Source organism: Engraulis encrasicolus, chromosome 8 (genome assembly GCF_034702125.1).
Source record: "Engraulis encrasicolus isolate BLACKSEA-1 chromosome 8, IST_EnEncr_1.0, whole genome shotgun sequence".
Classification (NCBI taxonomy): Eukaryota; Metazoa; Chordata; class Actinopteri; order Clupeiformes; family Engraulidae; genus Engraulis; species Engraulis encrasicolus.
Window position 1 is genome coordinate 45,204,239 of NC_085864.1, and position 63,502 is coordinate 45,267,740.

Here is a 63,502-nt window from a genome sequence, read left to right on the forward strand (position 1 = left end):
CATTCCTGTGTGTGTGTGTGTGTGTGTGTGTGTGTGTGTGTGTGTGTGTGTGTGTGTGTGTGTGTGTGTGTGTGTGTGTGTGTGTGTGTGTGTGTGTGTGTGTGTGTGTGTGTGTGTGTGTGTGTGTGTGTGTGTGTGTGTGTGTGTGTGTGTGTAAAGCTATGCATTTTATCCTTTTCATTCAGCGTTTCAGTCTCTGTCTGCTTCAGACTGCTTATGAACTTTATATGAAAACAATTGTATATCTTTCATACATTTGAAACCCAATTATAATTTTAATTTCAAATGAAAAGCAAACACAGCAAGATGGGGCTTGGTAATGAATGTGAAATAAAATAGGCCCCTCACTTGCGTGTACAGACACAAATGTGTGCTTTTTTTTGCTATTAGACCTATATTTTTTAGATCTACACATCCAGCTTTATTTTGGGAGGGCTACGCTCGCATGACTGTACCTTTACCATCACATGAATTGTTGATAACTTATCTGTGGAAATTGGCGTTGCATTTGTATGTCATAATGTACAATAAATGTTTTAAGAAATGCTAGTCTTAGTCTTGCATTTTTACTATGGTGTACTACTATGTTTGGCTGTTGCATGGTAAGGCTGATTTTTGATACGAATGATTTTTAAGTCTTCAAAGCAGTTCCATATGTACCTTATATTGATTTTTCATGTTGCTCAATGTGAACAAAAACTTTGGATTTTTTTGGTCAGTTCAATGAAACGGCAGTTTAATGAAACCAGTTCACTGATATTCCCAAGAAGTCAATATAAACGATATTCATCATATTTTTCAAGTCACCAACCATTGGAGTACAAATTAAATGTTTTTGACTTAACCTTCCAATGACAACAGTTTTTTTTATGAAAAAACTTAAAATGGCCTGTTCCACATTATTACACAAAACAAAGTTGGAAGCATTGGCAGGTCTTAAATAATGAAGCCAAAAGCTATTTCAATCAATAAATCATACAGGGAAAGTTGCATTACGTACTAGAGCTGTAGCTGTTTCAGAGGACACCCTGGGAAAGCGCAGTAAGAATGGGTTCTGCTCAATAAACATATCAGATTAAGAGAACATATGCTAAAATCACATTAAAAACCGGTTAAAAGGTCAAACGGGTCACATTAGAAGAGGACTAGGCTACAGCAGCGGCTCAACACTTCTGCCGTCTAAGTCAGTGGTTCCCAACCTACGGGTCGGGACCCAACCTATGGGTCGCCAAAGATCCACGGGGGGTCGCGAAGCCCTCTTGAGTTTAAGGGGTTTCATTTTAATACCATATGTAGCCCATGTTGAATAAATGACATGCATAGAAGCAACACAATTTAAGTGCTACATTAAACATTTATTCTGTTATTGAACAAAGACGAATTGAGGAATAAAATGATGACTAAAATGAGTTTTCGGAGGAGACAGAGCGTATCAAGTGATTTCCTCTCATGCGGGCGCTGGGTCACCAAAGCTTACAATAGTAAAAACATGGGTCCCTGAAGAAAAAGGTTGGGAACCACTGGTCTAAGTAATGTTATTGTGACCAGCTTATTTATTATTACCGGTATATTGCCATTACTATTCTCAGAATTGTATAATGTAGAAGTACTCATGGGCAGTCATGGGTGAGCGGTTAGGGCGTCAGACTTGCATCCCAGAGGTTGCCGGTTCGACTCCCGACCCGCCAGGTTGGTGGGGGGAGTAATCAACCAGTGCTCTCCCCCATCCTCCTCCATGACTGAGGTACCCTGAGCATGGTACCGTCCCACCGCACTGCTCCCCATGGGGCGCCACTGAGGGCTGCCCCCTTGCACGGGTGAGGCATAAATGCAATTTCGTTGTGTGCAGTGTGCAGTGTTCACTTGAGTGCTGTGTCACAATGACAATGGGAGTTAGAGTTTCCCAATGGGCTTTCACTTCGCTTTCACTTTTTCTCTTACAGGTAACACTTTACAATAACTACCCAAAAAAGCTTTATAAACACTTTATAAATAATTAACTAATTATCAACAAAATGTTTACGAAATGTTTATAAATGGGCAAGAAATAGTATGTTTAGTTAACACAACAGACACAGCACAGTCGGTCCTGGAAGTTTATCCTCCAAAGACCAGAAGGCATGAAACCACAGAAAACTCACACAGAAGTTGATTCTCACTCCACTGAGCTGTCGTAGTTTGGTTCTTACTCATTGACAAACATTTGGTAATGCTTTGTTAAATGTTAATTATAATTAAATGTTAATAAAGTCTTTATTAAGCTTTTTTGGGGTAGTTATTTTAAAGTGTTACCCTCTTACATATGTAATTACAACACTAGATGTATGATATATATTGCATGGTGTCAACGTTGTAGCATCATACCACTGAGTGTTGTAGTTACATCTGTAGGAGTACTTCTGCTTCTACTTTATATAACTATTCTTCTTTATATACAGTAATGCTGACTATTCTTCAGTGTCACAGTTGAAGGGTTTCCCTAACTCAGGGGTTCCCAACCTTTTTCAACTTGGGGCCCACTCGAAATTGTCAAAAATGTTCGGGGCCCACTTCTGACCCAATTAAGAATAAAGCTCAAATAAATCAACTGCAACACACACCAAAATATGATTATTATTTTTGGAAAACGATTTCAAGGCCCACTTGGAATACCTTCAGGGCCCACCAGTGGGCCCCGGCCCATAGTTTGAGAATCACTGCCCTAACTGCCTGGTTGAACTGGACAGGTAAAGGCGGATCATGTGGATACTATGTGGCACTGGATGCTGCCCTTCACTGCCCAACCATTAAAGGTGCACTGTGTAATATTTTTTGTAGTTCATTTCCTGAACCCAGAGCTGTAGAGCTCTGCCTGAACCCATGCTGCCCATTCACAAATGTTACCTTTGTCATGAATAATTCCCACCACCATCAAATTCTAAGTATGACTTTGGCATTTGTCATACATGAAAAGGGGGATCTTCTACATGGCCCACCATTTTCCAGACCAATTTCCAGAAATTGACATTTTTGCTGCCAAACTTACTGCACTTTGGTCATACTAGTAAGTATTAGTTTGCAGCATTGCAATACCTACTCTGGCCACCATCCTACACAATGTACCTTTAAAGGGGTATGCCACTATTTTGGGTCTTATTACAGTTAAAATCGTTGGGCAGGGTTTATAAAGGTGGTAAAGTGTCTTATTTTTCATGTTAAGCGTTGTCTTGCTTTAAGACAAGTTAAAAGAGGGAATATGTCGCTAAGCTAGTGAAAGTCAATGTATCCATGTGGCCTTATAATATTGACCTTGGTGTTGGCACATAAAGGTTATCTTAAAAAATCTTTAAGTCTATGAAACCCTTTCAACTGTAAGCGGCTAGGCCAGTGTTGTGAAATAAAAGTGACATCTGGTTGCATCTGATTCAGGTCCAATCAAAGTGCAGTAGTCAAGCTGTTGCTGCCACCTACAGGAGACAAGGGAGATGACATCTCACATGCTTTGCAGATAGAAGTAATCTCTAAAGGTTTGTATTTATTTATTTAGTCTATTTAACCTTTCTTTAACCAGGAAGTGGTCCCATTGAGTAACAATAACCCTTCTGCCAGGGAGTCCTGCCCAAGAAGGCGGCTTAAAAATTTACATCACTACAAAAACACAAAAGACAAGACGAACCCTTGTTACAGCACATCTAAACAGAAATAAAGACAGTAAAGTTGAGTTTGTACCGACAACTGCCTCTCAAAACCCAACCCTAACGTCCCCGTCGTGAGAGGTGGAAACAGGTAAAGCTGGCCAATAGGGCAATGGTGAAACTCATGGGCCAATCACCCGTGCAGTGGATTAACACGATTACAGAAACATTGATGAAGAACAAGAAACCCCACAACCTAGGAGATGAAGACTCTTCAAGCATACAAGCTGAAGAGTATATGAAGTTGCACACCGAAAACCATCCGGAGAGGGTGCGGCGGAATCTTCTATCCCCTAGGAAACCGACCAACATCGCAACCTGGAACATCAGGACCATGTTCACAGCAGGAAAAACAACAGTCATTGCTAAAGAGATGAGCAGATACAAGGTTTCCATTCTTGGCCTGTGCGAAACCAGATGGATCCAAACAGGCGAAGTCAAACTGGCCAGTGGTGAGTCCATACTCTACTCTGGACATGCAGAGGAAGCAGCACCACACACAGAGGGAGTGGCACTAATGCTCTCCAAAGAAGCGCAGAGGGCCCTCATCAGCTGGGAGCCCATTAGCCCAAGAATTATCACGGCAAGATTCCAAACCAGTCATAAAAGAATTAACCTTCAAATCATACAATGCTATGCACCTACCAACAATACTGAGGAGGAAATAAAGGACAATTTTTACAACCAACTACAACATCTACTCCAGTCCAGGAAGGAAAAAGACCTAACCTTACTCATGGGCGACATGAATGCCAAGGTGGGAAACAACAACAACGGATACGAGCTGGCCATGGGAAGACACGGACTTGGCACCATGAATGAGAACGGTGAAAGATTCGCAGACACATGTGCTGACAACAACCTGGTCATAGGAGGCACCGTATTCCCCCATAAACCCATTCATAAAGCCACCTGGATATCTCCCGACCACACCACTGAAAACCAGATTGACCACATATGTATCAACAGGAAGTTCAGACGGTCTCTCCTGGATGTAAGAGTGAAGAGGGGGGCAGACGCGGGGTCAGACCACCACCTACTTGCTGCAAAACTCCAACTCAAGCTTAAGCGCTGCAATACCCCTTCTGGTACCAGAACAAAGTTTAACATCCAGCTCTTCCAGGACATTGGAACATCAGAACTGTACAAAGCCACCCTTCAGAACAGGTTTCAAGCCCTGCAAGAACAACAACCAGTGGACGAGTACTGGAACAGCATGAAAAGCATTTGGAAAGAGACCTGCCTGGAAGTTATAGGAAAGAAGACAACAAACCACAAACCTTGGCTGTCAACAGAAACCCTGAAAAGAGTAGAAGAAAGGAGGGCCAAAAAGGGCACACTCAACAAATGCAAAACACGAGCAAGAAAGGCTACAGCCCAAAAAGAATATGAGGAAGCAAATAAGGAAGTGAGGAAAAGCGCTAAACGGGATAAGAAAAACTACATTGAGGCCTTAGCAAAAGAAGCGCAGGAAGCAGCAGCGCAAAACAACCTCAAGGAACTCTACATGACCACCAGGAAATTAGCAGGGAAGTTCAGGCAGGGCAACACTCAGATCCGGGACAAAGAGGGGCGACTCCTTACCACCAAGGAGGAACAACACCAAAGGTGGACAGAACATTTCAGCGAGCTGTTGAATAGACCACTGCCCGACCAAGTCATCGAGATTCCACCAGCAACACACTTACTCAAAATCAACTGTGCCCCTCCAACAAGATCGGAGGTAAGGATGGCAATCAAGGTGCTACGGCGTGGCAAAGCAGCAGGGCCAGATGAGATCCCAGCAGAGGCCCTACAGGCTGATGTTGAAACTGCAACTACCATGCTCCATACGCTCATCAGGAAAATTTGGGAGGAGGAAGAGAACATACCAGCAGACTGGAAAGATGGGCTCATTGCCATCATCCCCAAAAAAGGAGACCTTCGAGACTGCAACAACTACAGAGGGATCATGCTGCTATCAACACCAGGCAAAGTACTGAACCGGATTATCCTAGAGAGACTGCGACAAGGGGTTGACGAAGAGCTGAGAGAAAATCAAGCCGGTTTCAGAAATGGAAGATCTTGCAGTGACCAAATTGCTACCCTCAGGATCGTCATAGAACAATCAATAGAGTGGAACACCCCTGCATACATAAATTTCATCGACTTTGAAAAGGCATTTGACAGTGTAGACCGTAAACTGTTGTGGAGTTTAATGGCACACTATGGAATACCACCTAAATACATTAACATCATCAAGAGCTCCTATCAGGACATGAAGTGCCAAGTGCTCCATCAGACACAAACACAGAACACGTTCACTGTGCTCACTGGAGTGAAACAGGGATGCTTACTTTCCCCTTTCCTGTTCCTCCTATGCATTGACTGGATCATGACTCAAACTACCCACAACAAAAAGACAGGCATCCAATGGAGTCTGACAAAACAACTAGAAGACCTGGACTTTGCCGATGACATTGCTCTACTCTCACATAGCCACCAACAGATGCAGGAGAAAACTCAACTTCTTGAAAAAACAGCAGCAGGACTGGGGCTCAAAATAAATGTAGGAAAAACCAAAATAATGCGAATCAACAACAAAAACACCAGTCCTATAAACATAAGAGGCAGTCCACTAGAAGAGGTAGACCAATTCACATACCTGGGAAGTGTTATCGCAGTGGATGGAGGAACAGAGGAAGATGTGAAAGCAAGAATAGGGAAGGCAAGGACAGCATTCAACATATTAAACAAAATCTGGAAAACCAAAAATATTTCACTCAACACCAAACTCAAAATCTTCAACTCCAACGTCAAAACAGTATTGCTATATGGATCAGAAACCTGGAGGACCACCAAACACATCACAAATAAACTGCAGACCTTCACCAACCACTGCCTAAGACGTATCCTCAAGATCTTCTGGCCCAACCGCATCAGTAACACCAGCCTGTGGGAACGTACCAATCAAGAACCAATTGAGACACAGCTCATGAGGAGGAAGTGGAGCTGGATTGGACATACCCTGAGGAAGAACAACACAGCTATAACTAAACAGGCGCTAACATGGAACCCACAAGGCAAGAGAAGCAGAGGGAGACCCAAGAACAACTGGAGAAGAAGCACAGAGCAGGATGTAAAGAAGAGGGGACTGTCGTGGAAACAGCTGGAAAAAATGGCCCAAGACAGACGAGGGTGGAAGCTCTTCATCAATGGCCTATGTTCTGAAAGGAATGTAAAGGCCTAATTAAGTAAGTAATGTACCGACAACTAAAAGCAGACAGCAAACGACGAATATATGAAGCAGAAAGCAATCCTGTCACACTATGCTGCTATCAAATAATCTCACATGCTCAGCAGATAGAGCTCCTTTCTAAAGATTTTATTTATTTATTTATTTATTCTACCGTATTTAACCTTTCTTTAACCAGGAAGTGGTCCCAGTCTTGTTACACTATGACTAAGCTACCAAATAATCAATACCAGCCATCATGAGGCCAAGGTGTCTTACTTCCCAGATAAGGGTTTATTATTGTAAAACACTGGCAGCGATTCCTCTTGCACAATTTAGTGTACCACCAGCCGCCAATTTGTATAATATACACATTCATGCAGGATATTATAAGTTAAGGGTCAGCTCTTTTAAATGTAACAATGTCATGTCAACCGTATTTGCCTGTGAGTTAAAAAAAAAAACAAATACAGGAAGTTCAAGAACTGTCACTTTTGGCAGGGTTGCCAGATTGTGCAACAATGTTTACGATGAAATATCTACAGATTCAAAAAAAAAAAATTGGGTAGGCTTTTCTAGATGTTCTTTGTATGGCCCTTCACATCAATAGAAATGTGTTAAAATTGGGCAGTGAAAGTCTGAAGGCTGAAAATCATGAGCAACGTCTGGAACATCTGGCAACCCTGGTGTTCAGAGCAAACCAGTGTAGCCTTGCACTGCAACAGTGTGAGGCCGTCTGCTGCAGACATGCATGACTATCATCAGAAAACCCACAGATTCGCATCGCTGCCAGAAGCGAGCGCGCGCGCACACACACACACACACACACACACACACACACACACACACAGTCGCTCTTTCACACACACGCACACATACGCACATACACACACACACACACAGTCTCTCTCACACACACACACACACACACACACACACACACACACACACACACACACACACACGAGCAGGAAATAGTCTACATGTAAATGAGCTGCACAGAAACCATGTGAAAAGCAGGGCAAGCCAAGGGAGGGAACTGACAGCTGAAAAAAAAAAAAAAAGAAGGAAGGTGAACGTGTGAGAGTGAGTGTGAGTGTGAGAGTGAGTGAGGCTCAAGTGAGGCTCGACGACACACATGCTTTACTGCTTTGGGTTATAGAGGAGGGCCCCATTGGTTTGCCTCTAATATACAACATTATCTCGGGCACTGTAGACGAGACGAGGGAGTGAATCGTCATTTTTTTCTCTCGGTTGACCAGTGCCATGAGCCATCCGTGAGCAGCAGTGATGAATCCCCAGAGCCGGGTGGCCCTGGACATCTCGACCAGGAACCCCCTGGACGACTTCGAAATGCAGCTGCGCGTCGGCGGGGGAACCTATGGCGAGGTCTATAAGGTCAGAGGCTTTTAGATCGCTTTGTTTTAAACCTACAATGGGGAGGCTTAAAAGGTCAGAGGTTTTGATTGAACAACAACTTTTTCTTAAAACCTATGGCGAGTCTTAAAGGTCAGAGGTTTTAGCTAACTTTTAAACCTCTGGTGAGGCTTATAAGATCAGACATTTTGAGATCACTTTTGAAAATGGATAGGCCTACTGTAGGTGAAGGCAAATGCTATATGCCATGCATTTTACGACAGAACGGTGAGTTTGTTCGCTATTTAAATCTATGGCAAGGTTTATACGGTCAGAAGTTTTAGATAACCTTTAAAATGATAGGTGAAGGCAAATATTCTCCATATTACAGAACATTGTTTCATTTTGTTTGTAGGCCTATGTAGACCAATCATCTTCTGAATGTGGCTGATAATAAAATGGGGAGTTTTTTGAGGCAAGAGTTTTTTTAATCACTTTCAAAAGTGGATATAGGCAAATATTTGACATGCATTTTTGACAGAGCATGATGTAGTTTCATTTTGCTTCTGGGCCTGTCTATCCAGTCATCCTCTCAATGCCTTTAGACATGATCATTATCAAGATCTTTCTAAATAACATTTTGCATTTTCAGTCAAACTGTAGTTTATACTGCAATGTTTTTGAACGGGTAGATCTGACTGGTCTGTTGAGTATATCTTGTCTCCTGTTCAATGTTTTAAATTCACAATTAGTCGTTGGTAATGAATGAAACACATATGCCACCTGAATTGTTTAGAAGTAATTTTTAAAATAAAAAATGATCTTTCATTATAACATTGACATTTGGACCATTTACATACCTGATAGTGAGTGTACTGAGGAAAGTCGGGTCACAGAGATAAATACTTCCTGTTTTTTCTTCTTCTTTTTTTTCTCAAGTTCATCATTAGTCTCACTGATATTCAGTTGATTTTGGTGTGTCTGTGTTTTCTGAGAGGGAATATATTATTTTTATTTGCATGCCACTCAAGGAAGATTGATGAATCTTTGACGATTATGAATCTGAACATGTACCCAAGCATGTTGAGAGTTGACAGTGAGGACATCAGACTAGGTGTTTTCTACTAGAGCAGAGTTTCCCAAAATGGGGTGCGTGCACCCCTGGGGGTACGCGGCCTGTCATAAGGGGGTGCGCAAGCTGAATAGAGCAATGGCGGATATGTGTTTATATATGTTTTTAATGTGTTTTTATCCAGCATTAATGAACATTAAATAGTTTTCTATTGTATGGTGAATTGTATGCTGGAAGGAAGGTTCCATCTGAAGTGTAGTTTAACTCCTAGACTTCATGTAAGAAGTGCAACAAGTTCCATTGTAATGACAGCAGAAAAAAAAGTCAAGTATTGGCCCTGCATGTCATGTCTTCCCAACAGAGAACTTGAACTGATAACAAACCAGCTTGGCGAGGCTTGAGCCATGTCATGTTGACATGTTCCTGCCCCTATAGGACTGCCAGTGCAGTAACCTTTTTTCTAGTTTTCTAGGGTTGGCAAAATTACCATAATTAGTCCATTGAACAACTGGGGCATTCATACAACTTTCAAGACTGTCCCTTCATCTGCCCTATACATCAATGTTTCCCAACCTTTTTTGTCTTGTGTACCCCTTAAAAGCCCCTTTGTTGTACCATGAATACCCCCTCACTCATGCTCTATATCTCTAAACGTGACTATGCTCCATTGTTTTTATTGATGTTGTTCCACGTACCCCCAATATGCTTGAGGAACCCTAGTGGTATATACGCACCCCTGGTTGGGAATCACTGTTGTCCATGTAGACAAAATGGAAGTCAATGGGACATATTCATTCATGTAGCCTTACCTCGATTTTTTTTATGGAACAACATGACATGATACCCTGACTGACATCATGCCACCTGATAGTACCTTTGGTACGTCCACTCAAAAAAGAGAAGGTGGAGCATGTGAGGAGGAAAGCCTTGAATGAACCACAGTAAATGGGCAGCATGCAAAATGGGCATGCACAGATAGGGACGAGGCGATGCTAAAGCACCTGCCCCTTTTGCCCTTATGGACAAAAAGTGTCCTTTTTGAAAGTTCTTTTTTTTGTTGTTTTTTCCCTAAATGTATTGTGTTTTTTGTTGACATGATCATCTAGAAATGCTTGACGAGAAAAAGCATGTTAATAATGTCTACAGGTAGATAAAATCCCTAGCCTAGTAAGGCAGCCAGAAGTTCCACATGCGATGACTGAGTCTATTGCTGCCCTGCTAAGGCAAAAGGCAGTAACTTCAATTTTTTCAAAAATCAGTTTTTGTCATATTTGCAATAATAAGCATCAGTTTTATCATGTGAACAAACATGGAGTTTGAAATCAGTTGTTTTGAGGGTAAAAAAAAAGGTGTAAAGTAAAACAAGCTGAAAATCCTTTGGGTAAACTAAGGCAGAAGACAGTAACTTCAGTTACTGCTTTTTGCCTTCTGCTCTGGACCTGCAGAATTCTGGAACTCTGATGTTCCAAACTGAGGCAGAACACAGTAACTTCAGTTACTGTTCATCTGTTAACAGTTAAAACTCCTTCTTTAAATTTCAGTCATGTAAATAATCAAAAAAATATAAAATGAAACTATTATATTATGAAACATGATCAGCCTGTTAGGAAATGTGTGTAACTATTATTTGAGGTAGTATGAAATACAAATACACACACAAAACCCATTTATAATTATATTATTATTATTATTATTAACAATTTATATGTTAATAAACATGACATTTTGTCATAATGACTCTAATAGTGTGTATACTGCTTAAATTATATGTGAAAGTTGTATTTGTTGCTTATTATTCAGATTTTAAATGGAAGTTACTGTCTTCTGCCTTAGTATGACTAATTGTCATTCCGGGGGCAATGCTAAGGCAGAACACAGTAACTTCCAAAAAAGGGTCAAAGGTTAACTATTTGTAAAATTATTTTTTATGAATAGATGTAGGCAGGCATACACTACAAACTGTGAAAATTACAGCTTTGTAGCTATAGCCAGATTGTGGTGACATTCATTTATTTTAAGATAACTTTAACATCATTTTTCTCAGTTTCACACTCTGGTGAGTTACTGTCTTTTGCCTTAGTAGGGCAGTATTGCTGAAACAACTGTTGCATTTCACTTATTTTGCACCTACCCATACTACGTTGAAAATGAAAATCCTGCAATCCTGATTGGTTCTTTCGCATTTGGGTTTGGCAGCTGGGTGAATCTGAAGGTCTTCCAGCCCCTTGTGTGAGCTCACGAAGTTGAGTGGAAATACATGAGGGTCTGGAGAGAGCCAGGCAACGTAGAGGAAAGCCCCTGCCATATTCGTGAATGTTTGTCCACAGTGAGTGATCTCCTCCATACTATTTGCCCATTTGGGATGTCTTCCTTACGAACCAGAGCTGGCATGTCCGCTCAGGGGCGTAGCAGCAAATTTTGGGCCCTATGTTCAATCGGCTTCAATGGACCCCCCACCCCAGCCATATATCTTCATCAAACTGTGTGTGGGCCCCCTACATACGTGGGGCCCTGGTGACTCAGTCACACTTTACCCCCCTGTACGACACCCCTGTTTCCTCTACATCATAATCGCTATCCTGCGGTGGGTTGTAGGGTGGAAATCGCTACGGAAAAACGCTATAGAGCTCGAAAGCGGACATGACATAGTTCCTTGGTCACGGGACCTTATTCGAGTATCTTACAGCACGGTAGCGAGTACCCTACATAGTGTATCTTCTGATTCCAGTCATTATATGTGTTGGGATACATGCTGATTTAGGAACTAAATTTAGATGATTCATGCAAAAATATCAATATTTTGCATAGTACAGAGGTCATCTGCATGTGAAAAAACACCTCTTCCTAAATCGCTTCGTGTTCGGTATGAAAAATTATATAAAAATATCAGAAACAACATAGATGAAGTCATTGTAATATCACCATTGAATTACATACTAAATTTTGCCGCTAAAAACGTCCTGAGGTTCTATGAATTCGAGAACTTTGTATTTACTCCCATTAATAATGATTATAATCTCTCAATTGCTGACGGACATATTCTCATTTCGGGGGTGTGGAGCAAATTTGCAGACTGCATCTACATTACATGACATAACATTTGGCAGACACTTTTATTAAAAACGACTTACAACTGAGGACACAATTATTGCACTTTCAGATACAAAGTGCGCATGCACACATAGACACAGACACAGACACACACCCACACACCCACACACACCAATATATCTTTGCGGGGCCCTACTGACTTCCATTCACATTCACACAACCCTAACAATAGCTTAAGAATCCTGCTAAACTGTGCCCACACCAAAACAATCCTTAACCTTCAGGATTGTACAGGTAGCTGTTAATACCTGCTGGCCATTGCTGCCTGTCGCACCTCCTCTGGTGCCCATGGGTCAGCGAGAGAAAATAAAACTTGTGACACAAACATCTTTATTGTATCAATTACTAGACAAACATAGGGAATACACATTCATAATGCATGCAGAGGAGGTGCCTTCCTCAACCACCTACGCAGGTAGCTGTAGCCTTACGCCAGAAGCAGATATCGTCAGGTGGTGTCCAGCCTTCTCTGCGGTGTTTCGGCCCTGAACCACAACACCGCCAACTCCAGCCGGTGGGCCGACATTGAGTGGGCCGGCGGTGGGCCGCCTGTCAGTGATATGAGGAAATGTTTTACTTTTTACTCTTTTACTTTTACCAGCGACCACAAAACTACCAAGAAAAACACTGTTAGTGGGCCCCACTTAGGTGGGGACATCTGGCACCCCACAATGGTTGTTAGGTGTGTGTACACATACACACACACACACACACACACACACACACACACACACACACACACACACACACACACACAGACATGCACGCACACACACGCACTCACACACACGCACGCACACACACACATGCGCGCACACAAGCACACACACGTGCGCTAACACACGTACACGTGTGTACACACACACACACACACACACACACACACACACACACACACACACACACACACACACACACACACACACACACACACACACACACACACACACACACACACACACACACACACTCAAACACACCCACACACTGACAATTGACAAACACATCATCACATTCCAGATACAAGTAACATCATACCACAACAGAACAACACATTGAATAAGGAATTGCTAGCCTCTGGCAAGCCAGGCTTACAGAAACATGAATATATTAGTCTGGAATCGCACGGTTCAAATACACACACACACACACACACACTGTCTCACACACGCCTTACAGTCTTTTCCGGGTATGCCCTAGCTCAGGCATCTCAGCCCAACATGACCTTCAGTAGAGAGAGGGGGCAGGGGCAGAGAGAGACGCATAGAGTTCAGTAGAGAGAGGGGGCAGAGAGAGACGCATAGAGTTCAGTAGAGAGAGGGGGCAGAGAGAGACGCATAAAGTTCAGTAGAGAGAGGGGGCAGGGGCAGAGAGAGACGCATAGAGTTCAGTAGAGAGAGGGGGCAGAGTCTAGACCAGGGGTGGGGAACCTCTTTCATTCGAAGGGCCATTTCAAATTCTTCCGAGGGCCCTAAAAGTCCTCCGAGGGCCGTACTATGAACACAAACCAGGATTTTCCCCTTCACTTTAGGCCTATATTGAAGGCAGCCACCTTTTAAACAAACATCACAGCTTTAGGTTCCCTGAATATAACTTAATTGTATTGCAAATGCATTTCCTAAGATTCCTTTACAAAATATGTCATAGTTCATGTGAAGCTGAACAACATTAAAATTATACCGGGTGCCGGATAAAACGGCCTCAAGGGTCGCAAACGGCCCTCGAGACATAGGTTCCCCACCCCTGGTCTAGACGCATAGAGTTCAGTAGTCTGATGACAGAGGGGGGTAAAAGCTGCCTAAGGCGACTGCCAAAATGTCAACATTTGAAAGAAATTTGCCACTACAGTACTGTAGCTGAGTGTCACCATCCAGGGGCTTGGGGACCCCAAGCGGCTGCCTGCCTAGCCTGGTGACAAGATGCACTTCTGTAGTCAAGTCAAGTCAAGTTGGTTTAACCGCACGAATAGACCAGGCGTGATGCGATTCAAGCGACAGAGCGATACGCGTGATTGAAGAGACCACAGTATGTTCGTTACAAGCAGAAGGCAAAGCATTCAAACATTCCCATTGGCTGTGGTGACCTCTATACAGTCATTGGCTGTCGCGGCTGGTCGCCGAACAGCGTCATAGAAAGTTGAAAGAATTTCAACTTCAAACTATCGCTCTCGTCGCGCAAATCGCCTCTAGTCTCCAGAATCGCTTTTGTCGCGCGACTCAATACAAAGTCAATTACTTCCATCGCTCGTCTCGCTCTTGTCGCGGTAGGTGTATTTGTGCTGTAATTCACCATCCAGGGGCTCTGGGGCCCCAAGCGGCTGCCTGCCTAGCCTGGTGACAAGATGTGCCTCTGTTAGTCAAGTCAAGTCAAGTTGGTTTTATTGTCAATTTCTTTACATGCGCTGGTCATACAAAGAATTGAAATTACGTTTCTTACTTTCCCATGCAGACAGACATAGGGCCTTTCCCATTTCTAATTTCTACCCCTAACCCTAGGCCTTCCCCTTGCCCCTTGTGCTTTCAAACGAAGCCGCAAGGTGTATACTTGAAACTTGAAACGCAACCCCTACGAATTGAGACACCCCTTCAATTATCACGGAATGACACTCACAGCTGTCACCAATTCCATGCATTAAGTTGATGTTAATAGCGATTTTTTTCATGTGCGTTTCATGGAGAAAATGGCCATTACACATGAGGACAATGTTAAACAATGGAATAATCATTAGGTACCACTTTAAAACCGTCAATTGCGGTGAAAATACTTGTGTGCTGTTGTGGATGCCGTGGCTTGCCGCCAATTATTTTTAAATGCATTCGCAATGCATTCAGGGAAATCTGTCGTAGCCCTCCGTCTAGAGTGTGGTGTCGGGAAATCTCCGTTTTGGAGGGGTATAAAGCCCTTCCCCTTATCCCTACCCCTCTGTCTTAACGTGAATTGAGACCCCACTACCCCTACACGTGGACGTGCAAAACGGAGGGAAAGGGGAAAGGCGTAGGGCTAAGGGGTGTAATAGGATTTAGCCATAGACTCTATATAAGACTCTATATAAGACTCTTAACATAAGATGTTAGTGCGACAGAGGTTACTGCAGTAAACAGTCTCGAAGGAGAAGTGTCATGTCAAGTGTCAAGTGTACATTATTGTCAAAATCTATGTAACAGGGTTAGCACAGAAGTTTGAAATTGCGTTTGACCAGTCTCAAATAAATGTGCAGTTAAACTTAAACATATAAATAAGACATTGACAATAATCTCTCTCTCTCTCTCCCTCTCTCTCTCTCTCTCTCTCTCTCTCTCTCTCTCTCTCTCTCTCTCTCTCTCTCTCACACACACACTAACATACTGATATAGGCATGTACAATACATACACACATATACACACAGACACACAGTGTGCAATAAGAGAATAGCCTCCTTGAGGGATGAGAGGTTCTTGTAGCCTCTGATGGCTTGTTCCACCACCGAGAAACAATGACAGAGAACAAGCGTGTTGCCAGATTGGGCGGGTGCCCGCCCAATTGGGCTACTTTCGATGAGCGTTTTTTTTCAGCCATTTTGGGCGGAATTTAGTGCAATTTTGCGGTTTTTGAGAAGCTTTTGGGCGGAATTTGGTCAGATACATCTGGCAACAAAGAGAGCAGCATCTAGATCGGTGATGCAGAGTATGAACAAGTCCGACAGGTGGACAAAGATGCGTCAGATGGCGGCGAAGATCGTGTTTTGGTCGATTAAAGATTGAGTTTCAGATGGACGGACAGACGGACGCAAGCATGCATGCACGCACGCACTCACGGATGGACATACCCTCCTACAGAGATGCTAGGACACATCTAAAAATATGCATCATATACTGATACGATACGATACAATGAATGTGAATTTGACAACAATATGGTGGTTCAATGGTGGTCCAGCCCTGCCTCTGCCCAATATGCACAGCTACAAATGAAGGATTACTTCGTTTTGAGTGGAAACCATTTAAAACGTGCCCTTCATCACAGAATGTACAACAGAATAAAAATAACTGATTTTCTGAACGACCTTAGTAATTCATGACAATTCTCAAAACTTAAACATTGTGTTACTCAGACTTTTATCTATCAATGGTACGCAGGGCCTCTAAAATCATTGGTCACAGTCTTCCCACCTTAGCCTCACATTACAACACTAGAATAGCCAGGAAAGCCAAGAACATCATCTCTGACCCCACGCACTCAGCACACCATCTATTCACACTCCTGCCATCAGGGAAAAGATACCGCAGCATCCCATGCAATACCACACGTTTTAGGGACAGTACCTATTAGGGATGGCACAAACCGCACCAAAAACCGAAACCGTACAATTCACACACATACGGAACCGAACCGTGCAATCCGTCGCAAACCGCAATTCATGTACTGCCCAGAGAAATATGTAAAACAGAGATTCTAGGAGTGTCTTATCCAGTCTCTCTGATTAAAACATTAGCGTATAAGACCAATCAGAGGATGACACAATTAAAATCACACCATTTTCACATTATAAGCCTATACAAACCATATCTTGGATATTTAGTGATAAGTCCGATTCTATTAGCCAACTGAAAGAGGGCATTTGGAACGCTCAGACAACGCACATCACTGACGACAGTTTAAGTGCAAGCACAGCTTAGCACAAGAGGCACTTCTCAGACACATGCAAAAGGTCAAATTCAACTCGCGCATCATCACTTTATAACTGCAGCTATATAAATATTGTTTAATATTCCCAATGCACCATTTATCATGAACCAAAAAAAAGAACCGTAGAGAACCGAAAACCGTGACCTTGACACCGTGATATGAACCGAACCGTGAATTTTGTGAACCGTACCACCCCTAGTACCTATCCACAAGCCATCCGCTACTTGAACTTTAACATGCACTAGCACTTTACAGCCACTCCACTGCCTGGCCTTCTACCTCTTACATAGGGCCTACCTTGCACTATGTACTGTATTATGTCTGATTTCACTTTTCAATGTTTATTTGTAGGTGTAATCCCCTGTTATTTATGGCCCTTCTTGTTTTCTTTGTCTCTGTAGCTATTTGTATTTGTGTTGTTACATTTGTGAGCAAACCAAAAGACATTCCTAGCAACTGTATGTTGATATGGCTACAATAAACCTGAACTTGAACTTGAACTTGAACTTGGATAAGCATCGATAATGTGTTTTGTGCTGAGAGAGATGTACTGAGGAGGAGCAGGTGCATCTCTTAATTAAATGCAAAGTGCAAAAACAGAAGTGAGAGAAGTTCTGCTGTTTTATTTGTGCTTCACTGCACTGTAGGGAGTGGGGGAGACAGGAAGAGAGAAAGAGAGGCAGAATAGTGTATGCAGTGTTACATTTTAATACTATCTGCAACGTCCAAATTTCAGCTACAGTTTTGTCTGTTGTATTGTACAGTGCATTCTAGGGGATGGGATGGGGTGGTGAGAGGCTGAGAGACAAACAGAGACAGAGAGAGAGAGAAAGAGAGAGAGAGAGAAACTAAAGAGAGGCTGAGAGAGAGGCTAAAGAGAGACTGAGAGAGAGACTAAAGAGAGACAGAGAGAGACTTTAGGGTCTACCCTACTTGCTGTTTTAACACCAATGACAACAACCTTGACTTGACATTCAGCGTGACTTTTAATGTTAAACAGTTCGCTTGTGTCAAACCACGTACAGCAGAAACCACTGAATGTAGGCCTCTCAAGCTCTGAATGTAGGCCTCTCAAGCTCTGCAAACAGTTGTGGTCATAATTAAACTGGTCTGGTGTTGCCAGAATAGGCGGTTACCAGCCCAATTGGGCTGCTTGGGATGGTCGTCTTCAGGTAAAAATGGGGAAAATCGGCCATTTGGCGTTTTTATGCCCATAGAAACCAATACAAATTGTTGAAATTGGGCGGATTTTGGCGCCTCTTGGCGGTTTTTGAGCACCTTTTGGGTGGGATTTGATCAGAGACATCTGGCAACACCGCTGGTCTGACCATCGTTTGTGTCGTCTGACGACATCCTACGCACATCTGCCATCAGCCCACACCCTTGACTTCATAAACAAGTCGACACTTTCCATGTCTTGGTTCAGATGTATAAATAGTAACTGTAAGACAGTTTAACTTTTGAGTATTTCATTGAATAGCGCAGTCCAATGTTTTTTTTTTTTTTCGTTTTTTTTAATAGTTTTTAGTTGTATCCAGGAATGTAGTATACAGCAGGTCGTAGCCCCAACCATAGACATCATAACTGCAAGTAACAATGAATAACCCTGTGTTCTTTTGTGTTGTTGTTTAAAGCGCTGCTGTACCATTTCTGGGCATGCAAGCACATTTTAGGGGGCTTAGTACACTGCGCCACAGTGCCCCATATCTTATCTTTTATCTTACCTCATCCTATCTTTTCTTATCGTATCGTCCTATACATTTCTTACACTGTACTGTATTGTGTCCTTATATGTTTTAGGCTCGTAACAAACAAACAGGGGAACTGGCAGCCATCAAGGTAATCAAAATGGAGCCTGGTAAGTAAAAAAACTCCCTGTTGTTCTATCTTGGAACCTTCCCGCTGCTTAGAATCACATGCAGAATGAACCACATGGGTCTTCTTCTTCTTCTTCTTCTTCTTCTTCTTCTTCTTCTTCTTCTTCTTCTTCTTCTTCCTCTTCTTATTCCTCTTCTTCTTCTTCTTCTTCTTCTTCTTCTTCTTCTTCTTCTTCTTCTTCTTCTTCTTCTTCTTCTTCTTCTTCTAGATAGATGCACCTTATGACCGTGTGACACCCTGATAATGTTGGGAGCAATCATGTAAACGTTGCGTAAACTTATACATTACATTTCACATTTAAACATTTAAACATTACATTTCTTAAAAGTCCTTGCAGTGTACTTATTCCTACGGACAGGGCCGCTCACTGGTGTCGGGATAACTGTCCCCTTTGGCTTTGGGGGGGCCTCTGACACCTCTCCCGCCCCCCTGTCATAATACCAGTGCTCCGCCCCTGCCTAGTGGCCTAATACTGCAGATGGGTTGCCGTCCGGCCTAGTCACTATTTGCTAAAAAAATACTTAACTACACCATTACAACATTGCTATGACATTACATTACATATATTAAGACATAGCCATTACAATTTTGGTGGGACAGTAGTTTTATAACATAGGCTCTGCACTACGGAGGTAAGTTATATGCCATATACTGTATGTATGCAGGGATGGATTATGATTCCATGGGCCCCTGGGCCAGACAACAAGACAGGCCCCCCCTCAATGTGTGCTGCTAGTGTACAAAACAATTCAGGGAGGGAGTCCAAGGCACTCTTCTCATCCAAAAATCTGGGCGGGTTCCTGTAGGCCCGTACAGTTATGTGTCCATGTATGTGTTCTGTGTTCTGCAGAGGATGACTTCTCTGTGATCCAGCAGGAGATTGTCATGGTAAAGACCTGCAAGCATCCCAACATAGTGGCCTATTACGGCAGCTACATAAGGTGAGGAGAACACCTATGATGCTTCCAAAAAATATTATCATTATTTTGCATCACATTACCTTACACTTAACTGACACTTATATCCAAAGTGATTTGCTGTTATTTTAAGTACAGGGTATTATAGTTACTGTCCCTGGAGAAGTGTGAGATTAGGTATTAGATATTTAGAACAGTTATGCAGAAATATCCAATAAATTCTGGCAGTTTTTTTCTATCCAGTTCAACCAGCCAGTGTGTTTTCATTGTGATATTAGAGCAAGCTTTAATAAGTCACATTGGACAATGTGCTGTAAATAGAATGCAGGGTTGGACTGGCCATCTGGCATACCGGGTATTTCCCGGTGGGCCCTGTACCCTTGTGGGCCCCTATTTTCAGAAATGTAAACAAAAATAAAAGGTTTTTTATTTACATATCTGAAAATATGGGCCCACAAGGGTGCAGGGCCCACCGTTGAGTCTGTTCTGCGCCCCCTAATTATGAGGGGCCCCTTTAAGCCAAAAGTGCCCTATTTCTCCCCCATTCCAGCGCTGATAGAATGTCTTCTGAAATCATGCTAACTCTCACTTTGTGTATATTTAGGGCCAATAAATTGTGGATCTGCATGGAATACTGTGGTGGAGGATCTCTCCAGGACATCTATCATGGTGAGGAGTTAAAGGTCTAGTTCAGTGATTCTCAAACTATGGGCCGCAGCCCTTTGGTGTGCCGCGGCGGCATTGCAGGTGGGCCGCCAGAGGTCTGGGAAAATTATCCTCAAATTTACTCACATGGTGTTTAGATATTCACATCTTGTTTAGTTATCTTGTGTCTTTATTGTGTGCGTCCAGAAACTGGAGTACACTTCCTTATTTGGTGTTTTGATGCGGTAAGGTGTACTAAGGTGTTAGTTGATGTATGAGTAAAATGGATATTTGTAATCATTTTTAGTCGATTGTGAGAGGAAACTTTGCGGTTTTGGCTTGCTACAGTTGGCTATTTCCTCCTAACTATTAATAGAGCATTTAGTATTTATCTAATGCATATTTCTCTGAGCTGTGAATGCTGGCTTGTTTCATAATTTCATATTCAGTATTTAGGAGGCCCCTCAGTGGCCACAACTTTCTGAAAATAGGCCCTAACTTATTATTCATCATAACAATATAATAATAACATATAATATAATATAATATAATATAATATAATATAATATAATTTATTATATGGTTGTGACGTCATCTGTCGAATGCTCCATTCATTTCAACGGGGCTCCCCAACGTTCGGACGTCTGTTATTTTTCGATAACGGACGGGTTGGTCTATAACAGACCGCTGTCAATGGCAACAAGACTTTTCACTGCTAAAGCGACTTTTCAACAAGACTCTAATCAGCTGCTGTGATAGACAGCACCCGTTGTCCTGGCTACCGCTGTCAATGGCAACAAGACGTTCACTGCTAAAGCCACTGGCTTGATATCACTCCGCAGGGGGTCCGGTCTTTTGTCACTCTAATCAGCTGCTGTGATAGACAACCAGTGTTGCCAGATTGGGCTGTTTCCCGCCCAATTGGGCTGCTTAGGATGGCCGTGTGCGGGATTTTGAGCTTCTAGGCGGGTTTTGAGCATTTTTTGGGCTGGAAATCCTCAGCTTCATCTGGCAACCCTGTAGACAACACCTGTTGTCCTGGCTAGCCTACCTAGCTGTTGCCTAGCGGTGTTCCACAACGGCACTGTTTTGTTTTGCGCAGCAACAATCTTAACATTAAATAGGTCTAAAGAAATGTCCCCGCATGTGTGAATCATTTAAGTATATCCATATAATAAGCGGGTTAACTTTCGGCGAGTCGGTCGCTTTGTGGAATAGCAGCACTTCAGAGAGAACAAGACCCCTCCGCTCCGCGTCGGGGTCTAAAGATTCTCTCTGTCGTGCTGCTATTCCACGGTAGCGACCTTCTCGCCGAACGTTAACCCTTACATAATATATTGGGCTATATGGTTTGGTGGGCCCCAGAATTTTTTCACATTTCAAAGTGGGCCTTGGTGTTCTGAAGTTTGAGAATGGCTGGTCTAGTTAGTACCCACTAAACATAGAACGTCACATAGACGTTCATATCTTGTCCATATCGCGTCCGTCCGTCTAAGACCAGTTCTGTACCCAAAAATGACGTGCAAAATAGGTATACTATTTTGACGTCAAACTATGAGGTCCATTAGACGTCTGAACATTTACCCAATGGGGACTGCCTAAACAGATGTGTCAAAAAAATAACACATTGGGATGTGTACACAGCATTGACAGATTATGTGTCATTTTTTGTGTAAGATTTCACAGAATGTGTGAAACCTGAAGTTAAGAGATTCATTTCTGGGTCGTGCTACAACAAGTGAGAAACTAACGGCCGTTTGGCTGTCCAATCGCGTGACTGTGGACATTTGAAAGCAGACTTCCGCCCGCCTTTTCTACCGTTGGAAATGCAAGATGCGGCGACTTGACTTCAGACACCGAGAGAGGCTGGCGTAAGTAATTCACTTTATTGGTATAATTTCGTAACAATTACGTGTGTTACCGTTAATGTATGGTTAAAATCAAACCCTGCTTCACAAGTTTTGCTGTACGAACATTGGAACAGCCTCAGTGATTCTGTGAACATTAAGCTAGCCTACAGATTTAGCTAGTTATTGATACTCAGTTAGCTATTGATCTTTAACGCTTGCACTATAAATTATATTTATTTTCTTTTAATTCACATGTGGACTAACTTAATGGTTAAAACGTGTTGTGTTGGGAAAATTAAAGGTTTGAAATGTGATATTGGATGGTTTGCTAACATTGGTTGCTAATATGGTAAGTGATAATTAGCTGGTGTGGAATAAATCAGGCGGCACTTTACTGATGTGAAGTTTGAAAGCTATTTTCTGAACATAAAAGAAAGAAAGTCTGACAGGATTTGTGCAAGGATACTGAAACACCACGGATGGATTGACGTAGAGCTAGTACTGGTAGTGGGGCAAAAGTGGATGCTGCTAGTAACAGGTATCGGAGGGGGCAAGGCAAGGGCTAGCTAGCATAGAGGCGATTTTAAACTTCAGCGCTTCAAACGTAAGCAGTTCTGCGTCAAATCATGTTATCAGACCATCCGCCACCCTCGTACATGATAAAGAATAGCACCAGTAAAAGCAAGCAGTATCCCACTGTTTTGTGTTGGCTCGATGAAAGGTGATAGAAACGAATTTCCGAATCACATTATGTCGGCTTGGTTGTTGTTGTGGCCAGTCAATAGACAAGCTTTGAACCGTAGTTCCATGTAAGTGTCGTGGTTTTCACTGTTTCAGTATGTAGTTGGATATGGTAGATCTGGGCAACTGGTCAACGCTGTCGTGTTTTGTCTCGGTAGACCTCGTATGACGGTGTGTTGGGAAAATACCGGCAGTTGTTTCAGATGGAGGGTGCGACTTGCCAGATGTACGCTGTTCGAGGGATAAAACTGCCACGCACGAGATTTTGTAGGCAATGGTAATTGGTGACGATACCATGACGTTTGAAAAGAAGATTCAAAGTTTGAGTTTTATGTGGCAGAGTAGAACAGCTGCGTGTGAAGTGTGGCGACTACCAAGGTATCAACACCAGTTATGGCTACGGGATTTTAAAAGTACCTTCAATGCACTGGGAACTAACGTGCTCTCCCCCTCTCTCTCTCTTCTCTCTTCGTCAGGGCCCAGGTCTTGTGGCCACATCTGTCCAAGCTCCTACTCTGATTGAACAGTTGGATGATCAGACTGATGGTAAGTGTGTGTGTGTGTGTGTGTGTGTGTGTGTGTGTGTGTGTGTGTGTGTGTGTGTGTATCATATTGTCTATGTGATCATGTGTCTAATTGCCATCCACTTACAGGCCCTCTGCCTCCTTTCATTTGTTTTTTTAGAATTTTTTTTTTATTGTTGTATTGTATGCAATTGTGATAAATATGTTACTGTGATAGTGTTATAATAACACAGAGACTTTGGTAAATGTGAAATTTAAGTACTGCTGTACAATTTTCTGCTCTCATTTTCAGATGAAAAGTGCTACACAGTTCTCACACATCTTCTGACTCCGAAGCCGCTGCAGTGTAAAATCTGAGATGTCTTTTCTGGTTGATTTTGTGCAGGTATTTTTCAAAGGATAGTTACTTTTAAAAACTTCTTTTAATCTTTAAAAACACTTTCATGCAGAGCCTCTGTTAGGACCTCATTGCGATACAGAGTTATGACCTTGTCACCAAAATGTCAATTACCATATTTTAACCTGCTATTTAAGGCTGTCATAGCCATATTCTTATAACAATGCCGTTAAGTTCAAGAGAACTATAGTTTGGTGATATGGATCCCAAACGGAAGGGAACAGCAGCGGTTTGTAGTTGTAGAGAACTAATTAGCGCCAAGTGTTGTTAACCTGTTGTTTCTTGTTTACCTGTCACAGTAGCCCATAGCACTTTTGTCATAGAGAGCAACTTGGTCAGTAAATATGTGCCTGCTGTATAAAGTAGCAGTATTTGGATGAGTTACAGCTAACACGGACGGCAAACTTGAGACTGTATATTGTGTGTTTGACAGATTTCTGACAGCGACAGCGATGGTGAGGGAAGCAGTGTACCGAACTCTCAGATGACTCGGACCAGGTGACCAAACCCATGCAAAGCACAATGTGAGTGTACACACACACACACACACACACACACACACACACACACACACACACACACAGACCATGAGTCAACATAGTAGCCCCTACAGGGCTTTTTCTGAACGGGGAAATAAGGGCGCCACGCCCTCATACTCCGTGGATGCGCCCTCATGTTTTTTGTTTTTTTTTTTTTTTGAGCGCACCTAGAACATTTTCTCAATATAAAGTTACATAGTCATAAAGCCTCATTAATCCACAACATTGTAATGATAATAATGATCTAATAACAATCTAAAGTGCTAAATGGTCGAAAATGGAGACAGCATCGCGCTGTCGCATTGATAATAGTAACTTTTCTGCACGTCTGAATACGAACCATTGCAAGATGCCGGCAGAGCTCAGGGCGCACCTTGTCTCGAACTGAACATTAGATCAACCAGCCAAGATTCTCCTGTTCAAATGCTTGCGGCGTGATAATTTAATGATTTAGGGGAAAATGAATTGTCATCGTGACCTCTACCGTTTAGGCTATAGCCTATTAGCGTTTCTCCAATAATCATTGCGCAGGGTGACTGCCTGCCTGAGCACCTACAACGCCGTAGCTCACGAAAAATGCTGGTGAAGTTACTCACTGTTTGGGCCGCAACAAGTTCTTTTTTAGAGGGGGGGAGCCTGCGTCCACCCTGATCAGGGCTCTACAGTGCGAGCCTTTTGCTCGCATATGCCCCTAAAATAAATGATTGTGCGAACGAAATAATGGAAAGGGCGCACGTGTGCGAGTAGATGTTTTAACCCTTTCAATTTTTTTTGCTCCTAAAATAAATACACCCCATAGAGAAACGCAGGAACGTGTGAACGAGAGAAGGCGCAAAAGACAGCGTGCGCGTCGTGCACATAGAGACAGAGGCAGACAAACAAACAGTCGGGGGAGTTTTGAAATAAGATAAGCGTCGAGAGTATCGAGCGCTTCCACTGACGGAGAAGAGCTGGAGAGAAACTTTGGCGCTAGAATAGCTAATTCTCCGCTTAGCACAAATGCTAACAAATGCTCAACCTGTTAACTTTGTGAGAAGAAATAGCTTCGGTTTATACATACACTATCTTGTAAGTACGTGGCTAGTACTGTTTATGTTACTCCTCCTGAGACCTTGGCAAGGGAGGACACATAGCAGGCTCTCTGTGCGCTCACTTGCTCAACTGTCATCATCATCACGTCACGTCATGTGAAGTCAGTATTTTCTTGGACAGTCTCGGGGTGTAGCCTAGGTTTTTGATGTGCAAGCCTTCAATATTGCCAAATTGTTATTTAGAGGAAATGTGTTTGGTTGGCATCCACTCTTTTTTGTTTCATTTCTAAAATGCAAGTATAGAACAATGTTGTATTTTCAAAGGGTAATGTTCAGATTACTGAGTTGCTGTTACTGTGGTACCAAATGCAACTTAAAAAAAAAAGTGTAAGCCATATGGGTAGTCTAATCATAGCCTCATAGGCTAGCGTACTCATATGTGAGTCATTGTATTTTCAGGACAGAAGTGTAATTGCCTCTCTGGTCTCTCTTTTAAAAAATCTGCCCCCCTGATCAATTTCATCCCAGCTCCCTGCCAGATCATGAATATTTACCTATGTACCAGAATAAATTTCAAGTTTTGCTTAATGGCTTAATTTGTGCATTTCATATAGGGAGGGGAATATGTTCCTTTTTCTTCTCAGCCATTTTGAAGTGCACCAACATTGTACTTTTAGGATGTCCACAAAAGTAAAAAATGTCCCTCTCAGATAGTCTCAAAAAGCCCCATTTTACCTTCATTTTTTTAAAAATCGCGCACCGCAGAAGGGGGGGAGGACCCCCCCCCCCCCCCCCCCCCTTCCTCCCTCATACTAAAAAATCCTGGAAAAAGCCCTGCCATACAATATTTTTCCAATTTATTGCTGTATGCTTACCATATCCATCATGTTGATGTGTGTTAATGCATCCTTGTGTGTGTATGTGTTGGTGTTAGGACTGTGCTGAGGCGTTCCGCCCCCCTCCCCCTCCACACCACTCAAGGCACGGCGGCGGCCCAACCGCAAACTAACGTGAGTACACAACACACACACACTTGTGTGCATGCCACGCACTGACACTTTCTCTACAGTGACTTGTCAACTTTCCTTACATTGTGTGTGTGCGTGTGACAGGGAGATTAACATGAGGCTGGATGCGCTTGGCTCCCTGCTGCGTCCATCACCAGAGGGGCCGGGATTGCTGCGGCAGCTAGCCAATTAAAGGAGGAGGATGAAGGAGAGGAGGATGAAGGAGAGGAGTCTGACGATGCAGACATCGCCATCGTATGCAGTCCACGCCCTCGCAGGAAAACCAGCCAATGAAAACGCTTGCAGCAGCATCAGCAGAACACACGGGCACGACTGGTAAACTTAAAGATACGCCACAGACCAGACATACACCAAATACAACTAGCACAGGTACACACACACACACACACACACACACACACACACACACAGCAGTACATCTGTTTTGTATAGCGCTTTGCCTAGTCAAAGACTTTTTACAGGAAGTATTATAATTCTGTTTTATAGTTGGGGGAAGCCATGGAAAGTAGATAACCCTATACAGCTGATGTGTGTGTCAGTAATATTTATGTGTATGTGTGTTGCAGACAGAGCTTCTGAAGCATGCAGTGGAAGACCTGTCAGTCAAGCTAAAGGTCCCGCCCTCCAACCTGCTGCTGCTGCACGGAGAGGCGGAACTTAACACCTCACACACTATTGGCCAGCTAGGACTCTGCATCGCTGACATCTTTGGTAGGAATGTGTGTGTGTGTGTTTGCGTTTGGGTGTGTTTGCGTGTGGGTCTGTGTTGGTGCAAGTCAGTCTTGGCTCCTTCCTGATATTATACTGTATAAGTTCATACGTATACCGCATTGCAAAATGAATTTCATACACAGTATATCACGAAAGTGAATACACACCTCACAGTTTTTGCAGATTTTTGATTATACATTTTCATAGGAAAGCATTACAGAAATTTCACTTTGACACAATGATTAGTGACCTTTTAACAACTTATTTAACCGCTTAAATTTCTTGCGTCAGCATGACAGTCATGAAGTAACGAAGATGGTTGACAGTTCTTATGTTCACTGTCCCTGGGTCGCTACAGTATGCTCAAAATTCATCATTTAAAGACGGTTTTAGCTAAATTTTCTCCCATGGGAGACCATGCCCCCAGACCCCCCTAGTATGACTCAACACTATCCCCCAAAAACGCCACTGCACACCACACATTCGTGCGCACTGCTGCAGCACACGCGCCGCTCCGTGCCACCGTGCCACGCCGCACCTTTCTCACCTTTTTCACCCCTGACCCGTTTTCATGCCTGTATACTTAGTTTGACTGGTATGCTTCATACCTTTCAATCAGTTAAGTAAAACTTGCTATTAAGTATTATTGATGATGTGTCTCTCTCTCTCTCTCCCCCTTCTTCTTCTTCCTCCTCTTCTACTTCTTCTCAGTCTGGAACCAACTTCACATCCCTCTTCACTGCACTACTGACACTGAGATGGAATCCACAACCCAACCACTAGTGGTCTGCATTGGGAACCTGAAGAGTCTGTCATAACCGCCAGGAATGACCGTGTGACCATTCCCGTTGCAGACGGCCTGACTTGCACAATTGACAAGCTGTTCAAGCTTTACTGGGTCTGCAACTTGTTATATCCAGCACAGCTCAGCTCTGTTTTCACCTTCTTTGAATATGTTTATGACGTTCCCATCTCAACCAACAAACGAACAAAGGCACTACAACTTCTCTCAAAGCTTCCCAGCAGCCCAGTGATCACTCAACATGTGTTTATGCCCAAAATGTAAATAGCTACTACAGACATCAAGAAAGTAGTTTGGCATCTTTGTCATGTACACGCTTTGTCAGATGCACAGGATATGATGATAATTTGCAGCCAAGATGGCTGTTCAAGTGTACAAGGACTTACTATGTAGACACCACCTACGTAGACACCACCAGTCCACAACAACAGAAATGGGAGTATCTTTCAATGACTCTTTTGAATCCACTGACATTCAGACAGCCTATGCAGCTTCAAGTAACACCTGAAGAAAGAGCATTTTGTGTCCCTTCTCAAGGACCGATTCTCCATAATTTACCACTTAATGACAATTTATCTGTGTTCATGCTTGTTAGGATTATTACAGGGAATTATTTTGATTATCATTTTGGCAACACTTTATTTTATCATTACATCTATTAGCTCTAATACATAGTGTTAATGCCTGTATGCTGTAAGTAACTTGTAAGGCATGCACTAAGCAAAATCAAACATACGTTAGGCATGTATTCGCAAATGCCTTGTTCATGCACAATTTGGGATTTATTACCTAATATAACTTCAGTAAGGACCTAACAAATGTTTGATTTCGCTTAGTACATGCCTTACAAGTTACTTATACAGGCATTAACCCATTGATGCTGGATGTTGGGTTGTGCAACATTGGCCCTGGCGCCTGGAGTTTTGTATGGCATCAGCACCCTTTTCTGCAAGTGCTTTAGGCATCAATGGGTTAACATTGTATGTATTAGTGCTAAGCTATGTAATGTTAAAATAAAGTGTTACCATCATATTTAAAAAAAAAAAATATGTTGTAAAACTGGACGATTGTGAAATGATATGATGTGGCAGATGTAAGACCCATTGATGTAATGCAGAGTTTTCATTCAGATGAACTGTCTCTTAACCCAAGGTACAATGTCTTTTCTTCCAATATGTTGGATCCTACAGTATTTCATAAGAAAGTTTTCAAGAGTATTTAACACTACTTCGAATTTCAAGACTTTTGGGTTTTGTAATACACCGGTAATGTTGTTAAGAGATGATAGTGTACGAGTCATAATCATCAATACTTCATGAAATTCGCAGTGGTGTTAATTATTCTTGAAAAAGATCACATTTGTTATCTCCCCCTCTTCTGAAAAGCCTAACAAAAAAGAATATGACAGTAAAGTTAATGTAATACAATTTTTTTTTAATTGAATGTAAACACAACTCTACAAAAAAAAAACGTTGCAGAGGTATGTAGTCACGACTTTTGAAGATTTAACCTTGTAAATAAAAGTAAACCCCCCCTGTCACTTTCCATGTGATAATTGTCTGTATATTTTGAAAACTAGAAGTTTCAAGGTTTTTAATGCTGTCACTTAAATGTTTGAATGACAACTCACAGAGTTAATTTAAAGTCAAAAAGACGTCCACAAAGAGTGATGTCCCATTTGCTATAAGACATTTTATTTATTTTAGCAACAGATTAGAACATTTGAGTGATCTGAATGGGAGGCAGTGATGAGGTTACTTCAGTTCTGAAGCAGTCGATACAATTAACAAGAAATGCTATTTTGCATTGTGTTGCATACATGGAGCATCAAAGGACTTTTTAAAGATTGTGCACAAAGTCTGGCATAGGTGAGACTGTGTGTACCATTTGTCTTAAGATGGGATTTGTTCGAATCTCAACTGTTTTGCTTTTCAAGAACCCTTTACCCTTAATTTTCTCAAAATACCACCATTGCTGGGTGTTGAGCTGTATAGTTTAACTTTTTTGCTTTGAAAATCTGCCATCTTAATTCAACGAGTCTGTGGGTAAGAATTGACCTGTTTGTTAGGTTGTTAGGCTTTTGTTATGAGGCTATGTTAGGTTATCTCGTTTTAGCAAATGGAGTTTTGGATGGAATAAATTTAATGGCCGCACTACTGAGGTAAGGAGGGGGAGAGGTTCATTCCAATTTCGAAAAAGACGTTGATAAGACATCCCTAATGACCTAATATGGACTAGAATTTGCCCTTATCTGGAGGTCCTGATGACGTTCATACCTGACGTCATAATAACGCAAAAAAAAGACGTCATCTGGCGTTACATTCTGGTACCCTGCTGGGACGTCCAACAATGACCTGGAAAAGACGTTGTTTGGACGTCTTTTTGCCCAGTGGGTAGCCTGTGTCATTTTAGTCATTTATTTTCAAAACGTATTCTGCCCATTCACAAATGTGATCTTTTCATAAATATTTGCTGATATGTTGTTCCTCTTCTAGTGACTGGGCCTCTCTCGGAGATTCAGATTGCATATGTGTGTCGAGAGATGCTACAGGTGAGGATGCTACTATAAGTATGTGTGTACATTTTACCACTTGATGTACCTCACGTATTTGCTGCGTCATTAGCCAACCATTACCACCCTAACTTGTCAAGTGGCCTAGTAAACTAGATTAATGTTTTTGTTTTTTTGCCTGGAGAGTTCGTCTAGCACATCACCACAGGCGATATTTGAAAAGGAAGAAAATCTGTTCTTCCATCACAATACTCTATTTGTTTATCTGTTTGAATTTTGTTTAATCTTTTTTTCACATTTTTGTTTACTTGATCTACATAGAAGTACATGATCTTACATAGTTTATACAGCAGATATTGCACCGTCCCTAATGAGGTATATACTGTAAGACTACTTCTACTTTCACTTAGTAACATCTTCTCACTGGTGGAGTCATGGTAATAAATGCATATGGGTGAATTACTGTATGTGTTTATCCTGTTTATATGACCTAAATGACAATTGAAAAAAAGCGAACCCTACTTAGCATCTGCACTTGTTGTTCTGTATATTTCCTGTGCACTTTGTACGAGTGATGTCAGCTATGATTATGTCCTCGATTGTACGTCGCTTTTAAAGCCAAATGCAATGTACAGTAATTTAATGTCATGTAATGTAATGAAACTTGAGTTTGCCTTGCAGAGAATGTTCAATCAATGCAAAGGTATTGTTTATTGTGTTATGATAATAACAATAATACTTTATTATCTTATCAATAGGGTCTCGATTACTTGCATGGGCAGAAGAAAATTCACAGAGATATAAAGGTGTGTTGACAAGGCAAAGTATTGGTCTTGTACAGCTTTAATGAATGTCTTATTGCTGACTGATATTTTCTACATTGTAATTACATGTCAGGTGCATGTTGTGTAGTAGGCTATGTGCAATTATGTTGCAACATGAACTCAGAATATCTGTAGCAGTTTCTTCAATTCAAAATTTGTTGCCGTTTTTCTGTGACAGAATTCTGTGTAATAAACAAGGCCCCTTGGGACACAACATCTGTGGCAGTTTCACAGATTTTACCAAAGGTCACGGAACATGGGGTCATGGAAGTCTCGGATTTCAGATTCAGATTCAGAATCCCATCTGTGGGCAATTAAATACCTTCTGTGATGGGCCAAAAGAATTGCTTTCTCTGTGCCGTTCTGCTGCTCTGTGTCTCATGTTCCAAGCTCTCTCAAGATTTGTCTAATTTCAAAGTTTTTTTTCTGAAAAAATATTTCTTAACTAGTTAGAGCATTATTTCGTTTATAGATAGATATAGATAGACTTGGCATAGTGCTGTTGGCATGACCTCCATCACAGAATTTGAAACTGCTACAGATTTTGTATTCCAATTCCCTATGTTCCTGTAATGGAATTCTGTGAAATCAGTTTGGAATTATAGACTTGTACATTGTAACGCATTGTCCTTATGTATTTCTCTTCAATGTGCTTTAATTTCTAGGGCGCCAATATTCTTTTGAATGACCAAGGAGAGGTCAAATTAGGTAGGTTGTGCGAGTGTGTGTGTGCGTGTGCGAGTGTGTGTGTGCTATGCGTGGGTGCCTGTATATGAGTGCATGCGAGCATGTTTGTTTGCAAGTGTACGTGCCTGTGTATGTGCACTTGCATGTGTGTGTTGTGGAGGGCATTTTGGATTCCCTGAGGAAGGCTTGCGCCGAAACGCGTGGGTCTCTGCTCCCATGTTTTAAAACTTTTTAGCCATGTTTCAATAAAGGCTTTTTAATATTTTTCCACAAGAAGAGTGCCTTGGACTCCCTTTTTTGACAAGATATTGTTTTTTCCCCAACACCAAAGAGCATCTTCAAGATTTTTTCTGAACAATTCCCTGAGCACTTCGGATATTCTCTTCACTTCATGGGCATTTTTAATTCATTTGTTGCAATCCATTGCCACATATTGCAAATTACCTCGTTTTACCTGTCCAATTCATCCAGGTGATCATTCGACCAGGCAATCGCCTAATTGAAATGGACAAGTACGTAAAACCAGGTCATTTGGAATATGTGGCACTTGCTTGTAACTGATGAATCCAAGTTGGCTTTCAACCTATTGTAATCATCTTATTTTCCTCGTCCCCAGCTGACTTTGGTATTGCTGCACAGATCACAGCCACGTTTGCCCGTCGGATGTCATTCATTGGAACTCCTTACTGGTGAGATATATGTGATTAAGTGAAATATCACCATCGACCATGGTCTGGAACATAAGAAATGCTGCTCATTCACAAATTTGATATTCTGGAAATAAACTACTAAAAAATGACATGCTATAGGTGGCTACCTTTATAAAAAAGTGTGCTGCGCTGAAAAGCTAGGGCCCTCATCTTGCATCAGAATGTGTTAATTCAGCTCTAACATACCCACATTTTTAATTAAAAAAAAGCTCAAATCTCAAGAGCTTGAATGCTGCGTATGTCGCTCCAGGCGCTAAAGGTCAAACAACGTACGTACTGTATATGCAGCATCAGGCTAAAATGGGTCACTTACATGCACTCACACACACACTCTCGCACACACACTCAGACAGACTTTCCTACACGATACCGTGTGAAGCGACCTTGGGTGTTTTGAAAGGCGCTATATAAAAATAAAGTATTATTATTATTATTATTATTATTATTATTGTTGTTGTTGTTGTTGTTGTTGTTGTTGTTGTTGTTGTTGTTGTTGTTGTTGTTGTTGTTATTATTATTATTATTAAAAGTGTGCTGCTCTGACTGCGCCCCCTACAGGATGGCACCAGAGGTGGCTGCCGTGGAGATTAAAGGAGGCTACAATGAGCTGTGTGACGTCTGGTCGGTCGGAATCACCGCCATCGAACTGGCAGAACTACAGCCACCCCTGTTTGATGTCCACCCACTACGGTACTCTCTCTCTTTCTCTCTCTCTCTCTCTCTCTCTCTCTCTCTCTCTCTCTCTCTCTCTCAGTATTCTGATCGTGTGACGTGCACAGACATTTTGGGTGGCAGGCGCTGAAAGAGGGGGTTGGGTGGGCATGTGGAACTTCCAGTTGTCTTACTGGGCTATGTTATATCGGAAAATTATTGACACATGCGTTGTTACAGTATGTCGAAAAAGTACCACAGTATATTCCAAAAAAAAGGTCCTCAAAAAGGGCATGATTTTTTCAAGGGGGGAAAAGAGACGGGTGCTTTAGCACCACCTCGTCCCTATCTGGGCATGCCTATGATTGTGCATGTTTGTAATCTGCTTTGCAACTGAGGTATTTGACATGCTTCATCCGTTTATTCCTCATTTCAAAACGTTTTTGCAGCTAGCTTGCCCTGACCCCAAAAGACCCTTTACCTCATCTTAACCAGTCCAGAGGTGTCAAAAATCTTCCCTGAGTAATTGGTGTACCTGTCTGGAGTGCTTTTAATGATTAGCTGAATCAGGGATGGTTGGATCAAATTTGTGACAGGATTGACACCTCTTATCATTAACATTGTATTACTGTAGTGCTCTTTACCTTAACATTGTATTTATTTTTATACTTTAGAGTGCTCTTCCTGATGTCTAAGAGTGGTTATCAGCCTCCAAAGCTGAAGGACAAGACCAAATGGTAAGACACAAGTGCAATTTTAATTTAAAGTTCTTCTAATTTTAAGTACTTCTCAAAATCGAAATCTTTGTAGGTTATAAAGAAATGCATAGGTTCAATGTAGTAGGCTAGTATTTTCACTATTAGAGAATAATATCAATATACAGTACGTACACTATATACATACACTATTGTTCACTATTGTGAATGCAAAAAAAGATGTCTTGGTTTACTTTTATGTTCGAATGTTATCATACATGGAGGCATATGTTAAAAATATGAAGAAATAGTTTCAACTTGTTACTATAAATTGTTATTTCCATCTACGGGTATGTCCATAATAGGAAAGAGACATTGAATGATCTATATTTTGTTAATAACGGTCTTCAATATTGGTATGCTTTATTGGTTTCCGACACAGGTCACCCGTCTTTTACAATTTTGTGAAAGCCATGCTGATCAAAAACCCCAAAAAGAGGCCGAATGCTGCAAAAATGCTCACGGTAGGCACAATTACCACGTCAACTGTGGAGTAAACTCAAAATTAGGACATTCAAAATTTCGTCGTGCTCTTTGTATGTTGTTAAGATCAATACAGGGATAACCCGCACCATTCCAAAGAAGGCCCTTTTCAAGTTTTTAGTTGAAAATATTGCAAATTGTTGTGAATAGTGTGTGTAACAACAATGACAATATCTTTAAATAGCATTTTTGAATCATATGACTATCATTTGTGTGGGCTAGACCAGGGTTGATCCTTACTGCACATACTGACTTGTCATGTCCATTTAGTGTTCCCATTTTGATTTTACACCACAGTATCCCTTTGAAAACATCAGGGCCAAACTATAGGCAAACTGTTTGTGAAATAAATAGGAGTATTAATTGTGTGTGTGCACAATTTTAATCAGTTTTTAAAAAAAGAAATATTGAGTTTGCCCCAGATTTTTGTTTTGGCCTTCAGTCAATGTGAGTTTGACAGCGCTGGCCTCTTATTTCTATGGCTCTGCACAGCATCAGTGTGTGGCCCCTGGCCTAACTGTTATTTCTATGGCTCTGCACAGCATCAGGTTTGACACCCCCGGGCCTAACTCTTGTTTCTATGGCTCTGCGTAGCATCAGTTCGTGGCCCAGCCGGGTCTGAAACAGCATCAGTTTGTGGCCCCATTTCAGCCTGGGAGATCCATGCGTGTTCCACAGCCAGGGGTTGTTTTATCGCTGCACAGGGGGGCGTGGTGGCTACTTTTCTGTATTGCACCTCAGTTGAGGTGCCACTGTAAACCCCCCTAACACTTCTATGGCTCTGCGCAGCATCAGTTCGTGGCCCAGCCGGGCCTGAAACAGGAGCTGACACTGGACCTGCTGGAGCAGCTGCAACACCCAGAGAAGCTGAAGGATCGATTACAGACAGAAGACGAGGACATGGAGGTATAATATAATATAATATAATGTAATATAATATATAATATAATATATAATACACAATATGATATAATATAATATAATATAATATAATATAATATAATATAATATAATATAATATAATATAATATAATATAATATAATATGATATAATTTGATATAATTTGATATAATGTAATATAATGGCTCAGCTAATGCCACGTGACGTATATGATTTTTTTGTTTTTATTGGATTATCTAAAAAGTATGTTGATTGCTTGTACATGAATAAGTGATCATTAATTAATTCATCCATTAATAGGCCTACAATTACTGGAATTAGCTCACATTCATATGCAACAAAAAGCTCAAATCTCAAAAGCCTTAACGCTGCATATGTTACTCCAGGCGCCAAAGGTCAAACAACGTATATGTGGGGTCTGCCCATTGATCCTTATCATTTTCCAATATTTATTTATTGTTATATTTTTCAGACAGATGTTTCAAATTCACTTAAAAGAATCCATTCTATTAATCGACACAATCAAGCAGAGAGGAGCGATTCTGATATCACTTGTGAGTATGGTACGTTGGCATTTCAGTGGATTTATGTATTTATTAATTAATTTGGTTTGGGGACGGGGAGGGGGGTAGCTTTATTATGATACAACTAGTGAAGACAGTACCTCTACAATATATACAAGAGGTACATTTTGTTTCACATTCAGTATATTTCATTCGATTTATAAAAGAATACTCAAACTGTGTTGTCCCCAGTACAACAAATCTACACACAGAGGCCACGAAGAAACAATGACTCTCCAGATACAGTGGTAAGGAGCCATGTTCTATGAAATATATAATAATACACCACATGCTTAATTTGGAGTAGCTTTAGTTTAATTTTTATTTTGTTTTAATATGTTATTTTTACTAGGTACGGCCGGATGGTTGTCGATGGATAGATTTTCCTGGCACAGACAGACGCACTATAACAAGGTAAGAGCATCTTGTTGATCATAGCCATGCCTAATATATATGTACAGTATATGGGTCAAAGACGTTTTTTTTGGGTCAGGTGGCGCAACACCAACAACATCTAAAGCCTAAATTGGTAATTAGAGGTAATTAGTGGTAATTAGTGGTAATTAGTGGTAATTAGTGGTTGATATGCTACAATGAATTCTTAGATAGTCTATTAAAAACAAACAAACAAACAAACAAAAAATCCATGCAATAGTGGCACTGGCTGTCGCTGCACCGCCCTAACGTGTGCTAGGCTACTGCTGAACCATCACTGACCCATATGCAAATAGACTGAAAAATGTTTTTCTCCCAGTTGCCATTACTACACTAATCTATGCTACCAATATTTATAGTTTTATACCTACAGCATTAATGTGGATGTGTACGTCTGTGGTGTGTGTGTGTGAGGTTTGAGAGATATACTACTTGTGTGTGCGTGTGTGTGTGCGTGTGTGTGTGTGTGTGCGTGTGCGTGTGCGTGTGCGTGTGTGTGTGTGTGTGCGTGTGTGTGTGCGTGTGTATGGTTAGACTACATGAATATGTGTATGTGTGTTTTAAGTACTTTTCTAATCTTATATTTTAATATAATAAATAAAAAGATATTCTATTCTATATACTAGGGTCCATCACCACCACTTGAGGAGAGTTTGATGTATTGTTCTTCTTTCCCCCCAGAAATGAGACCATTGGGTCAGATGACGACTACGACGATGTGGACATGTAAGGGTTAAGATGTTGATTTTTAACTCATTGAGTGCCAGCCATTTTCAAATTCAGACCGGGGGGTTGCCAGGCTTTTTTCAACATTTGAGTGTTTTTTTCAAGAGCCATGAAAATTTGAATTCTTTGTCTATGTGAACAACAAACATACCAGATTAACGTGTTAGGCCCCCCCCCCCATAAAAAAATGCAATTGACTTGATACCAAGTTTTTGGCACTGTGCCATACATTCTCAAAAGACTCGTTTTCAAGTCCATGGCACTCAAAGAGCTACAGGTGCACTGTGTAATATTTTAGCAGTTTCTTGCCAGAACATACTGTACATTAAGCAGCATAAATGTCTCATCTGAAGAGGGTTTGAACGACCGAAACGTTGTGAGCAACATAATTGCAAGTGTAATGGACAATGTGCGGAATATTTACTCACTATTTTGAGCAATTGCTTACCTCCAATCTACCTGTTCAAACTGAGGTGTGCAAAACCATCCTATATGATAAGCAATATACTGACATGATTAATGCTCTGCCCCGCAGTGCCCTATGCCCCCCACATTTGGGCTTGCATGCCCACGGGGACCCCGGTTCAAGTTCGGCCGGGGTAATTTCCCTGCCCTGCCCCATCTCTCTCTCCCAATCATTTCCTGTCTACTCTCATACTGTCCTGTAATAATAAATCCCAAAAAGCCCCAAAGAAATACTTAAAAAAAAAAAAAGAAGTGATCAACATCTTTATCTCTCCCATTTAACAGACCCCATAACAGTAGTGACAGGTAAGACTTTTTCTTGAAATCATGGCTAATCAATGAAGTTAAATAACGGATAAACAATTATGTTTTGTTATTTCCAATGCGGGTAAAAATAGACTTAACAATTCAGTATTTTTTGTTTTTTTTAACCTCTTTCTTGTACCCCTACAGTGAGACTGCTCCACAGAGTATCACTCCTCCACCACTCCCACCAAAGGTAATTGAAATAAATAAAACATTAAGTATGGTAAGAAAGTACGTAAGCGTAATACGTATGTATTGAGAGTCATGAAAAGTGCCATATAAAATGTATCAATCAATCAATATTATTTATATAGTACATTATCATACATGACTGTCATTCAATGTGCTTTAAAGAGTAAAGAAAGAGAAGGTAGAATAAAACATATATAGTAGAAAGTATTATATAGTCACCAAAGGCAGACGAAAATAAAGCTGTTTTTAATTTCATTTTAAAACATGTATGTATATAATTATGTATTATTATTATCATTAGTAGTAGTAGTATTACATTGTAATACTAATTCTAATACATAATTAAACACATACATACATAATTACGTAATAATAATACATAATTATATACAGGTACATACATACATTATTGTTTTATTTATTAACTTCACGTACCTACTTGTTCAGCCCAAGGTTCGCACCAGTTCAGAGGAGAGTGTGGTGAGTGAGGATGGCGTGTGTCACTCCCAGCAGCAGCAGCAGCAGCATCACGGTGGCCTGTTGCCCCCTCCCCCGCTCCCCCCACTGTACCGCACCTCCAGCGGCACGCACACGCGTCCCACCCCACGGCCACGACCACGCTCCACCAGAAGCACCAACTCAGGTGAGACTAAAAGAAGAGTCCCTGCTGTGCACAACCACTGTCCAAGTGTAGGTGATGTGCAGCAGGGCTTGACACTGGCACCTGCAAACCTGCCAGATTCTAGTAAAACTTGGCTGTGGCTGGTAATAATTTCAGTGTCAGTAGCCACTTTGGCAGGTAGCTTATTCATTGGTATCAGTAGCTCAGCTACTCAGTTTCTATTTGTTTGATGTATGATCCATGTGGAAAGCTACTGTATGCACTCATCTTCTTGCTTTAATGAGCACCTCATCTTCTGAGGTTAGATATCATGATAAACATACAAAAAAACAATATCGAATTGTGGCTAGTAGAATAGTTGAAAGGCTAGTGACTCGGGAAAACCCCTTGCCACAGTGGCCACTGAGTGAAAAAGTTAATGTCAAGCCCTGATGTGCAGTAAAAGTAATCCAAGTAAAGGGAAGATGAATCACTGCACACTGGTATTCTTTGCTGGTAGTTTATTTGGTGAACAACGCGTTTGAAACGTGTTATTAATAAACTACCAGCAAAGAAGACCAGTGTGTGGTGATTTATCCTACCTGTACTCAGGTGAAACTAAATTATGCTACCAAAGTAAATCCCATCTATTCACAGCGGATGTATAGCCTCAAAACCACCCTGCTCCTATCCCCCCCAGCCCCAACACCCCCCTTGTAAAGCCACTTTGGGGTCCATGAAAGGCGCTATATAAAATCAAGTTATAATAATAATAATTATTATTATTATTAGGGGTGGGTATTGGCAAGGGGTTCACGATTCCATGCGCATCACGATACACATGCGATACTATCATGAACATGTAAGCTTATTATTGCAATGCATTGCGATATTTACTTCAGTAATTTTCTTTTTTCACGTTTACCAACATTATACAATACAAATATAAATAAAAACTATGATAGTTTATGCATAGAATACGTTGCAAAAGGCTAATAATAAAGTTTCAACAGACCTTAGGGTAGGGGTAACAGAGCTTTAAGGACACATTACGATACTGCGCCCTTGATTGACAATACAGTATGACTGCATATCAGACCTTTGTGGACGTGGTCTCAGTTCGGTTCACTAAAAGGTCTGCGGTAGGGTTCACTTACTCTGTAGATACTCGTGCATTAATCTGTTCACTTAAAAGGGACTATATACACTATGTGTGTTAAAATACCCCAAGTGTTGAATTAATGCTACATTTCTTACTGTGTAAGGTGCCCAAGAAAGATTATCGCCTCAGTAACTTATCTTTGCTGTTTGATTTTTATTTGCAGACCCGACATCTTTCTCTGCCTATAGAGGGGGAGGTGGGGGTGAGCCTCAGCCTCCAGACCTCCCCCCCAAGAAAGACAGGAGGAAGTGTCATCCCAAACAGGTGCTCACCGCAAACTTACTATATAGAGCTTGAGAGTGACGTCACTTCCCCCGATTTCATGGGACCTCAACGGCATTTTTAGCCGAAAACCGTAGCATAATCCAATGGCGGTATTAAAATGATATTTCGATCCCCTTCCAGTTGTGCCACGAGCTCTATATATGTTGTTTCTGATATTTTTTGTTCAATTTATCGTACGAACCCCCAACATTTTTAGAAAGCTGTGTTTCTTCACATTTTTCATGCAGACGGCCTCGGAACAAAACATTGGTACTTCTGCGCGAATAATCTTTATCTAGCCTCTTAAACAGCATATTTGTAGCCCAGCGGTTATAATGACTGAGATCAGAAGGTATTTACTCGCTACCATGTTGTTAGATGGTCAGCTTAGGTCCCGTGAAATGCGGAACTAAGGGGCGTGACTTTCAAGCTCTATATACAGTACAGCCAGGGCTCTAAATTTAAACCAGCCAACCGGCCAAATGCTGGTGAAATTTCAGCTTGGCTGATAGAAAAAGTATAAAACACTAACTTACTGTATTACCGACTTTGACCCATAAGTGAGTGTGTGCTTGGTTAGTAAGATTAACATCTATCAACCATTTTGGCTGGTGATGAAAAAAGTTGTTTTAGAGGCCTGTATACAGTGAATATTCTAGTTTTACACTTTCGTCAGGTGAAAACTTTTAGTATCTTTTCAGTCTTCAGAAACCGATACAGTCAGTACAGACTATGTTACTGTATACTTCTTAGTTGTTACAGAATGCAAAGTCTAGGGGATTTACCTAATGGTATAATCAGATGGCCATATTCAAGAGGTGCTTTATGGAAATAAAATTGAATGAAGATGTATGTTTCGTATAGTGTAAATTTGGAAAAAAAAACCTAGTCTAGCTAACATGAAAATAATAAAACTTTTTCTTCTTCTTCAAGGAACCAGTTGAGTGCCCTAGTCCTGTATCAAAAAAACCTCTTGTAAGTTGTTTTCTCTCTCTCTCTCTCTCTCTCTCTCTCTCTCTCTCTCTCTCTCTCTCTCTCTCTCTCTCTCTCTCTCTCTCTCTCTGGGAATTTTCTCATGACATGACTCCACCAAATGAATTGTCCAATGTTATGTAGCCCGTCCACCAACATTGAGACAATTGTTTGAAGAAGGTCATTAAACCACAACGTTGCAAGTAAAACTCTGCAAATGCGAACAGTGTGCAGTAGCTTTTTCGTCTCATCGTTGCTGACCCAGTGGTTCCACTCCTACACACCTGGCCTAAGGAAGTGTGCAAGAATTATGAAAATCTAACGTCCATCAACACAGGGGAATGTGGTACAACAAGCTAGCTCGACACGCCTCAGTTGTAAAATCCTACTGTCACTCACTATGCCCCAAGACTTTTTTTTACTTTAATTTGTTCCCTGCAGATTATCTTTAGGAAGGTGTTTAATGGGTGCCCCTTGAAGATTAATTGTGCAACATCATGGGAACATCCAACAAGTAAAGGTAAGCCCCCGGATCTGCACCCACCCAACCCCCAAGGACTCATTACTGCACGGGCCAGGGCTGGGCTGGCCATCTGGCATAGCAGGCATTTCCTGGTGGGCCCCGCACCCTGTTGGGCCCCCATTTTCAGGAATGTTTTTTATTTTATTTCTACATTTCTGAAAATAGGGGCCCAGGAGGTGTGCCATTTCTGCACCACTAATTATGAGGGGGGCCCTTTGATCCAAAAGTGCCCCGGGCCCTATTTCTCCCCCAGTCCAGCCCTGCCATGGGCCGTCCAGAGTTCTGACTCAGGGGTCCAAAAGTCGAGGGCGCCCTGAAGACCAAGCTTCTTTAATGATTGTTTTTGCTCATGTTGCGTTAAAAATCCCACTTTTACCAAATGCATTTTTATATTTTCTCAGGGGACCCTGAACCCCCAACAACATATAGCCTCTAACATTTCACCTATAAACCCTAAAAGCTTTTAACAACAACCATGGAGGGGGACCAGAAAATATTAGTTTATTACTATTCATGAAAATATTGAATTTGTTAATGGGCAGCATACATTTGGAAAATAAATGACTAATTGTTTTTTTGTCTCATTTTATTTTCCAGATCAGCTCCTGATATTTGGTGCAGATGAAGGCATATTCATGTTGAATCTTAACGGGCCTGAGGCCACCATGGAACTGGTGAGCATGTTGGACTGTATTTCTATGGTAACACTTTAGAGTGATAGCCATTTATACTGTATATCTGTAGCTGTCTGTGTTCAGCAGCATCAACTATTTGTTTGTTTGTTTGTTGCCAATAACGCCTTGATTAATCATAATCATAATCCTTTCCTGACAATGCCTTAGCATTAGCTGGCAGCTTGTATAGAACACCAAATATTGTGGACTGTTTTTAAAGCTACATGTGTCTCCTAAAGTGATTATTTGTGAGTTTGGCTGTTGGTGTCTTGATCCTGCCTATCATTGCTCCGCAGCTATATCCTGGGAAGTGCATCTGGGTCTACACCATCAGTAATATCCTAATGTCCATATCAGGTAATATCGCACATTCATACGCATACAGTCAGAGGGGATCAAGTGGAAGTGGAGTACTCTTACTGTGGTTATTACTATTACAGTAGTAAGTCATCTTGGGTGGAGTAGAATAACTATAGTCTTTCATAGTGTATAGTAATATAGCATACACATACTTATAATGTAGATGCACTGTAAAGGAGTGGCGTGCGTTGGCACTGCCCTTACGATTATGGCATTTCCTGAATCGATTATTGAATTGTCCTGCCCCTCATTGCGATACATTGCCGAATTGATTATTATTGACACCACTACAGTGAAGACCTATTCGGACGGGACTAGTTTTATATATGGACATGGGGTAATGTGATTTTATCTCAGAAAGTCGGTGATAGAAATGGCAGATTCAGTACTGGACAAAATCTGATATAATATGGGTTTCACGCACTTTGACAGACATCTTTACATAGGGTTGCATTTGCGCAGGATTAATAGGCTATTACCTTAGCCTAGCACACCAGCGCCACCCACTGAACGCTAATATTTTTTGGCTGCTAGTGGTCTGGCCTTGCATTGTTTTAGTGGTATGCCAGGCTTGCCAAGAATCTGGCAAACCAATCACAACGCAGAGATTTGTTTTGAGTCAAAGCGAGCAGGGTTTGGAGGGAGTGACTACGAAGCTTGCAACGTTGGGAAAGCACATCAACGAGAAAGATAGCGCTGATTGGTCAGAGCGCCGGCCTAATAGGCAAAGCCACGGTTTGAAAGACAAGAGGCTGTTCTCATCAACAATCTTCGGATGTACTATTCATCGGGGCCAGACTAAATTACACATCCAATCTCACATTTAGGCTGGTTTATCAGGCTACTATTACCTAGGTAAGGGAAATTTATCCAGACTGTTTCACAGGTGGTTAAACTGGCGGCAAAGTTTACTGTCATACTCCGTTATATTTACTAACATTGCGAGTTCAGTCGGGACTCATTTTCCCTGTTATTATTACTTTACCCAAGGTCCCCCCCCAAAACTAGTTACGTCGGGGGGGTGCTGTGGCGCAGCGCGCTAAGCCCCCCACACTTGGGCTCGCATGCCCACGGGGACCCCGGTTCGATTCCGGACGGGGTCATTTCCCAATCCCACCCCCATCTCTCTCCACACTCACTTCCTGTCGCACCTTCACTGTCCTATCCAAAAATAAAAAAGGCCCAAAAAGCCCATAAAAATATCTTAAAAAAAACAAAAAAACCTAGTCCCATCCAAGTAGGGCTTAAGTTAAGAATAGTTCTACTTTTACTTTATGCACCTCTGCATACAGTATATATATTTCAGTGTTTTTCATCATCGTTCCTAATGACTATACAGTAGGAGGAGATACACAATACAGTGTGTGTGTGTGCATGTGAGTGTGTATGTGTGTTCGTGCTTACTGCATGCGTGTTTTATTTTCCCCTTCAGGGAAGTCGTCTCAGATCCATTCACATCAGCTGAAGGAGTTGTATGAGCAGGCCAGGAAAGAGCATCGCATGGTGGCTTTACCCACTCACAGGCTGCTCCCCAGGTAACCTGGGCAACTAGATCAAGTCAAGTCAAGTCAAGTCAAGTCAAGTCAGCTCTTATTGTCACTTTCTTCATATGCACGAGACATAAAAATGAAATTATGTTTTCTCTGTATACCATGCCAGGACAACACATATACAAGACTGACATTTATTTTACAGATTGACGTAAAGTGCAAGACATGACCTTAAACCCTACCCTTACTCAATCTAAACAGTTTCCCAGGGGATATTTGAACAGCAGTGCATTAATATGATCTGTTTGTTTTCAAGGAAGTGCTTAATAACCACTAAAATACCGGACACCAAAGGCTGCCAGACGTGTACTGTAGGTAAGACGTTTGAGACCTTGTTCTTACAAACCCAGGGCTTCACTACTAATAGCAAGGCTGGACTGGGGCTACAAACCGTCCCGGGCATTTTTGCCATACCCTTACACCAGCCCCTTACCCCCACCCCACACTACAATTGTGATGGGCTCAGTTCACTGTATATGAACCTTTAAGAGTGTACCGTCACACCGGTGTGACGGGAATGTTCGGGCAGTGAAAGTTCTATAGAATTCTGTGCTTCATTCAATAAAAGATGGAATTGTAGAATCTTGCATAGTTATAGAACGCATTCTTTTTATAGAATGCTCAAAAACCCACACTCTTAAAGGATGCACCGATGGGCCGCCCCATCTAAATTGTGGTCCGGTCTCTAAGCGAAAATTTGAAACAAACAAACAAAACAAAACAAAAAAGCAAACAAAAAACAAAACAAAAGTATAGGCCCCTGATGACTGTCGGTCCACTGGGAAAATAGATGGACCGATTAGCTACCATCTTTAAATTGTGGGCCGGTCCCTAAAAAAAAGACCAGCATTCGGTCCCTGAGGACTAGCGGTCCACCAGGAAAATGCCCTGAATGCCAGATGGCCAGTCCAGCCGTGCTTGCATGCAGGGCTGAACTGACCATCTGGCATAGCGAGCATTTCCCGGTGGACCCCGCACCCTCATGGGGTCTTATTTTCAGAAATGTAAAAAAATATATTTTTAAAAGCATTTCTGAAAATAGGGGCCCGCGAGTGTGCAGGGCCCACCGGTGAGTCAGTTCTGCGCCACTAATTATGATGGGCCCCATTAAGCTAAAAGTTCCCGGGTCCTATATCACCCCCAGTCCAGCCCTGCCTGCATGGAATTAATCGTTTAATTAATTGTTAATTAATCAATGAATTAATTAATTAATTTAATTAATTGTTTTTGTTCCTATGGTAGCGACGAGAAATCTGCAGCAAGAGTGTGTCTTCCTGTGTGGTGCCCTGGAGTCCAGTGTGGTGTTGCTGCAGTGGTATGAACCCATGCAAAAGTTTATGCTCATCAAGGTTAGTGCCCTTTCCAAATGACTTGGTTTTTACCTGTCCAAAAAGATCAATGTCCCACTGGATTGTAACTAGTGAATGCAGATGCCCCATCACTGTTTAGGAGGCGGTTGACAAAAAATGATACAGAATAATTATGAATATATTATTTTAAGTAAAAAAAAACCATTTATAAAATGTCAACGTTTAAGGAAGTACTCTCTATAACGGCTCATATACATGTCACTTGGGTCATGACTGTAACTACCATTGAGGACACAGAGGTCATGTCCTCTATATTTTTTTTCAGAATTGTAAAACTGATCTATGATGAAAATCAATCTATGATCAACAATGATAAATTCAGTCTGTATACGCTACTCCCATTTATCCTCAAGACAGTGAATAATGAAAACAAACTTAAGAGTTTGACTGTACATTTAGAACTCTTCAGTCGAAATCTTCAGTGTGCAATGCAGCACACGATATTTGACCTCTGTGTTTGAAAATGTCTCATTACGGCCCTGGATAGGGTCATTGAATTGATTTGGCTGTTGTTGTATCTGCTTGCTACAGACGTTTGACTTCCCCCTCCCGTCTCCACTGCGCGTGTTCGAGATGGTGGTGGTGCCCGATCAAGAGTACCCACTGGTGTGCATCGGCGTCGCCAAGGGCAACAGTCCCGAGCAGCCCGTCCTGATCAACACCATCAACCTGAATTCAAACACGTCCTGGTTTACGGCCACAGGGCAAGGTGACGCTCTTTGCAGAACATACAGTAGGCTACAAATGTGTCCGATTTGGAAAAAAATGGCACTTTGGAACAGTTGACTTCATTGATCAGTTATCGTTTTAAACTTGTAATTTAAATGTGCATTATGTAATAGTAACGGGAAACAATCCATGCAATATGTTGGCTAAGTTAAGCTCAATATCATACTGTATGTTTCACTGGTTAATATGAACGTGTGTGTGTGTGTGTGTGTGTGTGTGTGTGTGTGTGTGTGTGTGTGTGTGTGTGTGTGTGTGTGTGTGTGTGTGTGTGTGTGTGTGTGTGTGTGTGTGTGTGTGTGTGTGTGTTTTAATCTCACAGAGGTTTGCTGTTCAGACACGGTGCAGGTCACCCAACTTGACAATGACACACTACTTGTGCTGATTGGTAGTAAGTCAGCATACCACCATGCTCAAATGCCCATGTATATTTCATACATATTTTTTTTACTATAAATGGTGAACCACAGCATTTACATAGGCTGAAAAATCCTGAGAAAACACAAGACTGTGGAAACATAGAGCTGTGGGAGTATAGAGAGCACTTCTGTTTGTCCATCACGGAAAATAATTCCGTGTCCATGAGCATGGAATTTTGGCAAAATCCGTGCTCCTGGACACGGATTTTGTGTCCTTAACATCCGTGTCCAGGAGCACGGAATTTTTGGAGATCATGTTGCCAGGCCAGTGCTGCATGGTACTGCAAGGGTGTGTAAGGAGGTTGTAGGGGCAAGGCAAGGGAAGGCAATTATTTTGATTATAAAATTATTATTATTGGTATCGCGTATTTCATACGGTAAACAAAGTCAATCCAATGTGCTTTACAAAAATGAAAAATAAAAGATAAAACAAGATATAAGCTACAGATGAAAGCACAAGGCATGGCAGGTGAAAATAAAAAAAAAAAATGGCAAGACAAGGAGTAAAGTGAAAGTGAAAGTGAAAGCCCATTGGGAAACTCCAACTCCCATTGTCATTGTGACACAGCACTCCACAGCACACAAGTGAGCACTGCACACTGCACACAACGAAATTGCATTTATGCCTCACCCGTGCAAGGGGGCAGCCCTCAGTGGCGCCCCATGGGGAGCAGTGCGGTGGGACGGTACCATGCTCAGGGTACCTCAGTCATGGAGGAGGATGGGGGAGAGCACTGGTTGATTACTCCCCCCACCAACCTGGCGGGTCGGGAGTCGAACCGGCAACCTCTGGGATGCAAGTCTGACACCCTAACCGCTCACCCATGACTGCCCTAGTAAGATATAAAAGCAAGAAATAAGGAGACAGCATCATAAATAACTAAAATGGAATATAAAAATGTCAAAAAACAAAAGTCAATCTGGATTTCTAAGAGAAAGCAAGCATCCGAGAAAAGCTTTGTCTTCTGTAGTCTATTCTGTCAAATTTGAGTTTAGACTAAAAATGGTCTTCATAACATCTCCTTGATCTTGTGACAAAGCCTTATGGCCAAAATGTGTCCCCTTTTAGAGATGTTACCATGTCAAATTTTCAGTAACTACAATACCCAACATAATACTACCAATACTTTGAAGGCCTTTTTCTTAGCTTCAGTGTCGGCATAGTTACTGCACTTTGCCTTTGTAGGGCAGAACAGCTTCATGCACTATATGTATTCAGTTCATTATGTCTAGCTGTTTAACTTAAACACTTAGGGTTTTCTTTTGCATTAAGACATGTAAAAGTTTTTTTTATCAACATCAGCTGTTTTTAAAGCACGTCACTCATCAACATCACAGTGACCCTCTGATGAAGACGGAAGTAACACCGTCGAAACATGTCAGGTAAAAGATAAAAAACTTTTACATGTCTTAATGCAAAAGAAAACCCTAAGTGTTTAAGCTTCATGCACTGTATAGTCTCTTTTCCACAGCCAGTTATCTAGTAGGCCTACAGCTCAATCGTAAAGCAAAAAGTGGTAGCTGGGTCACGCTGTGTGTTGCTGTAGGCCTACCAGAAAACCGCCAGTGGGAAACAGTGGACGTGGAGGCAGTGGAAAAGAGCCTATACAGCAGGGGTGGGGAACCTTTTTCATTCGAGGGGCCTCTTCAAATTCATCCCAGGGCCATAAAAGTTCTCCGAGGGCCGTACTATGAACACAATCCAGGATTTCCCCCTGCACTTTAGGCCTATATTGAAGGCAGCCACCTTTAAAACAGACCCCACCTTCTCTAGGTCCCCTGAATATAACTTCATTGTATTGCAAATGCATTTTCTAAGATTCCTTTACAAAATATGTCATATTTCATGTGAAGCGGCATAACATTAAAATTATATCTGGGGCCGGATAAAACGGCCTCAAGGGCCACAAACGGCCCTCAAGACATAAGTTCCCCACCCCTGCTATACAGTGCTGTGTGTATGACAACAGCTCCATGTGTTTCCTTTGGCAGGCTTTGCTTACCTGGTGAGCCCTGAGGGTGCTCTGAGGAGCCAGAAGAAACTGCAGTCCGAGGTCTTCTTCCATATAAGTGTAGAGTCTGTTGGTAAGATCAAACTGCACTCTTTAAGGGTTTATATCCACACCTAGTTCCCTTTAATGCCTCTTTTCCACAGCCGGTTTTCTGGTAGGCTCAACACAGTGCGACTTGGCCGCCACTTTTTGCTTTTTGAATAGGCACAACACAGCTCAATCGTAAAGCAAAAAGTGGCGGCCGAGTCGCGCTGTGTCGAGCTGTAGGCCTACCAGAAAATCGGCAGTGGAAAAGAGGCATTAGTGTACCAAACTCAGTCCTCATTAAGTGGAGCAAAAAGTGAACAGCATCAACAGCAAAAGGACTCAGTTCTGTATTGTTCATATTGTGAAAAAGTACTAGCTGTTCTTTCTGGTCCCATTAGGTTTTTACAGTATGGTGTCAGTCCTCTTTTTCATCACACCCGGTCCTCGAGTCTAGTGCTTTCTTCAAGTGATCGATCACACCTAGTCACAAGTGTAACTTGTTAGGACCCATAAGCAATAGATAAAGTCAATAAAGGTGTCAGTACAGTTCCCTTCCGAGGGGTCTGGGTAGGCCTACACTTTGGAGCGTTCACATACAGTAAAGTGCAGAAAATGCTGAGTCACAGGTCTGCGTTCACTTAAATGGCTGAAAGGGACCATGTGTGAAAACACCCTAACTGTTCACTTGCTTTCTTCAAATGCGTCAGTTTATTTTCACACTTGTCTCATGGTGTTGCTTCAATCTTTTTTTTCCATTTGGCGCTGTGTTCCAGTGTACCTCGATGGCACATTACTGGCCTTATGGCGACATGGCTGGCAACGGAGAGGAGAGAACTTTTCTGAGATACTTCAAGAGGTCACAGACCGCAGGAAGATCTTTCGCTTGTTGTGCTCAGACAAGTGAGTTTATGTGTGTGTGTGTGTGTGTGTGTGTGTGAGAGAGAGAGACAGACAGACAGACATACAGAGTGAGAAAGAGAGTACTGTGTACGTACGTATGAAAACTTATTTGACAGCTGCATGCCATGCACACAAATACCTATGGCACATGGGTTTAACTTTACCGATTTCTCTTTCAGAGTGGTTGTCTTGGTAACCAAACAAGCTGAGGATCAGCATGGTCACTGCAACATCGCTATCCTGCAAACTGTAGAGGGCCTCGTTCCTGTACTCTGAGGCAGGGACGGATCATGACTCCATGGGCCCCTGGGCCAGACAACAAGAAAGGGCCCCCTCCAGATGTTAGAGACCCTATATTGTTGGGCATTCAGGTGTTTTTCGACTGAAAATATGTGAAAATAGAGTTGTTAAAAGTGTGATTTTACACAACATGAGAATGGAAATTTAGAGGATTGGGCTTCAGGGCCCTCTGGACTCTTGGGCCCCTGGGCCTGGGCCCGGTAGGCCCTTGCAGTAATCCATCCTTGCTCTGAGGGCCAGTGTTGCCAGGTAGAAAATGCTGTATTATCGTACCAAAACCTCAAAATGATCGTTTTTGGGGGCTTTTTAGGGAGGGAATTATCGTACAAGAAATGTTGTTTCAAAGCATCTAAATGAACTGAATGACAACTCTGAAATTACAAAATGGACAAAATGATGGTACAAATACGATAATTATTGTACATTGAGGTGTACAGCGCCCCCCATATGTCATGCTAGTGTCAGGTTTAGAACTTACAGTGCTGCTGCTTGAGAGTATGTGAGCCCCTGGAGCTGTTTAGATGTTTCTGATGTGTACCTTGATTTTCTTACTGTATCGTCACCAGTTTTTATGTATGTATGTGTGTATGTAAGTGTCAGGAGTATTGCTTCATCAATGCCATCAAGGCTTCTTTATTAGAACTTGATTAACCCTTTGATGCCTAAAGCACCTGCAAAAAACGCCTGCTGAATACATAAGCCCTTTTTGGGGAAGTTGGCCCCAGCCTATAAAACCCTAAATATCTTAGCCTCTGATGCACATAAAAAAACATGAAATAAGTTGCATTTAAACCCTAAGACCCTCATCTTACCCTCATCTTGAAAGTGTTCATTCAGCTGTAACATACCCACATTTTTATTTAAAAAGCTAAAATCTCAAGAGCCTGAATGCCTGAACATTTGTTTCTTGTGAGGGATATAATACCAGCTCCAAAATATTCCAGCTCCATCCATAAGCTGTATAACAGATTATTCACAAATGGAGGGCTGTCAATATGACCATCAAAACCATCACCAGAGCCACCAGAAAGATATTAAATCTGGTGAAGGCCAACAGACACATCACCTCTGACATTATCTGGGGCAAATGTGCAAGGGTCTATGATTAGATATTCAATATTCAATACCATGACCCAAAACATTACAGCAAGTCATTTTTTACATTTTCAATTTGTTGAATTACAGGTAATGGATAAATATCACTTTTTTCTTTATGTTCAGTATTTGGAAAAGGTGCTTTGCAAATTCGCATTCGAATGTCTGTTTGATAAGGTTCTTTTAATGTTTTTATTTTTTTCTTCAACAAAAACATTGACCATGTCTGGCGCGCTCACATGCATCCAAGCAGCACTGTACAGTATACATACAATGATCGTCACATGACTTCAGTCGCATGCAGTTTGACTGATTTTTGGAGCTTTTCATTCAAAGACTCGTCCAGTTATGGGGTGCATTTCTCGAAACCATAGTTACTAACCGCATTAGCTACTCTGTTGGTTGCAATGCAATTTCCCATTGGTAACTACCCAAAACTACACTTTTGAGAAATGCACCCCGTAATTAACCAGAAGCTGTATCCTTGGATCAATGGAGGTGGATCTGTAGGCTACTTATGCCTTTTTCCCCACAGCAGGTTTTCTAATAGGCCTACAGCTCGCCACAGCGCCACAGCGTGACTCGGCCACAGACACAGCTCAATCGAAGAGCAAAAAGTGGCGAACAAGTTGAGCTGTGTCGAGCTTTGGTAGGCCTACCAGAAAACCTGCTGTGGAAAAGAGGCCATATTTAGCAAGTGCGTGTCGAAATAAGCCGACACTTGTCAGGTAAAAGCTCTCAGGTACAAGCTCTAGAGCAGGGGTAAGGAACCTTTTTCATTCGAGGGGCCACTTCAAATTCATCCGAGGGCCGTATAATGAACACAAACCAGGATTTCCTCCTGCACTTTAGGCCTTTACTGAAGGCAGCTACATTTAAAACCACCTTATCTAGGACCCCTGAATATAACTTAATTGTATCGCAAATGTAATATACAATATGTCATATTTCATGGGAAGCTGCATAACATTGAAATCATATCGGGGGCCGGATAAAACAACCTCAAGGGCCGCAAACGGCAACGAGACAGAGGTTCCCCACCCCTGCTCTAGAGACTAGAATCAACCAGAAACTAATCAGGGTCTTCAGATGAATAGTGAAATTGGTGGAATGAAAACTCCAATCATCAATCTGCTTATGACTAAACTCTTGACAAGTCATGATCTGCGTGAATGACAATCTTCCCAGACATTTATATCAATTATTTATCAATTTTATGACTGGTTTGGACAGTCTGCTGTACAGCCTTGTATGTTTTTTTTGTGGTTTTGCTTCTTTTCTACATATGGTTTGGTGACTGATTAGCTTGCCTGAGACTTGTCACTTGATCTTGTTAAGTTCACACAAGGAAGAGCGCGACACTGCTTATTCACAGTTCACCACTTTTTTTCTTTTCTTTCTTGTTCAAAATCAAAATTAATTTATATGAATTCTGTGGTCAAGACAGCAGTTGGTAAAGATATGAATATGATGCATCACTTATGCAAATGGCCATAAATTACTGTAAAATATAAATGCTGTAATACATAAAGGGCAGGAATAAACATTTGAATGTCTACAAACATTTCGTAAGCAGTTCTGTCTTTTTTGTGTCCATTTCACTCCACGATTGTGTGTACAGTAACCATGTCCTCTTTCGCATAAACATTTCAATTGAATATATTGTTTGTGGTCATAGAGTGGCAAAATGCTGGAATGTTGAAAGGTGTATGGATACTTTTGTATACTATGTCTGTTGCAGGGATATATAGCAACTTTAAATGGAACCAGAACCGGATACCGGATCCTACAGCAATAACTTCCATCACTATTTTTATTAGGACATTATATTTTTACAGTAAAGTGTTAAATTCATGCTGTGCAAATTTGTGTGGGAGGTTGTATGCTATATTACTAAACTAATACTAACTAGAACAATTGGTTAGGATTTCTTTATCTGTTGACAATTGAGAGCCTGCTGCTGGTGTGGGAATTTGTTTCTCCTTTTCCTCTTTGTGTGTGCCTTTATGCGTCTTGTTGTGCAATTCTATGTGAGAAGGGGTGTGGCTTATTCCAGAGCAGCAGAGCAAGAAAAAGCAATGGAAATTATTTGAATTGATGCCTTCAGGGTTTTATGTCCTGAGGCAAGAACATTTGCACTGCAGTTGTAGCCTATCATTGGTAAGTCGCCCTCCAAATTGGAAATCATTTGGTGGCGTGGTGCGAGAGCTGTGCTTGGAACAAACAAACATTCCTAGTTGTTTCTCTTTTCAATGGGCTTATTTGGGTCATAGTACTCAGTGTTTCAGATTCTGGTCATCTGTAATCACCCTTGAACTGGTCATTGGCTCCAGTCTGCCATTTTAGGCATCCTTCAGTTTGCATGGCTTTTCATTTTGGGCTTATGGCTTTGCTTTCTTTTTCAATTGGAGGTGGGTTTTTTTCTCACAGCAGCCCCTAATACTAAATACAACCAATTTGTTTATCTTTGTATACAGTACGTATGATGCCACTGTTGGTATACAAGCTCCGGTTTCGTAACCGCTGAGTGAATACTAGATGTACTTGTCCAAGCATGCCAGGATATAAATATGAATCAAAATTCAATTTAAAAATATACATTATAAGACCCTAAATGTCTAGTACTCAGGAGGAAAAAAGATGAAGCAGAAACAATCAGTTGGGCCACTGATGTTTATTTTGATGACCCCATACAAACAAACTGAAAAACCACCTGGAATCGTCTTGTTATTAAGGAGTGCTTCACTGCGATGTTGCCATGATGCTCGATACACCTGGGAAGAAAATGGAAAACAAACAACAGAAATCGGAGATGAAACCTGGATGCAAATAATGCTTGTTTGGCGCCACCCACAGGTAACTCAAAACACTGCGAGCAGACACATAAACGGACAGTCATGGGGTGCCTAAAGCCTTGTTCACACAAAGACCGGTGGAAGTAATTATTTCTCAGTGGAGGGTGAGCGAACTGCGCGACCAGAGCAAATTCGCCAGAGGTGAAGTGACCAGATCGAATTTCAACGATTAAAGTCAAGCTGATATTATGGTAATAGGCTATGACACGGTTTGGGGAAAACCAATTGGAATGTTCATATCTCCGAATGTCCCAGGCTGTCAAGCCAAAGCCGTTATGTGATTAGCTAAATCAAACATGTCAATGTCACGTCCAGAGCGAATAAAGCAAATTCATGGCAAAACTTCTTCTGCCATCTCTGCGACCAGGCAGCATAGGTCAAGTCAAGTAGGTTTTATTGTCAATTTCTTTACATGCACTGGTCATACAAAGAATTTGAAATTACATTTCTTGCTTTCCCATACAGACATAGACTAATCTAGGTAAGGACATAGACAGTATAGACATAGACAGTACTTATACATGGACTTAAGACAGTATGGACATAGACAGTGCTCATACAGACATTTAAAGTGCAAGACTGGACAACAGAAGACTTGTAGAGGACATACATTAAGAGGTATTGTTGTGCTTTTGTGCTTTTCCTTAAAAAAGTCCTTTATAGCGTTCTGACATGGTAATAGTAGCATTTTGAAGAAAAATAAATATTAAAAAGGTCTGTCAAGTACACCAGCAGCAGTGTGTGTGTGTGTGTGTGTGTGTGTGTGTGTGTGTGTGTGTGTGTGTGTGTGTGTGTGTGTGTGTGTGTGTGTGTTTGTGTCGCCCTTGGTCTGGACGCAGCATAAGTCTCCACCCCTTCCGGACGGCTAATTAGTAGTTTTTTTTTGTTTTTTTTTTATTGACTGGGCTCTAAGGGACTGATCAAAGCCATTTCCGCGATCTACTGCGCTTCATTGCCATCACATGTGAAACCTAGAGCACATGTCAAACAGAATCAGGATTTAGCTTGACTCGCTCCATTCACTCCCATTCAAAAAATATGCTTGCCAAATCCCCATGGATGATCTGAGGAAGTTTTACAGCACCTCGCTTTGCAATGTGCTCCCACTGCCCTTCGCTTAAATCGAACCACAAACCAACAGCCGCTCAGTGCTCATCACCTTTTTTTTATTTATGTATTTATTATTTTTTAGTTGTCCGCCCTCTGGTCTTGCAGCACTGATGGCTTCCCGCAAGGGGTCAGTGCTGCTGTGAGACCAGAGGTGCAGGTAGACTGATCTCACACGCCAATGACTCAAGCACCTCCAACTGTACAGCCACAAAGCTGCTGGAAGCCTCTCCACAGACCCGGCACTGCCCACACAGAACAGGCAGCGCTGTGGAGGACGGCCTCCCAGAGGTGGATCTAAGGAACGTGTATGAGGGCTCATAGTCACCTTTACAATACATACCCGCAGTCTGCTCGACATTATTTGTGACCAAAGGCCATTTTTTTTCCCTTTTGGATTTGATTGTTCTTGGTATCGTATGAAAATTAAAATGCTAACATCCATTTCATGCATTGGTGTTCATTTCCAGGCATATATGTATTGGTATTGCCGGTTATTTATTGCATTACTTTTTTTACTCACTTTCAAAGTCAATCTTCTCCACAATGTTCTTGGGCTTGATGCTCTCTTCCTGATTGAAGATGAAAATCATGTTGTCTTCATTTTCTGTCCAGCCGTATTTGCTCATCCACACCTTCACCTGCGTGTCTGTGGAGACAAGTCAGAGGAGAGAGAGCAAGACAAACATTAAAATGAAGCTTTTTTTTTAATCAAATTTTTATTATGATTATTGTTATAACCGAATTACAAAATTACATATCACATCAAATGGGAAAAAGAGGGAGGGGCAGGTGAGACAAGACTCGACAAACACGACACAGAACGACTGCAAAGACAAGAAACAAACACAAAGATGGAACACGAGACGAAAACTTAAAAATAAAATGTAAAAAAAGACTCTAGTGTCCCATCAAGTCTTTGATAGAGTCTGCCAAGTTCAGCTCTGGATAATTCCATGAATATAACGTCCAGAAATGTGAGGCTCCAATGCCACATTGAGAGATCATGGGGTGATTTCCACCGTGTCGCTACCATCTTCTTGGCAAAATGAAGCTTTATCTACCGACCATCTTAAGAAAATGAGGACTGCAGGCTCTTCTACTAGATGATTTACCCCTTAATTTAACCTGATTTACTCCTGAAACAGCTTCTTAGTACAGGCTCCAGTTGCTGTTCAACTACACTCCAGCTCATGGGCTGGATGAATGAGAATATTCTACAGCTACATGTGCTTGAATGTATGGTCATTTCTGGTTTAGTTAGGTCAAGCGTTCTTACCCAATGGGTCACCCAACATGTCAGCCAGAAGTCTGTGTTCGATGTTCTGGTAGGTGATGCCCACAACATGGCAGATAACTGAAACAACAGATGACACATCACACCATCAAATAACCAAATAGTCACATAAAATCAACAGACAAATAATTAACAGCTGTTACTTGAGGCTACTTAACTATTACTGTGGTTACCATTCATTAATGCATTGGGTAACACTATATTTTAATGTTACATCTACTAGCACTAATGCATACAATGTTAATGTCCGCATAGGCAACTTGTAAGGCAAGTACTAAGCAACAGCTGAGGCCTACTAGGTTCTTACTAAGGTTAAATTGGTAATAAATCTCTTATTGTGCTTACACAATAAATCCCTAATTATACTTATACAGGCACATTGTATGTATTAATGCTAATAGATGTATCACTAAAATAAAGTGTTACCATGCATTGATATGGAACGGCGATTACTTTTTGATTTGGAACGGGCACCCAATTGTTTATATAGAATTAATAGTAGTAGAGTGGCAACATGCCATTGGTCACCAGTGTTCTGGTCACCTGCGGGTGCCGCAAAACATCATATCCATCTAGCTCTGGCCAGGGGGCCAGGCTGCCATCTGTGATCGCTTTTGTTTCTGCATGCATTCATACAAGATCTTCACTTACATTTGCGTACGGACTCTTCAAATCCAGTGATGCCGTCAAGCAGCTCCCTGTTCTCCTCCAAACTAGTCTACAAAACAAGATCAAATTTGCCATATTTCAAAACACAAGACCAAATGGGCCCCATGACAAAAAGTTTTCAAATGTATTTGCACAAGCCTTTCGGTCATGCATTCAACAGTGGATTCTTTTGACACTTCTTTTGGTATTCCGCGTGAAATGATAATTTCAGGACTCGGGTCACAGATTTTAATAAAATTTAGTGCACTTTTTTGGTGGTAAGGTAGAACCTCAGAACTGTGTGTGAATTTGACAATGACCCGTATGCTCCTGCTGCAAGACAACTGCTATCTTCCCAACTAAATCAGGGCTAGCCTGGCTGAGTGTAAATGGCAAGAATCAGGGGCTGTTAATATGAGGACGACTGCGAGGGAAGACAAAATATTTGATCAGAAGTGCCTTTCGTTTACACGCTGACCCCTCCATCAGGGCCTGAAGACGCACAAATCTGAAGACTCCTTCTAGAGTGGGGAGTTCTGAAGATCCAGCTTGTGCCTCCATCTAAGAAGCCAAAACATGTCCATGTCCAATACACCTTCACTTTCATGTCACTCTTCTCCAGATTTTTGCGTCTTCTGGATCTGATGGAGAGGTTGCCGTGTAAACGAAAGACACTTCAGATAAAAGATACTGACGTTTTCAGGCCCTGCCGTGGCCAACCGGTGGGGCGGTCGCCTGCCATTTCCGACCCCTCCCTGTCTCTCTCCCAGTTCACTTCCTGTCCACTTCTCACACTGTCTTATCAAATGAAGTCGAAAAAGACCACAAAAAAAAAATCTTTAAAAGATGCAGCCGTTTCCACCGGCAATCGTCCTCGTGTTAAACACATCATAGACCAGACGCCACTTTTGCGTCTACTGTTTTGTTAGTCACCATATAAACCTCACAGTAGCCTCAATCTTACCCAAAAAGCCTGGAAGTGACAAGTCTCGAGAAGGTTCCCAAGATAGAGGATTTGCCTGATTGGTCGTTCCTCTTGCTGCAACAATGTAATCAAGGACAACATTTCGTAACAATGTATACACTACACTGCAAAGTTCCAAAATGCTGAAATGTTCTCAGCAATGCATAATGTGAAAAAAGAAACAAAAAAACAACAAAAAACAAATCAAAATGATTTTGTCAACTCAACATTTAATTTATGTCATCTTAATTTCACCATAGTACCCAAATATGGTACATCATGTTTCCACACATGTATCAAAACTAGGGATGGGATATCGGTATCAGTGTATCGGTATCGGGTTCAGATATCAACATAATTCAGAGATCGGATCGGAATTCTCCCAAAGTATCGGAATTTTCCTGATACTGACATTGAGCCAGGTGTAATGTTAATTTCACTTGCATATTAGTTTTCAGGATGAGATTGTTACTTTTTTACTTGTTACTTTTTACCTATTAATTGGTTTCCCGTTCTTCTGACTTCCTTTTCTGACCAAATAGTCTACTTGGGCCTACCTCAAGTTGAAACCCATGCATATATGTGGTTTTGGTATAGGATCGGAGTAGTGTCAGTATCGGCAGATATCCAATTTTAGATATCCGGATCGGAAGTGAAAAAAATGTGTATCGGTGCATCCCTAATCAAAACTTAAAAAAAAAATCAATCAATCGACTCAATCATAAACTATGGTACTTCATCAAATCATTATGAACCAAGAGCACAGACATGCTGGAATAGTTTCCAAAAGGATACATGTGTCGCGTCAATCATGCACTTGCACAGGGTGAAGTCTGTATGTGGCAGGTTCGTCAGCGCCTTCAGCAAAATTTGTGATGTGACGGTGGTCTGGAAGTAGGCTGGATTGAATTGGTACCTACAAGAGAACAATCAGGTTGCCAACGCTTTAAATCACATAAATACCAATGTGACTATGGTACATCATGAAATCAACACTTCACAATATCAACAGACTTAATTGTCAGCAAAAATCACTATATTAAGTTCTTATGTTACATGTTTTAACTGTCACTGGAGAGACAGTTTTCCTGGTGCCGGAAATAAGAAGCATGCTATATTTTCATTGGTCACCGTGACAAGCAAGACGAAATAACACAGTCCTTTTCTGTTCACGCAATAAATAAAGATGAAAAAACATTATATAACTATTAACTACCCAAAACCTCTCATACACGCAAATCTCACACACCTGCCGACACATAACACAGCCATTTGTATCCACTTTCATTGGTGTAAAACAACACACTAGAATGTCAGAATGCCTCTAACTACACGTTTTGTCCATGGAGTCCAGCTGGGTTCTTGAGACATTTTGGTCAGTTCTGACCTACATCAAGTTCTCTCTCATCATTTTACAGCCACAGTCATTTCATAGTAATACTGATAAACCCCTTGAACTAGTGTATGAGTGTGTTTGGGACTGTAATAGAATGAATTGGAGACTCAACCTGAACTTAGTTCACCACCTGCTTCCCTACAAAACTGAACAACCTCCCTTCTACCCTATGAACAACCTTGTTTGTTGAGTTTCAGTGTTGTCAGGTGGGTCACCATTCCAATGGCAATAGAAACCAACTATTTCCACATCCAGTTCATCTCAGATCACAAAACATAATGGTAATCCATTGCCTTTCCCCGCTTTCACACTGCTAATTTGGACATACAGGGTTGAACAATGAGTTCACAGACACCATAACACGTAGGTTAAAGTCGACAGAAACAGCTAGCTTTACACCTACCCGAGAACTCTCATCTACCACCATACAATCTCTGTCAATACAGAATGCATACATGTAGTTGCTGTTGGCATCAGGGAAATAACTCTGGGACACAAGTTGAATAATGCCACGATTGCACTGCACAAAAAAGTTACATCACCACACCTACACTGTTTGCATTTCTGCGCCAGACAAATTGGTTTGAAAATAAGCGATCAAATAATACTTACAGTTTGAGAACGGCTAGATTGGCTTCCAAGTCATAAGCATTCTCTCTTGCTTGCGTTTCCACATAGCGCTCCAAAGTGGCGAGATTCTCTGGATTGTATCTAACAAGACACAGAATTGAAAGGAGAGTTATAGTTAGTCGTTTTTAACAGTAGTTTACCATTTTTGAGCAATCAGCTTATTGTCCGGTGTTGAAAACATACCACACTGTCAGAACATGACACATATGCCCATTGTTGACAATGCACAAAGTAGACATAGCCACCCAAATGTATGAGCGGTCACTTCTCTGGAACGGCTAACACATTAGCATACTATTGCTCCTCAGCATTTCATTACCTGTCAATTCCACGGAGAAGCTTCCCTACGTTTGCTCGCATTTGCTCAAATGACGACGACATGTTGTGGAAGTGGGTTTAAACCTGAAAGTTTAAATAAAATCCACACGTGGAATTACAGTTGCGGCGAAAAGCCTCACAACCAGGAACGAAAGGAAGAATAGGGCATGTGACCGGATGTAGTTGTTTTGTATCATCGCCCCTGCTGGATTGGAGTGCAAATAGCCGAACAGTAGATTCTCAGCTCCAAAAAGCCAGGGAGGCTGGACAGAGGTGCTGCTGGTGTTTGAGAGCTGTTTTCATATGGAATCATGAATGCATACATCACCATTTTTCATTGACCTTCATTGCTGGACATTGTTTTCTTTTCCAACTTGACAATGACCCTGAATGAATACACATCTATTTTCTGAAGAGGTGAGGCTAGTGATTCAGTATGATTAAGTATGACACCTTTACTGAACTCATTCGAACATAAATGTGGAGTTCTGAGACAAACTGGGCATCAGTCTGGGGTGTACTCACTTTAGCACTACCATAATTTCACAAAAATGCACAAATATGTAAGTTTCAATGTGCAGCGCATAGGCCCAGCTGCAATATGTACTCTGGCCACCACATGCATTTCCTTTCTTCAGGTCAACTGTATGGCCCCACCTTTGTAAATAGGCCTGGTCGCAACATTGTTGGGCTACTTGGTGATATCAAGAGGGGGAAGTTGCAGAGTAAAATCCTGGCCATGAAAGCACCCAGTTGTAGGTGTAGCCTATACCGGTATGCACAATTACTTTTTTCCTTGTTAAATTTAGTGAGTGCAGCCTATTCGCCAGACATTACGGTATTTGTACATGATCTTGAACTTGACCTGAATGATAAGTCTGACCCACATGAGCCTAAAAACAGGGGCCCTATACTACAAAGCGGGTTCAGGAGTAAACCAGGTTAAGTGAAGAGGTAAATCGTCTAATAGAAGAGCCTGGAGCGCTCATTTTCTTAAGAAAATGAGCACTCCAGGCTCTTCTATTAGATGATTAGCAAAAAACAGGGGCCACCTATACTTCAAAGCTGGTTCAGGAGTAAACCTGGTTAAGTAAAAAGGTAAATCATCTAAAAGAAAAGCTTGAAGTCCTCATTTTCTTTCGAAAATGAGCACTCCAGGCTCTTCTATTAGATGATTTACCTCTTCACTTAACCTGGTTTACTCCTGAACCCGCTTTGTAGTATAGGGCCCCTGTTTTTTGCTAATCATCTAATAGAAGAGCCTGGAGTGCTCATTTTCGAAAGAAAATGAGGACTCCAAGCTTTTCTTTTAGATGATTTACCTCTTTACTTAACCAGGTTTACTCCTGAACCAGCTTTGAAGTATAGGTGGCCCCAGGTCTACTGCCTTGTGGCTGAACATCACTGAGGTCAACTGATTAACAACAGAGTAAATAGAAAGTCACCATAACTTATTTATTTAAGAACAAATGGATGGGCGGCAAAAACTGCATTATGTGAAATGAAAAAAGTGTTTCAGACAACATACACTTGGGTCGCGTTGAACTCTGTGGCTGGCGAATGATGACAATGATCACAGGTTAAGCCAGAATATATTCTGCCACCTTTTTTTTCTCTCACAGTCTGATCATTGCTTTAAAATAAACTTCATTAAACAAGTTTCATGTAATCCTTGCGAAGATACAGGCTGTGATGGGTCAGACTCAAGAGACTGAGGCATTTAATGATGGGAAGGAGGGAAAGTAGTGTGTTGCCGATCCGTCTCATCCGTCACTGACATGACATCCTCAAGGACTTCAATGGAGAAGTGAAATATGTCCCCGATCTCCTTTCCCCAAAGTGTGTACGCATAGAAGGTACGCAGGTCGGTATGGGAGGTGATGTCCACTTGTGCCCACCATTTACGTCCAACATTATGTAGCAGACCCAGTTCTCTGTCCTTTCCGATATTTAAGGAGGGTCTCGGATTGGGTATTCCCCATTTTTATTGCTGCTTTGATTTGAACCAGCGCCCCGCTATGGAGCCCAGAGAGAAGCCCTGTTTCTTCTGCTGCGCCGCCTCCAGAAGAAGACGCTGCTCTTCCTCTTGCTTTTGGTTCACATGTGAGAAAGAAGAAACACAGACAAAAAAATGTAATTAAAAGCAAGTCATTTATAAGCAGTGAACAGCAAGCAGCTCAATTTCAGCAGGCTTAATATTCCTAATATTCACTTTTAATTTCAGCAGGCTTAATATTCCTAACCTGACTCTCTTCAGATATGTGGTTCTGCAAAGCTTGGCTTAGCTCAGTGGTTCTATAAGCGCGAGTGAGTGAGAGAGTGTGTGTGTGTGTGTGTGTGTGTGTGTGTGTGTGTGTGTGTGTGTGTGTGTGTGTGTGTGTGTGTGTGTGTGTGTGTGTGTGTGTGTGTGTGTGTGTGTGTGTGTGTGTGTGTGTGTGTGTGTGTGTGTGTGTGCGCGTGTGCGCGTGTGCGCGTGTGCGCGCATGTCTGCAGAACACTTCCAAAACATATAGTAGAACTCTTACTAAATTACAAGTCCTTACATGGATGTGATTTTTAAAAAAAAATGTGTGTCTGTACCTGTATAAAAGGCTTAGCTTACTTGTGCCAGCTGTGCTTGTCTTCGTTTGAAGGCCTCAATCGGGTCCTCCTCAAGGGCATAGTTCTCCAGCACCGTCCGAACATCCTCCACCCCACTCATCGCAATAGCTGTTAAGGAGAAACGGCATCATTCTGTTACCATATCCCCAGTCAGTCAGGGACTGTAAGCATATTTCCAGAAATTATGTATCGCTTTAAGGGATTCGCCACGCCCAGGTCAAATTGAGTGTCTCCTCACAAACACGAGATTTAAATAAGTGGGTGGAAGGCTTGACTGTCATTTCAGTTTGGGAACTAGTTTCGAAATAGTCTAAGTTCTCGTTCTAAATTCCTATAGAAATGTACTACTTATTATGTGATTTTTA

At 41.6% G+C, this 63,502-nt stretch overlaps 4 protein-coding genes, 2 long non-coding RNA genes and 1 other non-coding gene across 12 annotated transcripts in view; 4 read left to right on the top strand and 3 right to left on the bottom strand.

The window, feature by feature from the left end:
* Positions 1-46, top strand: part of ccdc9 (coiled-coil domain containing 9) — a 25,978-nt gene extending 25,932 nt beyond the window's left edge. For all 4 annotated transcript variants that reach the window (XM_063205832.1, XM_063205834.1, XM_063205835.1 and 1 more), the window contains exon 15: positions 1-46. This exon is cut by the window's left edge and continues 678 nt beyond it. The gene's annotated coding sequence lies outside the window, so the exon portion shown is untranslated.
* A 7,934-nt stretch (positions 47-7,980) lies between these two features.
* Positions 7,981-52,197, top strand: LOC134454677 (mitogen-activated protein kinase kinase kinase kinase 5-like). Of its 2 annotated transcripts, none has more exons than XM_063205836.1 (33): positions 7,981-8,286; positions 18,894-18,951; positions 19,822-19,912; positions 20,493-20,557; positions 30,652-30,707; positions 31,427-31,474; positions 32,158-32,200; positions 32,796-32,868; positions 33,448-33,579; positions 34,215-34,277; positions 34,678-34,759; positions 35,568-35,684; positions 36,152-36,242; positions 36,435-36,490; positions 36,595-36,656; positions 37,359-37,403; positions 38,154-38,174; positions 38,322-38,367; positions 38,814-39,009; positions 40,293-40,393; positions 41,327-41,368; positions 41,807-41,885; positions 42,486-42,562; positions 42,859-42,919; positions 44,355-44,457; positions 44,729-44,787; positions 45,715-45,821; positions 46,374-46,551; positions 46,891-46,959; positions 48,980-49,072; positions 49,800-49,926; positions 50,106-50,203; positions 50,461-52,197. In XM_063205836.1, the coding sequence occupies exons 1-32, from the start codon at positions 8,179-8,181 to the stop codon at positions 50,200-50,202; spliced, it is 2,646 nt and encodes an 881-aa protein (XP_063061906.1). In that variant the 5' UTR covers positions 7,981-8,178; the 3' UTR covers position 50,203; positions 50,461-52,197. The 2 variants fall into 2 exon arrangements, with proteins under 2 accessions (XP_063061906.1, XP_063061907.1); XM_063205837.1 differs by having other exon boundaries at positions 36,152-36,233.
* On the top strand, positions 22,214-24,570 carry LOC134454676 (uncharacterized). Its single transcript, XR_010035887.1, has 4 exons — positions 22,214-22,404; positions 23,601-23,670; positions 23,941-24,033; positions 24,479-24,570. It is a non-coding gene; the product is annotated as an uncharacterized LOC134454676 (long non-coding RNA).
* Positions 26,492-28,846, top strand: LOC134454675 (uncharacterized). Of its 2 annotated transcripts, none has more exons than XR_010035886.1 (4): positions 26,492-26,625; positions 26,728-27,012; positions 27,210-27,354; positions 28,066-28,846. It is a non-coding gene; the product is annotated as an uncharacterized LOC134454675 (long non-coding RNA). The 2 variants fall into 2 exon arrangements; XR_010035885.1 differs by having other exon boundaries at positions 26,495-26,625; positions 26,728-26,958.
* Positions 52,198-53,979: 1,782 nt separating the features above from the next.
* eif3k (eukaryotic translation initiation factor 3, subunit K) lies at positions 53,980-60,735 on the bottom strand. The gene is made up of 8 exons (XM_063204505.1): positions 60,538-60,735; positions 60,201-60,299; positions 58,988-59,108; positions 58,193-58,267; positions 57,232-57,298; positions 56,563-56,640; positions 55,807-55,932; positions 53,980-54,095 (listed from the first exon to the last, which is right to left on the bottom strand). Exons 1-8 carry the CDS (start codon positions 60,597-60,599, stop codon positions 54,064-54,066), a joined length of 660 nt encoding a protein of 219 aa, XP_063060575.1. The 5' UTR covers positions 60,600-60,735; the 3' UTR covers positions 53,980-54,063.
* On the bottom strand, positions 55,368-55,594 carry LOC134454853 (small nucleolar RNA SNORA53). Its single transcript, XR_010035919.1, has one exon. It is a non-coding gene; the product is annotated as a small nucleolar RNA SNORA53 (small nucleolar RNA).
* Positions 60,736-61,972: 1,237 nt separating the features above from the next.
* Positions 61,973-63,502, bottom strand: part of timm50 (translocase of inner mitochondrial membrane 50 homolog (S. cerevisiae)) — a 9,668-nt gene continuing 8,138 nt past the window's right edge. Inside the window, exons 10-11 of the mRNA XM_063205838.1 lie at positions 63,139-63,245; positions 61,973-62,625 (exon numbers count right to left, since the gene is read on the bottom strand). Coding sequence (XP_063061908.1) covers positions 62,521-62,625; positions 63,139-63,245 — 212 coding nt within the window. The 3' untranslated portion in view covers positions 61,973-62,520. The remainder of the gene's footprint in view (positions 62,626-63,138; positions 63,246-63,502) is intronic.

Bases quoted from the DNA above. Each gene is read 5' to 3' on its own strand.
- LOC134454677 (XM_063205836.1), top strand. From the start codon at position 8,179: ATGAATCCCCAGAGCCGGGTGGCCCTGGACATCTCGACCAGGAACCCC. The intron at 35,685-36,151 runs GTATAATATAAT...TATATTTTTCAG, and splicing joins CAGAAGACGAGGACATGGAG to ACAGATGTTTCAAATTCACT. The intron at 36,491-36,594 runs GTAAGGAGCCAT...TATTTTTACTAG, and splicing joins ATGACTCTCCAGATACAGTG to GTACGGCCGGATGGTTGTCG.
- eif3k (XM_063204505.1), bottom strand. From the start codon at position 60,599: ATGTCGTCGTCATTTGAGCAAATGCGAGCAAACGTAGGGAAGCTTCTC. The intron at 58,268-58,987 runs GTATCCTTTTGG...ACATTGTTGCAG, and splicing joins GCATGATTGACGCGACACAT to CAAGAGGAACGACCAATCAG. The intron at 54,096-55,806 runs GTGAGTAAAAAA...TTTTCTTCCCAG, and splicing joins GGAGAAGATTGACTTTGAAA to GTGTATCGAGCATCATGGCA.